This window comes from Silene latifolia, chromosome 1 (assembly GCF_048544455.1).
Source record: "Silene latifolia isolate original U9 population chromosome 1, ASM4854445v1, whole genome shotgun sequence".
In the NCBI taxonomy this organism is placed as follows: Eukaryota; Viridiplantae; Streptophyta; class Magnoliopsida; order Caryophyllales; family Caryophyllaceae; genus Silene; species Silene latifolia.
The window spans coordinates 6,308,266-6,380,354 of NC_133526.1; the positions used below are offsets into that span (position 1 = coordinate 6,308,266).

Below are 72,089 nucleotides of genomic sequence, written 5' to 3' on the forward strand. Positions count from 1 at the left end.
CCAATAGGTCCACGCTACTGTAGACCAAAGTGGCTTGAAGGTAAAGGGTGCTCGGTGACTAAGGAAATGGGTGTTGATGTGGATTTGAAGAAGGTGAAGGTACAGTAATGACAACGGTAGGGGACGTAAGCGAGTTAAAAAGGTCACAGAAAAGGAAACAAATAACTGCATTATTGAAGATGTGGACCAAAAGACATTTATCAATGAAAGGGTTGACAAACTTCTACGCCGGATAGTTCTACATCCCGCCAAAGCTGCGTATGGGTTAGTGCATGGGAATTTTTAGGATTCTGTAGTTGCTTTCATAAAATAATACAGTTTGTGTACTTTGATATCGTCCATATTGTTATTTTTTAGGTGCAAAGACGACTCAATTTTCAATGACGGAGAAGTTGAATTGTCGGTCCGTCGTGTTCGTCAAGCTATTCTTGGAGAAGAACCAATTGGTGTAGAGGTTGTTGAAAAAGGTTTCCATCTAAATTACATTAACTAATTGTTTAATTTTTACTAAATCAGAATTTGATTAACTTTTTTACTAGGTAATGGAGGCTTTGGCAAGGGTAATCAATTATACTTTATTTATGGAAGATCCGATTGACACTCAACACTACATACTTTGTCCAAAACTTATGGTAAATTGTGAGACATATTCAACTAACTTTGTAATGTACAATCTTAGAACTACATGTTTCTTCAATTTATGTAGGGGAGATGCTTGATCTGGTTGTGAAGGGTAGAGGTCATCATAAGTTCATGCCGAATATGGCCACCCTAGTAAAGAAAGATGTAAGTAAGGGGTTTAAACTGAGTGAGACAACCCATGTAAGTGCCTTTTCTTCATAAATTTGCATGCATGATGGTTTTATCTCATGCCTCACTCGTATTTGTTTTTATTTGTGCCTGAACCTTCCATGTTTATTGACTAGTTCCATGTACCTGTATTTGTTGATGGCCTCTGGATGTTGTATGTGGTGAACAAGTGTAAAAAGTCAAGACGCTTTACAAGACAACCGATGATTCATTGACAACACGAATGTTCATGAAGTCGTGGTAAGCAAGCGTTATTAATGTCCTAATAACGTTTCGTATATGTTATGTACTACTAAAGCATAAATAGCACAACGCTAATAGATGGAATTTTCTATATGTTTTTTCGTAAAAGGACGTTGGAGAAAGCAACAAGTTTGGCGGTGGGATTTCGCTCAAGTGCGATAAATGGCAAATCAAGGAGAAGAAAGGAGTGGCAATTGAGGGGATTCAAAGAACTTACGTCATGCACCGTTTTCTTAAGTTACTATATCCATCTCGATGGAAACTTGGCGTAACTTGAGAAAGACGGTAAAATGTGCCGTAAGTTAGCGTTAGGATTTATGTTGGGTCACCAAAATAACGGAGCATTACATCATTAAGAAACTGATCGGGGAAGTCTATTAAGAACCGTACTTGTTTAATTTTATGTAAATTTGTTTGTATACACTTTAAATTAACGAATTGCATTTCCACGTGAAGACAACGTAGTAAACGGACCATTTCGCACACATCTTCAAATTAATTACCAGAGAATATGGAGTATGTACATTGAAGCTATACAATATACGTAGTAAACGGACCGTACGGCGTATGTACATTGAACCTATACAATATACGTAAAACCCACCATTGAATATGGAGTATAAAAATGAAAAGACACCATCTCCATCTCCTATATATATATGTGTCCCCATAAATTTTTTTCTCTGTCAACCATTCCATCAACACAACCAAAAAACCCTAAAAAACCTAAATGGAAGTTGTTTACCCATACAAAAGAATGAGGTGGGAACCAAGGGTCTATACCCCAAATAAATATAAGGTCAAGGGATACAACAAGACATCACCGGCATTCGAGTTGGTTCGTGCGGGGACCTTATCATGTCCTACATCCCGCCAAGATGCGATACGGAAACTAGGTCGAATCTTCGCCTGGTTTTGCGAGCATGGGGCGAATTGGTACCATAACGAAGGTGGCCGTGATGAAACGAAGAAGTATAAAATGTCAATTAGTGGTGGTTGGCCACAACCACCATATTGTCCATGAAAATGGACAATATTCAATTAGGAAATGTCTTGTTTGTTTTTTATTCTAAGTAAGTTTCGTTCTTTTTAGATCATTTCACAGAAGTTAAAATATATTAATGTTATAATGTTTACGTTTATCTAAGTAGGTTTCGTTCGTTGTTAGATCATCATATCACATAATGCAATATTATAATATCCGTATCATAAAGCTATTAAAATAACGCAATATTGTTAAGATCTTATCTCTCTTTTTTTTATAATTTTCTGCCACAGTATAATCCTATAATCATGTTCATATTGTACTGAATAAAAAAATAAAATAAAAATACAAATCGTTTATTTTAATATCCCACAACAAAGTGGCACCCATTCATTTCACTTCCCCATATAAACTGACTGAACAGAGAAGTTGAAGAGACATACCGTCTGATAACGTCTACATCACGCCTACTTCTTCATCATTATCAACAAGGTAGGTTTGATCTCACATTTAAACTTAAATATGTTTATTAATAATTTAACAAGTATGTATGTTACCGTATATGTTAAAGAATTATTGTTCTTCATGACTTCATCAGTAGAAGATGAAGTACTTGATGGAATATTGTTCTTTGTATACAAATTTTGCCCTAAATTTATACTCTGTACAAGTTTAAATGATTATTGTTGCTTAGTCAGTCCAAGATGCATGCTTGTTCTTCATATATTGATGTCTTGATGATTCTGATTATATGATATGTAATCCCCAAATATGCATGTTCTACATATATTGAGGTTTAGGTTTAAAGGATTGATGATTGTGAGTTTTGAGTAACATCATGTATCTCGTTAATCTTTATGCATGTTTGATCTTACTGAATCTTTCAAGATATTATGGATATGAACAGAAAACGGAAGTGCGACCCTTTCTTTCGTGGAAGTTTCAACATCCAAATAAAAGACAAGCGGTTTCAAATCCGGATTGTCCTTGGGAGGCAGAAATAACAAAACTAGAGGAAGAAAGATTTCTTAGAAGGGCTAGGAATGTTCCAAATTCAGTTGCGTATCCAAAAGAAAAGGTCATCCTCAAAGGGACAGATGAGAGATCATCCGCTTACGAAGTGGGTTCTAATGAGGACTTGATGGTGGGTTATATAATACCCAGGTGCGGCTGGTGGAAACGTTCTGTGAGCAAGGCAACAAGGGGATGGTATACCTGGTGGTTCCACTCAGGCCCACCATTGAACGTATTGAAGAGCAAGTGCGTCGAGAACCTCTTCTCTACGACAATGATTATAAGAGGCGATATTGTCCATGACTTTATTTACTTTTAAGTTGATCTATTAGGGCTCTAAGTTTAAATTGGTATGTAATTTTGTAATTATAAACTCATGTTTTCTGGAATTAAACTTATGGTATGTGAAATTAAACTTGGTCAATATAATTAGACTTCATTAAGTAGATGATTGTCTTCATTATGCAAAATGCAATTTCATTCATATGCAATTTACATGACAAACATACTAACGGTAAAATTCGTAAGATGACTCATACATCGATCGATTAACATCTCCTTCCATCGCATGCAAAGGAGGAGTAGGCTGTGATGCACCAAATGTGCTTCTGCTAGGGGTAGAATAAGGTGAGGGTAATTGCGATGCACCAAATACGCTCCTTGTAGGAGTTGATTGCGACATATCAAACTGGCTCCGCGTAGGGGTACATTGCGACGCACCAAACTGGCTCCTCGTAGGGGTACATTGCGACGCACCAAACTGTCTTGTAGGAGTAGATTGCGATGCACCAAACTCGCTACATGCAGTATTTAAATGATTGCTCTCATTAGCGGTGAATGGGTTTGGAACATTAGTTTTTTTCTGCAATTCAAAAAATTATGACGTTATTTAGAGGGTTATGCAAAAAAGCCGAGTAAAGAATTTAGTACAACAATGAATAACAATTACTATATTACTCACCTTCTTATTCTTTCGACCATCGGGAGTTCTCTTGCCTTTTGGTACCCTCCCAGATCTTCTTCTGTCAACAGGATCCTGCAGACCACCTTCCCTCTCTGCTGCCTTCCTCTTCATATATCTAATATTGCATTCCTTGGGCTGTAGCCTTCTATGACCCCATACCCTAGAAGAAACACCGCCAGGGACATAGGCGTCTATAGTTTCAACACCAACAATCCCCTCCAACTCCTTAATTAATTCAGAAGTCAATCTATCATATGTTGCATAAGTTTCATCGTCTCGAAGCGCTAGTGTGGAAATGTAATGGTTCCTTATAGTTACCTCCAACGACTTCTTCGCACGAGCTGAGGCTTCCGGATTATAGTACCCAGTTTTGATTGTCTCGTATTCTCTAACCAAGTCCTTTCGCCATCGATCAAGTATATACTTCTCCAGGATCACCTTCACATCTTCGATAACCATGCATCTAATAATATGTCGACACAATATACCCTTGAACTCAAATAACTTACATGAGCACTTGAGCGGTCCCACACTTCACAATATCAACCCAATATTTCTTACACTTACCAAATGGCGCCACTTTTTTATCTTCAACGTTAAATGTCACACTATGCCCAAGTCTTCTCGGCGGATCAGCGTTCGTATAAATTAACCCAATTACCTCGTCACGTACCAACTTATATATCTTCTTAGTATACAATTTATGGAAAACCTGCTCAACAAGTAAGTTGCACTCAATTTTATACGGTTTCTCTGTGCAATCGTGATTGTTCGCGGTCTCCTCCTCCACTTTCAATTTCAAGGCTTCCTCAATTTTCTGGGCAAACTGACTTAAAGTAGTCCTCCCATTGACATAACTTTTGAAAAACCGGTTTTGTTGCTCACTCCTCTCAAGGCCGACGACATCCCAAAGACAAAATATCCCACGCCAATATGCGGGGACCCAACTCTCCCGATCAAATACGACTCACACCCACGAACATTTTTCAATACCATATTTACGAACCATTTCCTTCCATGCTATCTCAAAATCATGCACCTCCAAACCGCCGTGAATCGCTAAATTAAGGTCACTTGAGATATCGTTCCAAAGTGGATGTTTTCCCAGATTTTTACCAAAGATTTTTCAATATGTGCCAAAGGCGAGCTCGTCTTTGAGTGTTTGGGAAGATTTTTTTAATTGCATTACCAATTGCTCTTTCCTGGTCTGTCAATATAACTGACGGAGCTTTACCCATGCATTCTAAAAACTTGGCAAAAACCCACTCAAAACTTTCTTCATAATCACGCGTAACCAAAGCACAAGCAAAAGCAATTGAATTCCCATGTTGATTCACCCCTATGAAAGGGGAAAAAGGCATGCGATACCTGTAACACCATGATTTACTCTATCAGATTAATGATATACTACAAAACTTATACTTACAGAACCAAACAGATAAAATCAGTAATCAGAATAATTTCTATAGTACAATTAAATTGGTAATTTTAATTTAAATTTTATGAATTCTTGAAGCACGGTACTCTTACATAACAAAACAAACAAATACGATTAATCAAAATAACATTTTAACACAGATAAATTGAGATATAACGCCTTACATATTCGTCAAGAAAGTTGTATCGCATTTACACAACGTCTCCGTGCGATTTAAACATAGCTTCGGCAAAAATGTGAATCACACCAAAAAACATTCATTGGAGCCCCAAAATCATCGAGCTCAATTGCATAGAAATAATTAGGATCCTCCTCTTTCATCTTCTCAAAATATGCCTTCAATTCTTTAGCATCGCCATCTATGACGCTACGTCTTCGTTCTTGATTGATGGCGTTTCGACTATCACTAAACTTAAAGCCAAGGTTCTCATGACCTCCCCCCTCCAAGACCAACGACTTGTAATTATTTAATATTGAAATACCAAAGAAGATCATTGATCATCATCCTCTTTTTGAAGTAGTCATTTATATGTCTAAACCCAACAAATAACCTAGCTTTTCTTAGGATCCATCTCATGGTTGTGCTCTAAATGGCATTGCGTTATCTTCACTACGTCTTCGTCGTCGAAATAACGGGACTCAATGTAAACATTGCGGCATCCTTGGTTTTAGCAAAGATGACCACAACAAAGCCTTAATCTTTCATACATATGATACCGCGGTTCATTCTTAAAGGAACCTTTTTTTGAAACACCGTCTTCCTTGTACTTTTTAAAGAGTTTATTAGTGCGAATGTACCATGAAAACCCCTTCTTATATGCGTATGAATGGGCGAAAGTCATGAGTTCTTCGATGACTTGTAAGCCAAACCTACAACAAAGTTCAACAATGTTGTCGTTGTCGCAGCAGATAACGACGGTGTCAACATCATCCACCGGACCGCCGCCATACAACTCGACATACTCTTTCATTAAATCAACATCGCCATTATATTCGCTTCACCGTTGCCTTTTGTTTCTCCTCGTGAACATTCACCTTCTTCATACAAGTTATTGAGATCAAAATCAAGCGCCATTTAATCAAATGTTGAACGACTATATTTTTTTTTGGTGTAGATGTTCAACGAGTATTAAAAAATAAGGTTTCCAAAATTTTAATCACTGTCTTTTTTTTGTTCTAGTATAAGTTACTGTATTTAAGTAATGAAAATAATGAGAGAGATAAAGTGTCAATTAAAAAGATTAGATTAAAAATAAGTGTTGTTAATTATAAAGATTAGATTAAAAATAAGTGTTGTTAATTATAAAGATTAGATTAAAATAAGTGTTGTTAATTATGGAGATTAGATTAAAATAAGTGTTAATTAATCTTGGGGTTATTCCCAATACTAATCCCGCCCAAACCCAAATAATCCCTCCCATTTTTCCCTCCAACTTTCCCTCCAAACAAAAAAAGAATCTTTGACTCACCTTTACACGTGGCGAGCGCTGATTGGCCCGTGTACCAAAGCCTTGTACACGCCGTGTACTCCTAACATCTTTGCATTAATTCCAACCCTATTTTAATCGGAGTACGAGGTACGCACCCAAAGAACCCACCTTTAATCAATAAATTTACTTGGAAGTTTCAACCCTTCTCCTTCCTAATTATTTTGGTATTATTTTTCCCCATTTTGTGATCATTCAAGTAATTAAAGAAGAAGAATGAGACCATTTGGAAGGACCATTTTCACCAAAGACAGTAAATTTTCTATCTTTTCCCTCTTACAAGTAATTAAATCCAACCGATTATAAGTTTCTTGATGTTTTTTTTTACTGTAGTCATAATTGTAATTGCACATTTGCATGTATGGTATGGTTGCATACTTGCATGTATCACAAATAAGATTATACATCCAGTTGTACCATAAGCATTGTACAACCAAAGTATAAGAATCTGAGCTTATATGTATTCTTTTTGAGCTAATTCAAAGTTCATGTTTTTAATGTGTAAATGGATGAACTCAATACTTTCTAATAAAGCTCATATTCTTTAACATAAAGCTCAGATACTTTATCACAAAGCTCAGATTCTACACTGTACAACATATACAACTGGTTGTATAGTTCATGAATTGTGCATGTATGGTTTATTCTGATTATTACATGGTCATCTAAGGCATTATTTGTGATATTTATGTTAATGGTTTTCCGAGCTTTAATCCCGAAATGATTTGGAGTCGGTTGGCATGAATCATCCTTTGAAACCGTCAATGACAGCCTGTGAATGCCTGCTCATGTCAGGCGGAGTCAGAATTTGTCGTTAGGTGTGGCGAATATTTGCAGTGGGGGTAAATTATAAACTAGAAGAAAATTGGAAAATTTTAATTAATAATCTCAAATTTTGGAAGCAATTGAATGTTTTTGAAGTGGTGATATATATCTTGTATTGGAGTGTGGACATTCTGGTTAGTTTTTGTTGTAGGTAAGGTTGTGGTGGAATCGGGTTTATGGTATGGTTGTTGAATGGGGTGGAACATGTTGGTTGTTTGGGCACCAAATTTTTGGGAAATTGGGTGGAGGATAGCCAGGGCGAGCTCTCGGCTGGCACGATTCTGCTGGCCACGAGTCTCGCTGTTGCTGGTTGCAGACCTGCAGGCTACTGGCCAAGGTTACTGTTCTTGGCTGATGGGGTAGAACATGTTGGTTGTTTGGGTACTAAAATTTTGGGAAATTGGGTTGAGGATAGCCAGGACGAGCTCTCGGCTGGCACGATTCTGCAGGCCATGAGTCTTGCTGTTGCTGGTTGCAGACCTGCAGGCTGTTTGCCAAGGTTACAGGTCTTGGCTGATGGCCGTGTTGCTGTGGCTAAAATATTTGTTTTCCTTTTGTTAGCTTAAATTCAGATCGGTTGTTTAAGTTCTCAGTTTGATTTGAATTTAGTCGAGCCTGTTTGTGCCATTGTGACTACTATTTAACTTGAAGTAGTTGAAAGTTCGCGTAGTTACAGCGACCCTTGCTTTCTTTTTCAGAAATGGTGCATTTCAAAATGACTTGGTTACGTTGAAGCTTGAATTGGGTTTCAGGAGTTATCTCTGGCCTCTGGGTTACGATACCAAGACACCCAGCACGTGATACAATGATCTATTTGCAGAGGTATGTACTTTTGAGTTTTGAGTCTTGAACACAATAGTCTTATACTCTTATTGTTATCGGGTGTAGTAGATGAAAGTATGAAACTATAGTAAATGAACATGATAAAGGTGTTTATTTTGGACTGGCTTTCAAAGACGAAGGTTAAAAACATAAGCTGTTATTATTGACATTGATATGATTACGTAGAGAATCAATAAGGGAATATAGCAAGTAAGTAGGGAGAAATAGGCGGAACCGCGGAGGGTCATATCAGAGATGTGTGCAATAAAGGCAAACATCGTTGAAGGAACATAAGTGGGTACGGAATAGATTATGTGAAGATGTAAAGGAGAACCGTTGAGGGTGGACAACAGGGCGAGGAAGGGTGGCAGCAATAGGGTCTATGGGGATTTAGGTTAGGATCAGTTAGTATGGTAAGCTATCATGTACTCATATAATATGATATGACAATTAGCACATAAATCACGCTTCCTCCAATTCTATATATTTGAACAAAGATTTTAAATATGTTCAAATTTTTTACATTGGTTCTCAAATCTCTTTCACAAAATCATTATATGTTCAACAAATATAAGTAATATACAATGCAAAAATTGTGGTCAAACCGTTTAAGGTCACGTGAGAAGAACTATAGAAATGCACGCAAAAGAAGTAATATTTCATTCAAACATCATCGTCCACAGAAACACGTTTTTTTTAATAAAGATTAAACTTGATTATTATTACCGAGATCTTCATTTTCATTTTGACCCACCTTAGAAACTGGCATTTCCTCTACATGAGCCAAGTCGTGTTGTTGAACAACCAGCAATGAGGAGACTACACCACTATGGGATGAAGATAAGATGTCCCCTATCGGCCCGAGCTCAGCGTGCTCAGCCTGACGTTCTGCCAATTGTGATACCATGGCCGAAGGAAATCGGCCTTTCCCTACAATTATGAGTTCATAATTTCCACTCTTTCCTAACTCGAGTACTTCTTCTTCGATGTTACTAACATTTCGCTCCGTGTATTGAACTGTTCCTTCCCATTTGGTGCGAAATGCTTCTACCATTGCATCATCTAGCGCCTACGTATGAGGAGCAAGAGTATTAGACCTTACCATTCGATAATTTTCCTTGAAAATCATATAACTACAAAAATAAATCAGAGAGATCATTAATGGAGGATACTCGTACCTTTTCTTCTACCCTATTCATGGCCGCCACTGAAAATGTGTAATGATGTTCACCATTTTTCTCGTGAGATGGCGTCAATGTGATGTTAGCTTCTGTCCTTTCGCTTTCCATAAACCTTATAACAGACACCTGAATAGCAGGATGGTCTGCCATCCTTCCACCAAGCTCTAATGCCTCTCGATCATCGGGCCCACCGAAGAAAACAACACAAATCCTCTGCCCTTCAATCTTATTGAATCCACGGTCCACAAACACGGCAACTGAGCAAGGAGCATCTTTAAGCACCCTTTGATTCACCCCTCGCCAACCATGTCCTGCATTCTCAACTTCCATCACTCCACTTTCCTCATTCTTCCTCCACATTTTGTGGAATGGGAGAAGCACCATCATTACTAATTTGTCCTCGGCCACATGGCATACGTCCTCGTGCATTGTGGTTAAGGCTGAGATGACCGTTACAGGCCTGACCATAACCTTGCCTAACTGAGCATATGTCTCAAAGGCGGAGGAAACCTTATCATAGACCTCAACCCGACTTTTTCGATGAGTTGGGTCAATGAAGGGTAACCCATTTCGACGAAGTCTTTGAACCATGATAATTGATGAGGAACGTTCGGTGAGCTCAACTAGGTGCATGATGTACAACTTTAGTTTGCTCTTTTCGACCGTGCTTCTTGTGGACTCAATTAGGTTTATAAGCCCAGGAACGTTACCCGGCCCATGAGCGCAAGCTAGCATTCTAAACTCATCTCTGGTGTTAGGACTAGAGCCTGAAATGGGTTCGATTTGAAATCGGTTTGATTGTAGTTTACGTTTTGGCCTTCGAATGTCTCGCTTGTCGGGCTTGTATATAGCCATGACAATAGGAGTGGTCATAAAAGTGGTGAATAGAGCCATTAACACTAGTATTGCAAACATTGCATCATTAAGCACCTGATAACAAAAAGAAAAAAAAAGGGAAAAATTAGATAATTTGATTATTGTTCTTCTAGTACATTATGTATATTATATACTCTGTCGGTAACTCCTATTCAAATAGTTGTTAACGATTCATTAGAATACGTCTCACAAACAGACAGAAAAATAGACAACTAGTTGTATGCAAGGCAGTAAGTGGATTATACATCCGATGTATTACCACCAATTTTATAGTTTATGAGCATTATAATAAAATTTTTGAGTTTTGTTTTAAAAAATTTGAGTTTTACTATAAATTTTTTGAGTTCATTCACTAAAATATTAAGCTCAAAAAATTACAATAAACTTCAAAAACATTAAATACAAACTTAGTTAAATTTGAGTTTTGACGGAAAAAAAATTAAAATTTAACCTAAAAACTTTAATAAGCTCAGAAAAACTACACATATGCTCAAAAACAAATAAAATTTGAAGTAATAAGCTCAGAAAAAATACACATATGCTAAAAACAAGTAAAATCCGAGGTAATACATCCGATGTATGTTCCTTTTTCTCTATGCAAGGGGGTAGTAAAAGTGTAAAATTGGGTTTGTACATATTATTTTGGTCATGGGTAAGTAACTACACCAAGAAAATTGTATGAATTAAATAAATAAATAAAAACTTTTATTGAAGTGGTACGGATATTATTGTATTTGTTAGAAAAAAAAATATTTACACTATAGAATACAAAAAAACTACTACTGTATTTATTAATAATTCACAAGATGTCCCTCTCGTAAGATATTTGATAGTCATGCCTGGGACAAAGGATACACATCTGTATTCTGTATAAATTAAATATAATTATATTAACATCAATAATGCACAAAATGTCGCTTTAGCGATAACGGTTTGTACAAAACCACTTAATTAAAACAAATTATCCACAGTTATCTTGACTTGGCAGGAAAATGGAAAAAACCCCCCTACTACTTTTCATTAATTTGCCAGTTCGTTGTGATGCGGTTTAACACTAATACGGTATACAAAATTACAAACCATATTGGTTTATTAAAAGAAAAACGAAAATTTAGAGAAGATTAAAAAACCTGTTTTTTGTGTAAGGCGATCTTACACAAGAATTTATTGACTTCTTGTTTAAAACGGTTCTACACAGTTATGATGTTAAAACGAAGTGCTATTGTACGTAAATAACCTCACATATAACTTCCACCCATTACCATGTTTCCGTGAGAAAGACATTATTATCTTTAGTAAAATAATTTTACAATGTTTTATCGTAAAACCGTTTTATACTTCATATGTTCATATGATGTCATAGATGACTTATTTGCTTCAGTATTTCAGTATGTAGAAATCAATGGCCGCCATATAGACGTGAGTAAGTTCATAATATGCGTCATAAAGCGACTTTATTAATTGGCTTAAATATTTTAATGTATAGAAGTCAATGGCCGTCATATAGGGACGGAAATGGATCCTCTCCATTTCCTTTCTCTCCATTTCCTCTCACAATCCCCTTAAATAATAATTTCTTCTCTCACTCTCATTTTCCTTTATTTTTATGCGTAAATTTAGAACCGTTAGATGATATCAAGATACGATCCGGGCCATTAATAGGTACTTGCCTCTCCATTTCTTTTGAGGAAATGGAGAGGAAATGAGCTCGTCATATAGACATGAGTACATGGCCAAATTTAGGCTGCCCTTGCAAAAACACATACAATAATTCCAATTCAAGAGTATATTACATAATAAATTGATGCGAAGTACTATGTTGTTTGGATGATATAATTTATATTTTCTCTGTTCCATTGAATTGTTTACGTTTATCAAAATTCTCATTACATATTTTGAAAATAGTAAACAATTCAATGAGATTGAGGAAGTATGAATTAGAAATTTCTAGTACTCCGTAACTTTTCTTTTTGATAGATGTAAAAAAATGTTTTCTACATCCTAGTAGCATTTGACTCTCTTAAATATTCTTACATATACAGATATACTACATAATAAAACATAGAATTATAGAAATACAGTATCCTAGAAATTCATAGTAACTTTGAATCCTCTAAAATGGAGAAAGTTTTGTGCCTTGTCCGTCCTTAGGTATTAGACGGTGTTTGATGAAGTAATTTTTGTAATTTGTATTCTTCATATAAAACACACCATGAATTTATATTAAGGGCTCATTTGAGATAAGATTAATTATATTACACATTCGTCACTCCTACGAATCCTCCCGAATAATCAAACTTGGTCTGGACTAAAAGAATAAAGAAGATTAACCAACTTTGCACTCCAATTGTTTTACTTTTTTTTTTGTACCTGCTAGCTTTGGTGATACATTATTTATTACTCGATAATAATTTGATTTGAAGTTAAAAGCACATGATGCATTCATTCACATTTGTCAAACTTCACCACTTGTAAGTTATCAGGATTTGAAGCTAGCTTTTATGATTAAAGTTTACTTATAATCATGATTAAAGTTTATTTATGTCATGATTAATGTTTACTTATATCTAAGATGAGGCTTCTATTATTAAAATTTAATTTTAGGTGAGGCAAAGTTCCGAGTGCAATGGGTCATAAAGGTCGTGTAAATGTAGTTTTTTCGTGTTATATCAATACAAATATTTTCGATGCATACAAACTAAATGACCTTCTTTTTCCCATTATGGACTTGATGTCGGGTTTCTAGATTAATTTTGCTTTATTAATAATGTAAATAAGTAAAAAATTTGCAGATGTCAACTAATTTAGTTGGTAAAGTTATGAGAGATGATACTCATGATCTTGGTTCAAATCCCGTCAGCATAAAAATCGCAATGAGAATAGAAATGCAAACAGTTATGATATGAGAAAACAGACCTTTTTTTCTTTGCCAATATTAAGAACAATGAGCTCAACCAAGCCTTTAGTATTCATCAACACACCCAAGGTCAGTGCCTCCCGAACTCGTATCCGATAGCACATAGCCACGGAGAACACCCCTATAATCTTGCCGAAACAGGCGACTGCGATCACAAGCACCAACATCGCCCACGCCATTCCCCCTTGTATCTTTGTTATATCTGTCTTAAGCCCACTTGCCGCAAAGTAGAGCGGTAACAACAAACCCGTCACAAAATCCTCTATTCTCTCTATTAGAGTTTTTGCAAAATTTCCTTCCTTTGGAATTATCAATCCGAGAACGAATGCCCCGAATATCGCATGGATCCCTATCAAATCGGTTATAAATCCGCATACTAGGGCTCCCCCCAGGGTGATTGTTATGTAGAGCTCGTTCATTGCATCTTGCTCGGATGAGCAACGACGCGCTACCCAAGCCATGATGGGTTTAACACAAATGAACATGAGAGCGACAAAGCCGACCCCGCATAATAGCACCCATACGGAGATTAATGGGCTGTTATGCGGTCCTCCAGCCACGCCGTTCCCTGCAAGAGCCACAGCAAGGGCTAGCAATATCCAGGCCGTCACGTCATCGAATGCTGCGACAGCCATCGCTGTTTGCCCCACATGGGTTGTAAGGAGTTTCAGTTCAGCCAGGATTCGGGCTAGGACAGGGAACGCGGTGATTGAGAGGGCGACCCCCATGAAGACCACAAAGGGAACGTACCCTGCCTTGTCGGCTCCATCAATGGTACGACGGAGAAGGATGGCCAATGCGCTCCAGTGCCAAAGGGAAGGCTGATCCCCGCCACTGCAATGCTTAAGGCCTGACGGCTGCTCCGGCGGATTGAGGAGAAGTCTAGCTCTAGGCCCACCAAGAAGAGGAAGAATAGGAGACCAATGCTGGCTACTGACTCCAGTATCGGCATGCTCCATTTCGGGAACACATTGTTTAGGTATGTGTGGTTTCTTCCTAAGGCCGATGGCCCTAGTAATATCCCTCCCTACACAAAATTAGAATATACGGAGTAACAAATATTTCTATAGGAAAATCTATTATTATGAACAATTCCGAGTTAAGTAATCCCAAGTTGTGTGCATCGTCCATTTTTAATTCCAAATTCAACATTATTGTTGGTTTAGACCAGATAATAGAGGTTATGTGGAGTGTCATACTCTAAATGCTATACTTAACCTGAGAACAGTTGGTTTTGTTGCATACTTGCATGTATACGCATCTGTATTCCGTCAATTTTGATATGGGTATTGCTCATTCATGTACATGATTTACTCATTCATATACATGATTTACTATTTTACCCCTCTCATTTTTATACCTAGTTTTTTAGTTTCTCCCTTTCAACTTTCCATCCACTGCCCAACAAGGCAACCACCTCTCCTGCCGCCACCACCCGTCCACCCCTCTCCCGCCCCTTCCCGCCATAACAGTTTCCCCAAGCCTAACACCGTTGTCTACCTCTTTAATAGCATTTTCACCGTCAATTTCTATAGCATGAAATGGATGAGCATGACACTAACGAGATGGTGCCAAGCGCTAATCATTCTAACAGGTTCCAATTTCATGTAGAACCATTATCAATGTCATAAATGGGCATCAATGTCATATATGGCCATATGGGCAGTGGGAAACTAAAAAATGGCGGACAATAACTATGATTCATACACCATCAGTACTAATATGCAAAGCCGATGTACCCTTATTACTATTCTCATACAAATGTTTTCCAGATCGAATTTTCAAGTATTACGTATTGATTATTGGATTTTCGATTTTCTAACTGAATTTTCAGATCAAATTTCCAAGTGCAGTGTAATTTTATGAAGTACCCTTAATTTAATTTAAATATATCAAACTGATGCTCATAGATTGAAAAAAGAATTATTAGAAGTACTTAATTAATATGTGAATTAAAATTTATAAGTATAATTGTTGAATTTGTTAGGAATTTGATCAATTTTTTGGATGAAAGGGAAAAGGGAGAACATTCTTCTTCTTTTTTTTAAAATAAGGGTAGGTGATGGAAAAATTATGAAAAAAAGTCCATGAAAAAGTAAAACTTGTACATGAAAGAGCAACTACGTTTTGATATTTATTATAGATTTATAGATACCCTAATGACCTTCAAATAACAAATTATCTACATTGGAAAAAAAAACAAAATCATTTTCCGTATGAAAATAATCATTTTCCGCATGGGCCCGGGGGGGGACTCAACCCCCTCGTCATCAAAAAAAAAAAAAAAAAAAGAAAATAATGTACTTACCACAATTTCAGCAATGACTTTGGGCTGACGAAGAGGCTTGAAGGCGAAGGCAAGGAGGCGGGAGATGACGAGGATTAACGTCATCTGAACGATGAGCAAGGGGAAGGCGGTATGGAGTGGATTATCACCTTCAAGGATTCCATTTGAGGAGGTTTTGATACTTGTTATGTTCACAGGCATGTTTTATTTTTATTGTTTAATATGATATGATATTTATATTTATATACTACTAAAAGTTAGAAGATTAAACTGAAATGCTAAATTCTAGCTTTGCTTGAGCTTCATTAGGATGTGCACTTGAGTAATATTTGGTTGGGGTATTTATATACAAAATCTTGCATTGCTAAATCTCTAGCTAGCATGGACTTGGTAGTTTAGTACAATTTAAACTAAATTACTTAAAAGTATATACCAAGTCAAAGTTAGTATATTCATTTTTTGTTTGGTATATAGGACTAAAGGAGATGCTGACGGCATTCAAACCCAGGTCATGAGTACCACTTCCCATGAATTTACCAACTAAGCTAGTTGACATATGGTATTTTTTTTTTTTTTTTTTTTTTTTTTTTTTTTTTTTTTTTTTTTGTAAAGGGAAAAGATCAATTAATTGTTGAAGGTCATATGTAGTCTATAGATAATGTCAAAATTGACGAAATACAATATTGTTAAAATCGAACAAATACCACCTTTCACAAAACAATGGATCTAGGGTTTTAGTTGTGACTTAAAACTTAAAAGTATATACCTAGTCAGAGATAGTATATGAATTTATGGGATAGTTAAATCAAGTGGATTTAGTATTTTGGTACTTGTCTCTTGAGAATAAGACAACAAATATAATTCTACAAAATAATTATACGATAAATCGGCATTGAATATGAAAGATAATATTTTAATCCCTCTTGTTCATTAAACTAAACTTTTATAATTAAAAGTCAAGGAAAATATACATGTATATACCCCTCTTGTTAATTATACTAAGAATCTTTAAGGTAGGGTCATTTTTACTTTGTTATATAGCATGTATCGTACGGACTCTGAAATTAATCGATGACAAATTTTTTACTCCGCTTCAACTATTTATAACCTTTAAGGTTATATTCTTCCGGACTGAATTAAACTCAATTTTAAATTGAATTAAACAGAACAAACTTGAACTAAACTAAATGTTTAAATTAACCATGAAATTAAATATTTGATCCGAAAAAAAGATGATAATAGGACACCACCAAATGGTACACATTTGAGTACCAACTTAATTAAAAATACATTGATATATAAAGATAATAGTATTGTATTTATCATTGCTCTAATATACAAAATAATGGTAGAAAGTACATCAAAAAAATAATGGTAGAAAGACAATTTTTAATAGTTGCTTTTTTCTCAATAATTTGTTGAACTAGTCATTAAAGCTCCCTTAATCCCATAATAACGGAAAGATTCAAGACATGTACAGATCCCTGAATTTTGCACGCAAGGGAGGAGTCTAATGGTTAAAACTTGCGTGAAAGTTTCAAGGGACTCATATCAAGCTTCCCCAAGAGCAATCTTTTGGAATGTCTATAGTATGTCGTTCTTGGGTAGCTTACTTGATATACATGGTTTGCAGGCTATAAATATGGATCGGCTATAAATCGCTAAAGGAGTGATTTTCTCTAGTTTGCATTTTTGTTTTGACAATGTTACCCTTGTCAAAAATTATACTCCGTACTCCATAGTCCTTATTTTTAATTTAAAAACTTGGGAAAGAAATAAAACCGTAACATAATATACAAATATATTTTATTGTGATACTGAAATCAAGTATCACTCGGTGAAAACATCTCGTTTTCCTCTAAGAAAAGTACACCGTATCGTTCATGGTAACCTTTATACACTTAGTATGCTTAAATATTGAACATAAAGCCATAAGTGGTCCAGCAAGTCTTACGACTTCTCACAACCCTTCTTTTTAACATTATTTAAATTAGGTGTGAGTTGTCACAGGATTGTGACGGTTATAAGTATGAATTTGTGTAAGTGATTAAGTGGTAGAGACTAGGGACTTATATTTCATACAATATCATTAAACTTAAACTTGATCGCTTATTCTGGGACTATCATCTTCACTATGAACCACCTTCGAAACCGGGACTTCATCTACATGAGCTAAGTCATGCTGTTGAACAATTAGCAAAGACGAGACCACGCCACTATTGGTTGCAGATAAGATATCCCCGATTGGACCAAGCTCAGCGTGTTCAGCCTGACGATCTGCTAATTGCGATACCATGGCTGTAGGAAATCGCCCCTTGCCTACAACTATGAGTTCATAATTACCGCTTTTGCCTAGCTCAAGTACCGCTTGTTCAATGTTGCTAGCGTTTCGTTCAGTGTATTCTGCTGTTCCTTCCCATTTGTTGCGGAATTCTTGTACCATTGCATCGTCTAGCGCCTGCACACATTAACAGTAGTACAATTAAAATTTACTCGGAATTTATATAAACAAATCAAGAGATTGAGACGGAAATTTACCTTCTCTTCCACCCTATTTACGACAGCCACGGAAAATGTGTAATGGTGATCTCTATTTTTTTCAGGAGACGGCGTCAATTTGACATTATTAGCTGTAGTCATTTGGGGTTCCATAAAGCGAATAACGGACACGTGAATAGCGGGATGGTCCGCCATCCGTCCACCAAGCTCTAATGCCTCTCGATCATCCGGCCCACCGAAGAATACAACACAAATCCTTTGCTCTTGGACCATATCAAATCCACGATCCACAAACACCGCGACTGAGCATGGAGCGTATTTAAGCACTCTCTGATTCACCCCTCGCCAACCATGGCCCACATTGTCGACTTCCATCACTCCGGTTTCCTCATTCTTCCTCCACATTTTATGAAACGGAAGAATCACCATCATTACCCGTTTGTCCTCGGACACATGGCACACGTCTTCGTGCATAGTCGATATGGCGGAAATGACCGTTACTGGTCTGACCATAACCCTACCTAACTGTGCATATGTCTGGAAGGCAGAGGCCACTTTGTCATGGACCTCAACTCGACTCCTTCGACGAGTTGGGTCGATGAACGGGAGACCGTTTCTACGGAGTTTCTGGACCATGATGATTGATGAGGACCGTTCAGTGAGCTCAACTAGGTGCATAATGTACAACTTTAGTTTGCTTTTGTCGACCGTGCTTCTAGTGGACTCGATTAAGTTTATAAGTCCAGGAACGTTACCCGGTCCATGAGCACAGGCTAGCATTCTGAACACGTCTTTGCTGGTAGAAGTACCGGCTACACTCGGATCCATTTGAGATGGGTCGGGCTGGAGTTTACGTTTTGGGCTATAAGTGTCGCGTTTTTCGGGCTTGTAGATAGCCATGACAATTGGGGTGGTTATGAATGTTGTGAACAAAGCCATCAATACAAGTATTGCAAACATTGCATCATTAAGCACCTGAGATCAATAAAAATGTTGAAATTTAGTTATTTCTCGTATTATTTTCGACATTATTAGATTTTCAATTCATATAATTATAAGAAGAAAAATGTACACTCAAAAAAATGTACTCTGTATCAAGTAAAATATGTACCGAGCAACAAATATCCCCACTATATATCACCGATGCTGGTTGTTTGAGCCTTTGTCATTGCTAGATTGTACAAATTTGAAGAGTTTAACCTTTGGCATTTTCTTAATTTATTTACGATTATTCTAACGTGTATCTTGATTAAGGGCAGTAGGGCACATGTTAAGGTAAATGTCGTTACTCGATTTTCTAGATTTTTTTTTTTAAAAGTTGGCTTCAAATTGTTAGAATATAAAATCGATTATTTCTCTGATTATTTTCGACATTATTAATTTTTCAATTCATATAATAAGAAAAAAAAATGTTCAGCTTTTGGTTTGAGTACATGTAGCCTGATTAAGGGCAGTAGGGCTCATGTCAAGGTCAATGTCGTTACTCTGTTTTCTAACCTTTTTTTTAAAAGATAGCTTTAAATTGTTAGAATATAAAATGATCATGGGGCTCCAACCATTAGGTTAAAAGTTTTGGTTTGGGTTCGAATCTACCCCAGACTAAAGTCGAATATTAGCTCAGGTATGGTGAAACCTATCGTAGGATTCCAGCCATCAACCTACACTGAGTCTAGGATAGAGGTGACCAAACGCGGGCTTGGGCCGGGCTCGCGTTTAATTTATGGCCCACGGACAAGCGGGTTAGTGGGTTCGGGACGGGTTAGTGGGCTGGGCCTTTGTATTTTTCTTAAAATGCCTTGTCCGTATCCGCTTATTTAGCGGGCGGGATGGCCCGGGTTCAATGGAGAGGACGACCCATGAACAGCTCTAGTCCAGGGCCTGCAGAATATACCCGGCTTGACCCAACCCACATCAGCCTACCCATTGACCCTACCTCGGGCTGGTTCAGGATCCACCTCCACCAGGCCCGACCCGGCCCTCCACCCTGGCTTTGCCCGGACTGACCTTCTCCAACCGGGCCTACCCCTTGACCCGCCCGGCAGCCTGTTTGACCAGCCTTAGCCAGAGTATGAGGAGGAGAAGAACGTGGAGACAACAAAGAAGGCACAAGTGCACAACATATGTAGATTTGGACGGTTCCATGATAAATGTTGTCATCAAGGGATTTTGATGATGATATGGGACCTACCAGTACCAACCAAATATTTGGAATGTCAAAAACAACTTAAACAAGTATTGTTTGTGGATTCGTATATTTTTGCAGTCTGTCAACTGTCAAACTATGGACTGTTTTTAGTTGTGTTTACGTTCATTTGCCATTTGGCCCACTACTATCTTCTCTTTTAGGACATCCACAATAGCTCTAAAAAGATGTATCAGATGACACATCACCAAATTAACAAATCTCTCAAAAAATAAATCTATGCATAATAATAGACAAACATTTTCAATGTTCATGTTATAAAACCCAGTTTAAATTATCCATTTTTTTCTCTCATATGTTGGGTATATTTTAGGGACCACCACTTAACATCATGTCATCCCACAAATTTGTATATAAATATATAACTATTCTTAGCTATAAACCTCAATAGACAAACCTTTGTTGACAAACTTCTATTATTGATAGAGTGTCTTATTTATAACACTTTTCCCATGTGTAGAGCACCTTGGTTAGATGACAAAAAAAATTATGATGGATATGTTTCTAATTTTTTAAGCAATGAAATTCATTTTAAAACAAAAACATGTATCATAAAATATTAAAACTAATTATTTCATCATAAAATATGTATGTAAAATCTCAATGACACCTACGAGTATTATAATTATTATGCATGCAACTAACTAGTATCTTAGCTAGTAAGATATTTTATTCGACATAGCTAGGGCACGGATTCACATTTTAACAAAATATAAAATTAACATAAATAATACATTAAGTTACTTTAATTAATGATAAGTTTGGGACTAAAAGGCTTATTAAAAAATAGTTTTTCATACTCTACATGTAAGATACCTAATCCCGATGATATCAGTAAACAACCTCTCATACGTTCTCATACAGACCTATCATTTTAGTGATTTCTTATATATTGTATGTGAAAGGGTGGTACCGAGATTAAGAACCGCCTCATAACGTCAATCTCATTAATTTTACACACTCTACCGTTATGATAACGTGGAAGCATTAGGTAGGTTGATTTTGCATGAAACAATTAGTCAAACTAAATTAGGGGTCACAATCATGCAAGACAATTATACACAATAATTAGAAATTAATGCATGTATTATACTATATTTGAAAAAGCCAATGAAAGCAATGGTTTTAATTAATTTATTATTTACTTCAATAATTGAATGTTCAATGACTAATTGCCACCTTAAGGGCAACTAAGCTTATTTTAATACTTTGAAAAGTATAATCAAACCTACGAAAAAGATCGCAATAAAAAGAAGTGATAGTTACGTTTCTTGATTATAAAAGTAGATTTCCTTATCTTATGCTCATATTGTCCGTGTATATACTTACTTATCATTTGTTCTTTATCTTTATTAAATTAGAATAAATAATGAGGAAAAATGGACCGGATAAGAAATTGGTGATGACCCAAACCAAGCAAGATCGGACCCAAACCAAGTAAAACCCGACTTGACCTGACTAATTATTATAATTACCCGACTTCCCCGACAGATGAGTCTGATAATGAACCGACCAGACAATGACCTAGCCCAACCAAAACTCGACCTAAACTCGATTCGACCTGATAAATCTATCTAAATGACCTGACTCGACAATAATATGAACACGACCCAAACTAAGAATTGACCTGACTAACTCTACTTGTAAGCAACACAAACCCGACCCAAATGTACTTAATCATAACCCAATATGACCTCGATCGAACCCATTCCGAACGATCTGATTGCATGCCACCATGACTTAAGCTCATAGTACCCGTGTATATACTTAGTTATCATACGTTCTTTATCTTTATTGAATAGGAAGGAATCACGAGTAAAGCCATTTTGGCCAATTGTTTGAATTTGGAATAGTGTAAGAATAGTAGATCATCTAATTTTATGGGTGGTGACACATGAACTTTCTCAATCAAGAGTCTAATCAAAATAGATTATGCTATTTTTCAAGTAAAAAAGTATGTCATCACGAGCACCACACAATGTGACAATATGTTTGGTGGCTTAATAATTGAACGTCTCCTTTAGATAGTTATATTCGTTCGTTTTAAGTATAAAACAGGTTAAATAATACTTCATATAGATAAATGGTACTATAAGAATTTGTCATTTCTTAAGTGTTATGTTGTTTGACTCAAGACTCATTTATTATTTAAGACAAATATATCTTTCTTAAACAAGAATTTGTGGATTAACAATTATATTGTCAAATTCCATTTAATTCATTTAGTATGTTTCATGACGCATTTTTTTTAAAATGGGATTAAAATTCCGAACATGGCAAAAGATTATTTTGAAAAGGAAAAGAAAATTATAATGACATGCCATGTAGGGAGTATTTTTATATCAAACCGTATTATTATAGTTACAGGCTTACAGCGTTTTAATATTTAGTTTACTCCGTCCAATAATGCAGACTCTTTTTGTCTAAAATAGATAAAAATTACAATTTAAATATGCATTATGGAAACAATATACATATACATCCTATTTAATCAAATTGAGGGAGATGAAAACCAGATATGTTATGGGTTTTAATATAAAGTTTTTGAACTCGTTCACTCAAACATTAACATTAAATACAATATTGCTCAAATTTATATAAATAAATTCAGTAAATTTTGTGTTTTGACGTTAGTTTATAAACTTTAAAAGCCGATAAAAATACATGTAAACTCAATTATTAAAAGAAGTCTGATGTAACACATTAGATACGTATTTTCTTTTTTCCGTAACTATTAACTGGAACGAAGAGAGATTAACCTGCCATGGATTTATTGACCATATTTTTATGATTGCATGCAATCAAGTAGATTTATGCATGAACCATCTTAGAGAACTAGATAGACGAGCAAAGACAGAAATAGACGCATTTTTGTATGATTTTATCACGATGGACTCGTGGATGTTGGATGTAGAAATGTCTTTCGAATTGACAAACTTTTCATGATAACATATTTTGACGTAATTAACTTCACTAATTATACTTTAGCTTGATGTTACACCATAAAAACATCCACAAGATTCAACATCGCTTTGTGGAAATACTAAATATTTGTAGAACTATCTTGAATTAGTAAGTCTCTCTTAAAACAGTAATATCTGTTAATCCAATTTGTAAGAGTACAAAGTACTCATAATTAATATTAAGGTTTTTCGGTTGATAACTTTTGGGAAACTCACAACATTATTTGTTCTTTTAAGATTTTTTGAAATTAGTTATCGACTTTTATGATTAATGTAGAATTTACGTCGTATGTTCTTGAGTTAGATTGATAATCAATTACTACCTCTTTTTTCTTTTATTCGGGTGGATGAGATCGACTACTCTTGTATATAAAAATTGAGACTAATTTCCTTTCGTTATAATTAAACAATTAGTCTCAGTATAAACAGATATATCCGTTTAATGTGAAAGACCGGTCAAATATGCTTAAAGTGATGTCATTTTTGGGCCTTACCATGCAACTTATTACTTGCCTTATTCTTAAAGTGGGTGGATATTTAGCCCGTCTATAACTATAGCCTAATATCTCCCGTCTATAATAAGAATTTGTGATAATTAAAAGAAAAAAAATCAACTTCATGATTCTTTGAAAACAATATCAACTTCATGATTGTTTGTAATTTTTTAGTACAACTGACTTGGTGATTGTTAAAACCGTCCAGGTGCATTATTTTCTTAGCCAATGACCTTGGCATTTTCAATCATACTCATAGTTTATATTAAAACTAAATAAAATAATGCTAAAATAATTAAATTTATATTTTGCATCAACATAATTTGTTGGCACAATCTTATTCTAGCTACCATCAAAACATTATTTTCTTTGGTTGAATCAATCCCGGTAAAGATACGTCCACTTAAAATCTCTTTAAACAATTTTTAAGTTTATAAGACGATAAAACAAAACATATTACACCAGTAATTTATTCAGTAAATAATGAGATCAATAAATATTACTCCCTTTATTTCAATATTTATTTACCTTTCGTATTTTTTCTAACGTCATTTTAATTAAAGATAAACAAATAATCGGAACAGTTAATAATACAGAAGAAAAAGAAAAGAAACATGAAGACTAACCTTTTTCTCCTTGCCAATATTAAGGACAATGAGCTCAACCAAGCCTTTAGTATTCATCAAGACCCCCAAAGTCAACGCCTCCCTAAACTTAATCCGGCAACATATAGCCACCGAGAACGTCCCTACAATCTTTCCGAAACACGCCACCGCGATCACGAGCACTAGCATACCCCAAGCAATTGCGCCTTGAATTTTCGTCACGTCGGTTTTAAGCCCGCTAGAAGCAAAGTATAGCGGTAACAATAAACCCGTAACAAAATCCTCAATTCTTTCTATTAGACATTTTGCAAACCCGCCTTCCTTTGGTATAATCAACCCGAATATAAACGCTCCAAATATCGAGTGGATTCCGATTAAATCGGTTATAAACCCGCTTACAAGGACACCACCTAAGGTGATTGTTATATAGAGTTCATCGACCGTATCATGTTCAGATGAGCAACGTTTCGCTATCCACGTCATAATGGGCTTTACACATATAAACATGAGCGCAACAAACCCGACCCCACATAATAAAACCCATATTGATATTAAAGGACTTTTATGTCCTCCTCCAGCCTCGCCGTCACCAGACAGGGCAACGGCGAGGGCCAGGAGGATCCAGGCCGCTACGTCATTAAATGCAGCGGCCGCCATAGCAGTCTGGCCCACCTGGGTGGTAAGGAGTTTCAGTTCAGCTAAAATCCTGGCTAACACTGGGAAAGCTGTAATTGAAAGGGACACCCCCATGAAGACTAGGAAGGGGCCGTACCCTGCCGCGTCAGCCCCAGGGACTGAGCGGCGAAGAAGAAGGGCTAAGGCGGCCCCAGTGACAAAAGGGAGACTAATCCCCGCCATGGCAATGCTGAATGCCTGGCGTCCACTGCGACGGATCGAGGCTAGGTCTAATTCTAGACCTACAAGGAATAGGAAGAATAGTAGGCCAATGCTGGCTACTGACTCTAGGATTGGTGTACTCCATGGTGGGAATACGTTGCTTAGGTACGTGTGGTTTCTTCCTAAGACGGATGGTCCGAGTAATATTCCTCCCTACAAAAAAAAAAAAAAAAAAAAGTTAAAAAAAATTAAATTAATTACATTTGCAAATAGGACATATTCTTAAAGAAAGGGTTAAACAACTCGTAAAATAATCGCATTTTAATATAATTGTCGCTTTTTAAATTAATTGGCGTTGTATGAAGTAAACGTAAAGAAATGGGTGAGACGGAGGCAGTATGATCGTGTCATTGTGTGATAATTCAATTATAGAATCACTAATTATATGTATAATCTTAATTCTTTTAATAGTTTCGGATTAGTTTGATGTCACCATAGTCACCATAATCGACAGTTTACGACCGACCTATAATAATATTAAAAAATACATGTAAGGGAGTAAAGGGACGTTATCAAATTGAATATCAGAACATTCAGATAACGTGAACTCATTTTCCGTGAACTAGAAAAACAAACTATAGCAATAGCGCGACAACTTACCACAATTTCCGCAATGACCTTAGGCTGACGGAGAGGCTTGAAGGCGAAGGCGAGGAGACGGGTGACAATGAGGATCAAGGTGGTTTGGATGATGAGCAAAGGGAAAGCTGTGTGTAAGGCATTATCACCTTCCAAAATTCCATTTGAAGAAGTTTTTATATTTGTTACGTTAAATGGCATGACTATCGATCTTTTGGACAGGCTTTGTTCAGGTCTGTGCCGTATTTTGTTGGAACTATTTTATGAAAGAGGTAATTAGAAGAAGGAAAGAGTGAGTTTTACTTGTTGAGGATGTGCACTTAGTAATGTATTACGTTGGGGTATTTATACACATTATTCTCCAAACACCTTGCTTGCATGGACTTGGTATTATTAGAGACAATGATATAATTTATATAAAAGATATATTATTAATAATAATAATGCAAAATATAAAATGCAAATAGTATATATACCATTTGAAGATTAGTACGAGTAGTATCCACGTACGTTGGTGTAATTGTTAAAATAAGAGGATTTCTTTAATTTCTCTAAACAAATAGTAATAAGAAAATTATTTTACAGAAAGTGTTACCGACGACTACTTCCTTCAATTTATGGACTATACAATCAGTTGTATATATATATGTTGTACGGTGTAGAATATGAGCTTTGTGATAAAGTATCTGAGCTTTATGTTAAGGAATATGAGCTTTATTAAAAAGTATTGAGTTAATGCATTTACACATTAAAAACATAAACTATATATGAATTAGCTCAGAAAAAATACATATAAGTTCGGATTCTTATACCTTGATTGTACAATACTTATGGTACAACTGAATATATAATCCGTGTACTTTCTCTTAAGTGTATGTAGTATCATCTTCATTTCTGTTCCGGGTGTGATTACGGAGCAGTTTTGTTACCACGTAACCTTGTAGAATGATGACTTTGCTTGACTCTTCCTTTCGGCCTCTCCTGAAACAATGAACAAACTGGGGGCTCGGCTTGGTACCAAGCGAACTCACTCCGACGCTCAAGTCAGTAAACTTAAAGGGATTAAGTTGTGTGATACTTGGCACAAAGTATATTGTAGAGAGATAAGGGAGTTTATACCAGATTAATATGTTTAACTGATTATTTGCGGATCCTCTTCTCGTTGAGAGAAGTGGAGTATTTATAGACTTTCACCTTTTGTCACGTAGTGGCCAAGTGGCCAAGTGGCTAGCAGGTGGAAAGACTGATCTACCCTCGGCCGAGGGACCCATGGCAGGCCGGCGGGCCCTGTTGACTCCATGCCGAGGGGTCTTGGATGTGAGTACGCGGATGTGTGTCCCTACCGGCTAGTTGCTCGGCCGAGACCCAGTGACAGCCGACAGTCCGCGTCTAGGGTCCAAGGTGTTGACTTGCTTTGGATATCTTTGATCTTGCTCAATAAGTTGACTCGGTCAGCGGGTGCAGAATATGCCCCATCAATTTGCCCCCAGCGTAGTCTATGCCGTGGTAAGGACCTTCGATGAGTGTTGAGCGTATTCTGCGCAAGTAAAAATTTCTGCCCCGGCTTCTTCTACCTCGGCTTGGTTCTGCTTAGGCCGTACCGTATCCCCCCTCCACATGGATGTGTAAAGGGCATCAAATGTGGAAAAGATAATGGCGCTGGCCGAGACCGAGGTTGTGAGTGTCGTGTGCTTTTGATTGCCCCCAGTCGGTGCTGCCAAGCTTGGTTGAATCAGCGGGCCGTTTGGTAAGTAGATACCAAGGAGCGTGTTGAAGAAGATACGTCGATTGGCATTCTGTCAAGGAGCGTGTTGAAGAAGCTTTGTAACTGTTTGTCGATTGACATTCCATGGCTGCATGCTTGACACGTGGCTCGGCGTTGATTGGTTGACGCTTCATGGGCTTTGCCCTGATTGGTCCGTTTCATGGGCTTTGCTCTATAAATAGAGCAGTTAGCCTGGGATTTTGGCCACCAAAATCTCATTTTCTCAAAAAATTTCTTCTTTCTAGCCTTCTTTGACGAAACTTCTCTCTAATCTTCAAAGCGTTACTCGGCGTAACACTTTTCCAAGGTAAACGAACAAATTTTTCAACTCTTATTTGTTAAGTATTTGTTGTCATGTCTTCTGCTGATGCTGGACCTAGTAACCCTACGCCGGGGGGCTCCCCGTTGCGTCTTGATGAAGAGGAGGCGCTGGCCGCCATCCCGATAAGGTCCGGGTGCCCTAGGTCTTCTTCTCCTGAGGTTGACGATCAGTATTTGGAGGATTTCTCGGATGATGATGATGATGATGTTGATGATGACGGTGATGATGTTAAAAGGACTCGTTCCAATGAGGAGAGGCCGCATCTCTTGGACCACGGTGACGCCTGTAAGATCGGCCCTGATCGTGCTTGGACCAACAAGTTCGCCAGTTGTTCTGGTTCTGAATTTTTCGAACATCATTTCTCCTTCGGCAGGGAGTATAGGATTGTTATTCCTGAGGGAAGGTCAGGCGGTCTGCTGCCCTCCCAAGGGTTGTATCGGCGTATACATCAGACACCTGGAGTATGGGCTCCGGTTTTCTCTGAATGAATACGTTATGGCCATAATTAAAGCCATGAACGTCGCCGTGGTCCAACTGCATCCGTTGGCCATTAGGACTATAGTTGGGTTTGTGTGGCTCTGTCTTTTCAAGGGGGAGGCCCCAACGGTTAACTTATTCCGCCGGCTTCATCACCTTCGGCCGTCAGCCCCCGGTCGCACGGGGTGGTACAGCGTGCAGACGGAGCCGGGTTACGTCTCCGTATCCAAAATTACATCTTGTAAGAACTGGAAGGCGCGGTGGGTGTACGTTGAGGTTCCGGAGGATTATCCACTGCCCCGGTCCTTCCAGCACCGCGTCAATTTGCGGTGTGAGAGTCGGGGGGAGCGTGAGAAATACGTCTCCCGGAGTAAGCTCAAGATGGACGCCTTTAGGGTCCATCTCAGTGAGGACGAAAGGCGGGCAATGAAGCTGTTTGAGGCTGAGAAGGATGGGACGCCGAAGGGATGGATGCCCCCAACGCAGATCATTCTTCAGGATGAGCTGCTCTGCCACGTCGGCCTCATACCGGCCCTCGAACAGGGTGAGTGGGGTCGGTGTGAGGCCCATCTCTGCTTTTAATGTTTCTATTTTTGAACTTTTGATTTATTTCTTCTACTTAACTCTTGCTTCGTTTCCTTTGCAGACCGTTTTGGCCCGGATCTGTCTGAGGATATCCTCAAGAGAATGGGACTTGACAAGGACAAGAAAGTTGTTGATTTTCATCCTAAGGCCCAGACCCGTGATCGCAGACCGGCGCCAAACGACCTCATGGATCAGCAGCTGAAGGCATTGGATGTAACGGCGCCCGTGCGAAGGTTGCCGAAAGTGCCGCGCCGAACGCGAAAAGCAACGTCTTCGGCGGCGACGCGTCAACTTCAATTCACCTCCAATCCCCGCAAAAAGGAGACGGTGGTGGTGGTCGATATTACCGATGAGGAGGTCACCGTGGCGAGGTATCTCCTCTCTTACGTAAGAGAAAAGAGATCGCTCTCTCTGCTGCTGCCGCATTGCCCTCGCTACCGAGGCCGGCAAAGAAATGGGGCCAGCCGGCCCTCTGTCTAAGAAGCCCAGGACTGGTACGGATCTAACCTGTGGCTCAGATTTAGCTGGTTCATTAGGCGTTCCTGATGACAGGTTCTCCGGTATGTCAATGAATGTTGACATGGATGCTTTGTCCGCATTTTTTGTAGATCAACCGCCGCCGTCTACCGGTCCTTCTGAACGGCTTATTGAGAAGCGACCTGCGCAGATGGGTGATAAAGATGCCGCCGTCATCTCCTTCTCCCAGAAGCCTTCCCCCGCCCAGATTAGGAAGATGCTGGCAAAGTGGGCTGACATGGCCGGTGCTCATATTATGGAGCAAGAAAAGGTCATGGCCGAAGCTGCCCCACAACTTGAGCGGCTCAGGTTTGAGCTCGCTGCTGCGAAGAAGGAAGCTGAGAGGGCCAAGGTCGAGGCTGAAAAGGCGGTCCTTGTCGAGCGAAAACTTAGGGAGGACGCTGAAAAGGCGGTCCTTGCTGAGAGAGCTAAGGTTGAGGCCGCGGAGGCTGATGCCGCTAAGCGGCTGGAGGAGCGTGACCAGCTTCAGGCTGTCGTTGACTTCACTGCCAAGAAGATGGAGGAATGGAAGTCCCTGTATACGGCCCAGTCGAAGTCACACAGGAACACAAAGGCAATCCTCGCCCAGAGGGAGGAGGACATCGAGACGCTCCAAAGCGTCGTCCTCCCTAACATGTGCGCCCAATACCGGGACCTGGCCGAAGAAGCCGCCAGGGAAGTGATCGGGGAGCTCTTTCCTGAAGGCTCCTTCCCGTGGGAGAAATTTGACGAGCTGTTTGATGATAAGCTCGATGCTAAGGCGAAGGCTGCGGAGGAGGCAGAGGTGAAGAAGGAGAAAGAGAAGGCCGCGGAGAAGGCGGCCCACGCTGAAAAGATGAAGGCGGCCAAGGAGGAAGCTGAGAAGGCAAGGGCAGCTGAAGCTGAAGCTGCCAAGTCGGCTTCTGAGTCGCCCATCAAAGATGATGCTGTTGATGTCGCCGGTGACGAGCAGCAACAGGCATAGGGAGACGGGCGGTCGTCACCAGGTTCACCCGACATCTCGGATAGCTTCAGCTGTTCGGGGGCCAATTATTAAGCCTTTCCTCCCTGCCATCTTTTGGCACTTCATGTCTTATGTCTGTACCCTTTTGCTGTTCCTTCTTTTTTTGTAAACTTTGGTAGGTAGTGTTTAGGCTATCCCTATGGGGACGGCCGTCGACCTCTTTCTTGTATTACCTGTAAACATTTTCAGTAAGAGTTTGTTTATTTTGCCTCTGGCTTGGCCGAGGTCTTTTTCTCATTTTTATCTGAATTGTCTTCTTACGTTATTAATTGAGCGCTTCTTTCGTTTCTACCTTCGGCGTGGCCGAGGCAGTTAGAATGCATGACTCAACGGTACTTAACGTTTTTTTTTTTAAACATGTTGGCGTGTCGGTCGCTTCCTCCACCGCCCGAGGCGGTCAGATTTGCTATCCCAACCACCGTTGTGAACATGTTATCGTATCGGTCGTTGTATCCCCGTCACTCTCGGTCTGGCCGAGGCAATCGAGGTTAACGGCCGAGGTGTTCGTATCTGTAGACGTGTTGATCGCTTCCTCTTTCACTCTCGGTCTGGCCGAGGCGTCCGATTTGCGTTTCTCAACCATACTTATACGTTCCTAAGCATGTTGATAACTGCTGTGGGGCAAGTCGCGTTTCCCTCGTCACTCCCGGCTTTGGCCGAGGCAACTGAGTTTACGTTTTGACTGTTGTTGTAAATATCTTGGTATGACCATGAGAGGGACACTTCATTTTGATAGAAAACTTGGTACATTCTTTCTTAGATATAATCAAGCGTTGGGGTGCCCACAACGGTCTTGGACACCTCCGCCGCTATACGAAATATTTTCTAAGATTGTCGGTGTTCCAAAGGCTCATTAGAGGCACTCCTCCATGTCCGTCACCCTGTATGTACCCTACCTCATTTCCTCAACTACTTTGTAGGGTCCTTCCCAATTGGCCGTCATCTTGCCATGGATGTTTCCTTTGTTGGTGGCGGCCGACTTTCTTAGGACTAGATCTCCTACTCTTAAGTCTCTTTTGTGGGACCCTACGGTTGTATGCTCTTCTCATTCGATTCGATATACGACCAAGTTAAGCCGTGCCGTGTCTCGGCTTTCTTCGACCAGTCTAGGGAGACTCTAAGGCCTTCCTCATTTTCGACTGGGTCAAAGGTTTGCCTTCTGAATGTCGGCACCGATGCTTCAATTGGCAGGACGGCTTCAGACCCATAGACTAGGTGGAATGGACTGTACCCCGTTGCTTCTTTCTCCGTGGTTTTAAGGGATCATAGGACGCCGGGTAGTTCATCAACCCACCTTCCCTTTAGATCTTCAACTTTCTTTTTTAGTCCGTTTAGGATTGTTTTATTAGCTGCTTCCGCCTGCCCGTTGCTCTGAGGGTGGCAAACGGAGGAGTATGCAAACTTGATACCGAGCTCTTCTAGCCAGTTCATCACCATGTCACTCCAAAATTCTCGGTCGTGGTCAAACACCATGACTTGTGGTAACCCAAAACGAGTTATGATGTTCTCCCAGATTACCTTTCTTACGGCCGCCGTGGTCTTGGCAGGTACCGCGACAGCTTCTACCCATTTGGTGAAGTAATCAACGGCGACGATTAGGTACTTTCTTCCTCCGGAGGCCGTTGGAAATGGTCCCAATAAATCCATCCCCCACTGTGCAAAAGGAAGGGGACTAAGCACCGGTTGCAGGTCTCGGGAAGGAGCATGTATCACCGGAGCATGCATTTGACAGTTCTTACACTTCTTGGTCTTAGTTCTGGAATCCTCAAGCATGGTAGGCCAAAAGTAGCCGGCTCGGAGAGCTTTGTGGGCTAACGTTCTCGCCCCCATGTGATGTCCACAGATGCCTTCGTGTATTTCTGTCAGTATTAGCTCCGCGTCGGCTGGGCCGACACATTTCAAGAGTGGTCTTATTACGGACCTTCTGTATAATTCTCCTTCGAACACCAAGTACCTTGCGGCGATCCTCTTTATCTTCTCGAGACAGATGCGGTCCCCCTAAGAACTCATTTGTTAGTTTGTATTTCATTATCGGAGTCATCCACGTCGTCTCGGCTTATGTCGCCCACCATGCAGAGTGTGTCGGTGATGCTTTTAGCATTCCGATATCCACTAGCACGGTTCGGTGACATTCTTGATGCTTGAACTCGGCAAGTTTTAAGAGAGCGTCGGCTCGGTTGTTCTCAGACCTGGGAATGCATTGGATTCGGAAAGATTTCAATTTAGCTGTGTCAGCTTTTACCCTTTCCAGGTATCTTACTATCCCGTCGTCTCGAGCCTCATACTCTCCTCTGATTTGGTTAGTAACCAATAGTGAGTCTATCTTCAACACAATGTGTTCTGCTCCGGCAGCTCTAGCTAGCTCGACTCCAGTTATCACCGCCTCGTATTCGGATTCGTTGTTTGAGGCCGAGAAGGTAAATTTCAAGCCGTATTCAAACTCGTCCCCGTTTGGGCTGATGATAAGGATGCCGGCTCCTGAGCTGTTCGCCGTGGAGGACCCGTCGGTGTATACTTCCCAAACTCCGGGGTTTGTTTCTTCTTGATATGTGCACTCGGCCAGGAAGTCTGCAAGTGCCTGCCCCTTTATCGAGGGCCTCGGCTTGTATTGAATGCCGAAGCCGGATAGCTCTACTGCCCATTTGATGAGCCTGCCGGATTGTTCAAATTTTTCCAATGCTTTCTCCAATGGTTGGTCGGTTAAGACCGTCACGGGGTGTGCATCGAAGTAAGGTTTCAGTTTCCTTGCGGCAACGACGACGGCAAAGGCTGCTTTTTCAATCAGTGGGTAATTTCTTTCGGCGGGCAACAATGTATGGCTGACAAAGTAGATTGGGTGTTGTTGTTTGTCTTCTTCTCGATGATCACAGATCGACCGTGGGCCGAGGTAACTGCTATGTATAGATATAGCGTCTCCCCCAGCATCGGCCTGGACAGGGTTGGGAGAGTTTGAAGATGAGCTTTCAGTTGCCTGAAAGCTGTGCTCTGTTCCTCCCCCCAGCTGAAGTCTTTATTCCCCTTCAACACTTTGAAGAATGGGGTGCTTTTGTCGGCTGACCGAGAAATAAAGCGGGCAAGAGCCGCCATCCTCCCGGTCAGCATCATAACCTCTTTTCGGTTCCTCGGCTCCGGTAGGTCCAAAGATTGCTTGGACTTTCTCTCGGATTGGCATCAATTCCCCCGCGCCGACAAGTACGCCGAGGAACTTACCTGCCCGGACACCGAAGTTGCATTTAATTGGGTTAAGTTTCATCTTGTATTTCCTTAGTGAACAAAATGTTTCGCTCAAGTCGGCCAAGTGCTCGCTGTCAGACTTGCTTTTTACAATAGCATCGTCGACGTAAGCCTCGATGTTTCGCCCATTTTGATCTTTAAACACTTTGTCCACCAGCCTAGTGTAAGTTGCGCCAGCGTTTTTCAAACCGAACGGCATCATTTTATACATGTATGTGCCGTGTATGGTGATGAATGCGCACTTAGGCATGTCTTCTTCGGCCATGAATACCGATGGTACCACGAGAAGGCGTCGAGCGGGCTCAAAGATAGTGTAGCCTGCCGTTGCGTCTATTAAGCTATCTATTCGAGGCAAGGGATAGCAATCTTTAGGGCATGCTTTATTGAGATTTGTAAAATCAACACACATCCTCCACCCCCCTGATGACTTTTTCACCATTACAACATTTGCTAGCCATTCAGGGTAAGTACAAGGCATAATAAAGCCTGCCTCTAATAATTTATCTACCTCGGCCTTGATGGCCTCGTCTTTCTCGGCCGAGGAGTTCCTCATCTTCTACTTGACAGGGCGAGCGTTGGAGAGCACGTTCAGCTTGTGAACGATCACCTCTCGGCTCACGCCTGGCATCTCGGCGGCTGAGTACGCGAAGACGTCTTTGTTCTTCCTCAGCAGGTCTAGGAGGTCGGCTCTGAATTTTGGCTCCAGGCCGACACCGACAGTTACGGTGCGTTTTGGGTCAATTTCTATTTGTTTGGTCTCGGCCCCCTCGACCATGCTGACGTTGTTGGTGCTCATTGGATCACCCTCCTGTCGTAAGGATGGGCTCTTCCCCTTCTCTGATTTCTTTGCCACTTCGAGGGATTGCATGTTACACCCTCTGGCAGATACTTGGATATTGACAACTTCGTCCCTCTCGTTCTTTGAGACGAGCTTTTGTGCCTCCCCCCGGTCCGAGACATACATCAATGTCAGGGCCCGGATGGACATTACAGCGTCGGCCTCGCTCAAAGTAACCCGACCTATCAGAACATTGTAGGCGGACGAGCCATCAATGACCACGAACTCAGATAAAACATTCTTGGCCGCATCGTCTTGGCCGAACATCACCGGCAACCTGATTGATCCCAGGGGTACCAGGCCGGCCCCTGAGAAGTTGTACAGTGGGTTGGTGCAGGGGCTCAGATCCTCAATCTTAAGACCGAGATTGAGGAAGCATTCCCTGAACATGATGTTGGTGTAGGCGCCTGTATCAATTAGGCACCTCTTAACCAAGTGGTTGGATATGTCTAGGTGGACTACCAGCGGGTCGCTGTGTGGGGCTACGACTCCTTCGTAGTCTTTCCTTCCGATGGTTATATCGGGGACAGTGGAAGCGGGGATCGCTGTGGTGGGCACAAAGTTGATGGCTTGGTAAAGCTCATTTAGGTGTCGTTTGTGCCCATTAGCTGACCCTCCGTTCTCGTCTCCCCCGGTAACCACCTGGATCACTCCCATTCTCTGGAATACTGATTTCCTATTCGCCCCGTCGGAGCTCGTCTCCGGGCCTCTAGCTACGTATTTGCTGAGGGCCCCCTTTCGGATAAGCTCCTCGATGGCGTTCTTCAAATGCCGACAGTTGTCGGTCTTATGGCCGGGCTGGCCGTGGTAATCGCAAAATTGGTTTGCGTCGCCCTCCGCCTTTGTCTTGGGGGTCTTGACCACTTCTGCCCTTCATTTTTGCTCAAGGCGAAGACCTCGGCCGGTGATTTAGCCAGGGGGGTGAGACTGCTGTACCGCTTCGGGGTGTATGGTCCCGAACTCCCCCCGGCGCCCGCCGAGTTCTGTCTTTTATTAAATTTCTCGGGCCGTGACCTATTATTGTCACGGCGTCCTTCATCTCTCGTTATCCCGTGGCCGCTCCTCTCTCGGGAGCGCAGCTTCGCTGTGGCTTACCCAGGTCTTGTGATAATCCTCCACCTTGATGGCTCGGTCGGCCATCTTTCTGGCGGAGTCTAGGTTGAGTTCTTCACACTTGATGAGCTCATTTTTGAAATCGCCTCTCGGTAGGCCTTTCATCAGTGTGAAGGCCGCCAGTTCAGTATTTAGCTCTCGGATCTGCTGAACCTTAGCGTCAAATCTCTTGACGTAGCTCCGGAGGGACTCGTCTTCCCCCTGTCGGATAGTCAGGAGATCTGATGTCTCCACGGCCCTTCGTTTGTTGCAAGAGTACTGGGCTATGAAGCTATCTCTCAGGTCGGCATAGCAGTATACTGAGCCATTGGGTAGCCCCTTGTACCAACTCTGAGCCATGCCGTGGAGAGTTGTTGACTTGTTGGGAAGACTCGGCACCACACCTCATCGGGTTGCTCCCACACCGACATGTACGACTCGAAAGCCTCGGCATGGTCGGTGGGGTCGCTATCCCCTTTGTATGATATGGCTGGCAGCTTCAATTTAGTTGGCACCGTGACGTTGAGGACATAGGCATTGAGGGGCTGTCTGACCATGTGTCTAATGACACGCGGCGATCGGCTCCTCGCACCTCTAGTCCGGCTTGCCTCCCTCTGTCGGGAAGGGCTTCTTGTTGTCCGACTTTGGAAAGTCGGGCTTCTTTCTTCACTTCTTCGGGGGTGGCCTCGTTGTCGCCGCGGCGACACTGTCCTTCCACGAGTGTGGGAAGGACTTTGGTCTGCCACTGACAACACGGGCACCGCTGGCGTTTTGGTACGCCCAACCTCTTGCATTGCTCCGGACAGGTTGTTCGGAGTTACCTTCGGGGCCCTGGTCACCTTTGGGTGCGCTGCTGTAACCGTTGTTGCGACGGGGGTTAGCGGCGTACTACCCATTAGGTCCAGGAATAGCTTCAGTCTTGCTGGATCGACCACATGTCCCATGATAGAGACTTGGCCGGCAGGCAGCGGTGTTTCTGGTATTATTGGCATCCCGTACGCCGGTTGAATTACTCGGCCGGTGGGGGACTGCCCAATCCCAGAATTGTGGACGGTATCATCCTGGTAGAATTCGGTTTCATCAGTCACAATTACTTATGGCTGTTTTGACATCTTCTTAGCTTGTTGGGTGGGTTTTGTTTTGTGTTTTTTTTTAAGGGATTTAACTAGCTTTTAGTATGGCTTCCCCACAGACGGCGCCAATTGTTCCGGGTGTGATTACGGAGCAGTTTTGTTACCACATAAGCTTGTAGAATGATGACTTTGCTTGACTCTTCCTTTCGGCCTCTCCTGAAACAATGAACAAACTGAGGGCTCGGCTTGTTACCGAGCGAACTCACTCCGACGCTCAAGTCAGTAAACTTAAAGGGATTAAGTTGTGTGATACTTGGCACAAAGTATATTGTAGAGAGATAAGGGAGTTTATACCAGATTAATATGTTTAACTGATTATTTGCGGATCCTCTTCTCGTTGAGAGAAGTGGAGTATTTATAGACTTTCACCTTTTGTCACGTAGTGGCCAAGTGGCCAAGTGGCTAGCAGGTGGAAAGACTGATCTACCCTCGGCCGATGGACCCATGGCAGGCCGGCGGGCCCTGTTGACTCCATGCCGAGGAGTCTTGGATGTGAGTACGCGGATGTGTGTCCCGGCTGGCTAGTTGCCTGGCCAAGATCCAAGTGACAGGCCGACAGGCTGCGTCGGCTAGGCTGTCCAAGGTGTTGACTTGCTTTGGATATCTTTGACCTTGCTCAATAAGTTGACTCGGTCAGCGGGTGCAGAATATGCCCCATCAATTTCTTTCACGTACAAATAGAGAGTCCAATTCCTCTAATAGCTTCTAGTATATTATACTCGTGTAATACTTCTCCCATGCATTAATCGTTATACTCGGCAATTTAAAAGTACGACTGCTGGATTATTTCGGAATAAAATCTAAATCGTTCAGAGAAAATAAAGAGAGAAGAGGAAATGAAGAGAATCAAGATCGATTTTTACGCAGTCAAAAACATAATGTTATGCTCTGTTTGCCAATACATTTCAGAAATTTGCTTTGACTTAAGTAGCTTTTTTAACAAAAATTTCAGGTAGGTAGCTTATTATTTTGAAGTGTTTGATAAGTAATTTTTTTTTTGCTCAAATCAGCTACCTAAAATGAAATGCTACCTAGGATATTATTTGAAATTTCAGGTACCTAATCTTAATTTACATTTCTTTTTTAGTTTTTACCCTTTTCAATCTATAATATTAAATTATGATTCTATTCTTTTGCGTCATTTCACTAAAATAAGTTATGTTTTCAGTTAGTTTGCGAAATATTTTTTTATATAATCAGTTACTTTATCATCTCTTACTTTTTAGCTACATTATCAGCTACCTTTTTCAAATTTCAGATACTCCCTCTACACAAATACTATCCTACAACCAGTTGTATAATAGCATTGTACAACCGCCTCAAAATTATCGAGTTCTTACACAAAGTTGTTGAGCTATTTTACAAGTTATTGAGCTATTTTACGAAGTTATTGAGTTTAATAATTATTCTGTTAAGTTTAATAACTTTGTACCATAGCTCGATAATTTTGTTAATAAAGCTCGACAACTTTGTAACAAAGCTCAACTACATTAAATAAGTTGTATAATACATTAACTGCTCCCTCCATACCACACCAATGGTAACATTGAGAATTTTGGCACTATTCATGGTCATAGGGAATCTTCGATATTATTCTTAATCTATAAAACAAAATATAGTCATGTGATATGTTGTTTGATTTGTCGTAATGAATGCTATAATAATATCAAATTTTTATAATTTTTAATAATGTGTAACTAAAGATATTAACGTTGCAAAACGTGTCTTGAAAAGTGTGAAAAAGTCAATGTTACCATTAATGTGGTAGGAAGGAAGTATTTTTTAGTAAATTTACCAAACAAGAGCTTTAGGGGTCGTTTGGTTCACTATAGGAAAATAGAATTCCCGGGAAGAGGAAATTCATATGAACTTAAAAATCATGTGAATTGTATAAATCTTGTTTGGTTGAATGTGAGAACTTAATTCATGTGGGAATTCCCACTTACCTAGGGGCGCTAAGAGCATCTCCAATGGTTAAGCAAAAGGACTTGCTTGTAAATAAAAAAAATTTCAAGCTACTTGTTTAACCATTGGAGCACTAGTTGCTAAGGAGGAATTTCGTCAGTGGCTTTTTTGGATTAATTTATGAAGAAGATAATAAGGATAATCTTGCGACTAAGTACGAATTTGAAAGTGGAGTCGCTGATGAAACATTAATTTTGTTGATAGGTTGGTTGGTTAAAGATCGTTTGGTAATTGACTTGGATAATCGGTTACTTGTATAAAGACATTTGTTGTTAATTATCGATTAATATATTGGACAACAATACCGTAATTTATTTTTTTTTTATTAAAAAAAATTATAGACATCGGTTTTTTTGGATATCTGATGTCCATGGTCTTGAATAGACATCAGATTTTTGAAACATCTGATGTCTATATCTTATATAGGCATCAGATTTCCTAAAAATCTGATGTCTATTTTTGAATAGACATCAGACTTAAGACTGATGTATAAGCAAAAAGAATATACATGTGTCAACTGTGCATCAGTTGTAAATCTGATGCCTATTGATGAAAATGTCGGATGTCTATGATGATTTTTGTAGTAGTGACTTTAGAGCATCTCCAATGGTTACCTAAAAGGACTTGCTTGCAAATAAAAAAGATTTCAAGCTACTTGCTTAACCATTGGAGCACTCCACATCAACTAGCTTAAATTGAAAATAGTAGAAATTGGAGCTAGTAGCTCAAATGGTCCCACAAGAAAATATAACCAATAGAAAAATAGTTGTCTCATTTATTTTTTATTTAGTAATTAAGAATTAAATAAATTAATAAAAAAGTGTGTTAGTTAGGTCTCAAACTAATACTAAATAAGATTCACCATTGGAGTAACTTGTAGCTTGAAATTGTTGTTGCTCAAAAAAATGATGTGGCAAAGATAAGCTAGTACCAACTAGTTTACCATTGTGGATGCTCTTACATATACTAGCTTAAATTGAGCTAGTAGCTCAAATGGGCCTACAAGAAAAAATCTACCAATTAAAACTACACTAAATATTTTTAATTTTTATTTTCTAGGTAAAATAAGTAAATGTATTAATTAAAAGAGTGTTGTGGAAGGTAGTTGACATATGGTATATTTAAACCACAACACTAACCTAGTAGCTTACCATTGTAGTAGTTTGTAGCTTACAAATATTCTAGCTTGAAAATCTTATGTGGCAAAGATAAGCTAGTAGCAACTAGCTTACCATTGTGGATGCTCTAAGTAAGTGATTTCCTACAGTTCCATAGAAAGTTCTACTTCCCATGAATTAGGCAACCAAACAAGACTTTATTTTGCAACTTCCCATGATTTTCCAATTTCCATGAATTTGAAAGGCAACCAAACAACCCCTTAATCACCTTTTGAAGTGAGTTCAAAATAATAACATCAACAATAGTTTATTACCAAAAAAAAGAAATAGTCCAGTTTGTATCTACAACGATTTTGCTCCAAACCTGACAATTAAAAACTTAAAATACGGTCCACGTGAATCCATTATGGCAAAATTAGCAATTATTTAGAGCCTAATAATCCGATGCGATAAATAAATTTGTTTTTAACCATTAAAAAACGTTCTGAAAAGTGGATACTTAACAACCATATGATGCTGCGGTTAGACCAACAACATGGGAAATATCAAAGATGAGTTTCTTTGGATTGAAAATACAGGTGGCCTTTTAAAGATGGATCATATTCGGTTTAAGGGTAAAACGGATTAAATATTATTGTAAATATCAGCTGGTATCAAATAAACCAAATTCTTGATTCATTACTTGAAAATATTACATATAAACTTCACATATACCGGTTAGGTTGTCCAAAAACTATCAAATATTCCAACATAAAATTCAAAAAATATCAGCTGGTTCGTTATTAGAAGGTATGGTGCTTAGGTTGGATTTAATTGTGATTATTAATAGGATTGAGTGATTATTACAGACCACCAATATGATAGATTATTGTTATGAAATAACCCTAAAATTAAATGTATTAAGGTAGCTTTTTAATTATATAATATAGATATAGATATTGGATATTTTCCTTCGGATTTTTAAGAAAGACAATTTATTTCGAATATTTAAGTTTTTTTTTTTTTGTTTAATAAAACGTGTATTTAGTCGCATTACAATAAAGAGGAGAATGGATTCAAACCTAACTACTAAATTAAAACATTTTCGGCAAATAATTGAAGTTTGTATTAAAAGCTGTCTTCAGCAGCCCAAAAGCCATATACATTTTGTTCGAGATAGAGGCCCTTGTAAGAAGCAGTACAGTCCAAGGTAGACATAATGGAATTAATCTCATACAAAACCATGTACGCACATGGGCCCTTGCAAAGGCTGTAGTATGATGATCTATTTCAATCACACTCTTCCATATTTAGTCTGGACTCTTGAACGAGGATCACAAATTCTCATTTATAACAGATAAAAATCCGTTACTTTAAAGAGACGTGAGATAAATGGGCAAGTGAGAAGGTTTATGAAAGATCTTTGTGAAAAGACCGTCATAAACAAGATTCTTTAAAACAGGATATGATAATTTCTTTGATCTTGTATTTTGAAGTTTTGTTTAGAGAGGTAAATGAGTAGAGTTCGCACGAAAAGTCGACATTGCCTTGATCAAAGCTCCGCTCGAGCTCGTTTGACCCTGCTTGAGCCTGAACTCGAGCCAAGCTTCACCAAATATGAGGTGTTCTTGACCTCAGTAAGGTTCAGATTACTTGCTAGAGTTGGTTAAACGGTTAGTACTTTTTCTCGTCGAAAATTTTATTGTTAAAAACTCCTCCATACACACATATCATGTAGTAAATCATACTAGAAAATAGATAAATGGATACATCTATTAATTAATAAATTTGTAATTACATTCTTACTCAACCAACTAAAAAATAGAGTATGTACTTATGTATTCCGTACTTTTTTTGTTTTTTTAACTATTTCGGTAGTACTCTAAAATTTGTCACCAAGTCACCAACTAAAAAATCATGATTCATCTACTGCTCACAAATTATTAAATGAGTTTTTCTAACAAGCTAAGTAGGGAAACATTTTCAAGATTATTACACTAATTATGGTAAATATGAGTTTCAATTCTAATTTATTATGAAATATTCTCAACAATATTTTTCTAATTAGATTATTATCATGTGCCCTAATGTCCTTATGACACATGTTAAAAAATCCGTTATTAAATATATAAACTCTTTATCATACCAGTTAGTCTTGCTTAAGACGGGTTGGGTAATGTCACTTATAAAATGGATAGGGGGGGACAAGGTGGGGGCATCCCCATGTGCTTCTATCTCTCTCTCCTCTATTTGGGTCATTTGTAAGAGTAAATGATATCTGTCACTCCAAAGTGACGGATATGTGCCGTGATTTTGTGTTATCATACTCCCTCCTATTCCCGATAATCTTCTCTATTCATGGATGGCACGAAAATTAAGGGTGTTTGAATTAAATAAGTTAAAGTATTGTGGTGGGGTGAGATAATTGGAAAGAGGGAAGGTATTGTGGGGGTGAGGTGATTAAAATAAGTATTGTTGTGGGGTAAGGTGATTAAAATAAGATAAAGTATGAGTATTGTGGGGTATTGTTGTGGGGTGAGTTGATTAAAATAAGTATAAAACTTTACTAAATAAGGAAAGAGGGAAGATATTGTGAATAGATGAAAAAGGAAATAAGGAAGGTTATGTAGAATAGGAGGGAGTATTAGATTAGTAAAATTAAATTGTCGAGTTTACTTTACTGACAGGTTAGCAAAGTTGCTTTCAATATCCATCGTGTTATTACCACATGTCAAGTACTCCGCATTTGGAGTAGTTCGTGAGTATGTATATGTATTTCAGCCTTTCAGAAATGGAAAATCAGATGACGTCACCGGATAATATCCAATTTCGACTTCACTGGGATGTATTTGTAATTTATGCATGAGTTTCAATTCCGTCACCGGATAATATCCAATTTCGACGTCACCGGGATATATTTGTAATTTATGGATGAGTTTCAATTCCCTCTCATCTTTTTGAAATTTCAAATTAAATTTTCTGAGAAGGGTATCTTTGGTATATTAGAATTAGTTGCCCAAAACAATCGTAAACTAGGAAAAAAATCCCTTTCCCATTAGTTCGTCATTAATAGTATCGCAAGTGCAATTGCCAATTTCTACGGAGCAAATCTTTGTGTAAAGTCTTATGCATTTGGGAACGTATCGTATTGCCAATTCGATCTTACTGTGTAAGTTACCGGGTTAATCTATGATCATGGCAGAAATTCGATATTGAAAAAGATGGTTAAGAATGGTCACAGAATTTAACAGTTTTGTATATATAATTTAGCCGATTAGTGGATCAGTACAGAAGGATACCACAAATAGGATTATACATCCAGTTGTAACATAAGCATGGTACAACCAATTTATAAGAATCTGAGCTTATATGTATTGTTTCTGAGTTAATTTAAAGCTCATGTTTGTAATGTGTAATTGAATGAGTTCAATACTTTCTAATAAAGCTCATATTCTTTAACATAAAGTTCGGATACTTTGTCACAAAAGCTCAAATTTCTAAACCGTACAACATATACAACTGATTGTATAGTCCATAAATTGGAAGGATATAAGGAAGAAGACAACTACGCAAATTACCTTCTCGTTTACTAAGCTACTTTATATGATTATGTCACGCATTATGATAATGTGATTGAAGATTAGGGTTCGTTTTTCTTTATCAATACATAAGCTGATTGTTGGTTGAAATAAAGTTGTGATGCAAATTAATAGGCAATAAATATTATTTCATACAATTATACCGCCACGGCGCCACATACGTACTGAAATCGATTTTAAATATTTTCTACTAAGTCAAAACTAAAAATTTGTATATAATTGTATGATTAGAGCCCATATTGATCAAATCTACTCTTACAAAAGTATATTCTAACTTATTTGATAATTGCTAAATAGTACGAAGTACTATGAACTTATCATATCTTTCTCTAATTTTATTTTTATATTAGTCGTTTTCAAATTGCAAACCTACTTACCATGACACATCATCTAATATAGAGTGTTATAAAAGAGAAATAAAATCAAAAGTAATGAAAGTCATAATAGTTGTAATAACAGGATTAGCGGATATATCTCATCATTTGGTTGGTAAATTTTATATCGACATAGATCATAGTTTTAAAAACTGTCATACAAAAATGTATTTTAAATCACACTTATGAATTAAGCATGCCAATGCAATTATAGAGGGTTATAAAGGGTTTAAAGATTTTTTTATCAACATAAGTAAAATAAGCTCAAGCAATTTTGTGGGGTCATTTATAACATGATTGCATCAGTTTAATACTTAATATTGTCATTAATTGCATCGGTTTTTTATGCAATTTTGTCATAATTTTCTACAGGAAAACCGATACTAAATTTAGAAGGTTTTAATTCATTAAATGCAACGCTAAGGACAGTAATAATATTATCCATAGTTAAATTACATAAATGTCTTCCACTTTTCTCATAATCTTTTGTTGCATCAAAGTATTGTTGTTTCTTACGCTTAGGGTCCGTTTGGATACAATTTTAGGAGGGAAGGGGAGGGGAGGGGGAGTGAGGGGAGGTGAAGGGAGGGGAGAGAAGGGAGGGCAAATGGGATGTGGGTGTTTGGATAACAAAAATTATGAAGGGAAATGGAAGGGAGGAAGGAGGGAGATAAAGAATGGATGGAGGATTGAAGGATGTTGGTGGTATAGTTAGAGTCCAAATAATGTTTTCTTTCCAAATCTTGTCACCCTTGGAAAGATTATAGTTTGTTCTATAGGAGGGAAAATAAGTTCTCTCATTTCTCTCCCCTTCCATTTCCTTTCTCCCATATTTTTTATCCAAACAAAGGAAATTAAATCGCTCCCTTTTCCTCCCCTCCCCTTCTCTCCAATTCCTTCAATCCAAACGGACCCTTAGTTATTGTACGGAGTATTATTCTTTTTTTGGGAAATGATAAATACAACCCACTGGGTTGTATTTAAGCATTTAGTACCCTTTTATATTTGGCATTAATTTAAAAATTAGAGAGTAAATTACACATAAATTAATGCAATTAATGCATATATTAACTATTTAATTTCTTTTTTAGTTGTTTACATACAACCCACTGGTAGTGAATAATGATTCCTTCAATTTTCTATAGATACATAATGGATAAGAGTCTACTCTTTAAGAAGGCCAATAATCCATTATAACGAGTTGACATTGCAGCTTATATGAAGAACATCACTACGAGTTGACACGGCCACCTAAATAATGTTCTATTTTATTAATTTCGGATAATAATGTAGTTTGTAATTGATGGTCGACTGAAGAAGTTGACAAGAGACAATGATCGATTATATTATGATCCTACCAACTCCATCGATCTAAAGTAGAATTTAGATCCTCGAGTTCACCAAAAATTGGTGATCAGTCTCCGGTCCGATCATATCTATACTTTGGAAAAAAAACACCCAAACCCTCTTTTTTGTTGGTCTAGTCTTGCCCAACACGAAAAAACCGACCTAAAGAGTTCTAATGATGTCTAGTTCGGTTCCCCTTCCTACTGATCCAATCTTCGGGTTTAAATTGTAGTGTGGTCTAGTCTTCGTGATCATTCAGTCCTTGCTGATCGACTCATGATCTTTAAATACTCTCTCCATCCTGGTAATTTGTTTACCTATTCCATGTAGAAAAATGAAAGGGCGCCACCGGGTGACACCCAATTTGAGCGCCACCCTCTTACATAGGGTGAGTGAGGACCCTTTCAATTAAGAATGGTTGTGGGAGGGTGGCACCCAATTTGGGGTCACCCGGTGGCGTCCTATCACTATCCTTCTATGTATTGGTGTCTAATTTAATTATTTAACTTTTTATATTGAGAACATTTTGAAAGATAGTTTGATCATCCACATAACTCATTGTGCACTTGTCACTCAATAACATCACCCATACGGCCACAAATGGTCCCCTTCCCTCTCCTTCGTCTTTGTACTAAAATTAAAGGTAAACAAATGATCGAAACTATAGACCCATATAAGTTATGAAACGAACCGGACTGTAGGCCTAACTTATATGGACCGGGAATATAGACCCATGGAAGTTATGAATTAGACCGGTAAACACCCCTAACTTATATAGGCCTAACCCGGGATTATTGGACGGTAGGCCCATCTAGTTTAACTTATATGGGCCCACAGTCCGGTCCAATTCATAACAACATAACAACCCAAAGTTTTATTATATGGGCCTATCTAGAGTCCAATATTCCAAAAAGGAGTTCCCCAATATTTCGTTGGGCTACAATTATACAATCACGTGGATTGTATTTTTGCTATAGTTGGATACTTGGATCATTTATATTCTACTAGTTGGTTGCACGGCGCGCGTCGTCCCCCAAGTTATTTTAATCGTTTGCGTTTTAAATACATAGTGGCGAATTTTAATTTGGTTTGGTTTTCTATACATTTTGATTGACGATCACAATAAAATTCTTGTCGTTATAATTCTTTGGAAATTTGAATCGATTGCAAATAAGATCACATTTGTAAATATTTCGTATCTAACTTTGTTGGGAGCATAAATATACAATATGGTTCGGTTGTCTGTACATGTTGAGTGTCGATCACAATGAAACTCTTGTTGTTATATTATTTTGTTGGTTGAATCGATTGCAAACAAAATTATAACAATTCGTTAATAATTTGTATTTAACTTTGTTGAGCATGAATATTCGAATATAACTACATTTTTTGCTTAGATGGTTTACTGTTAAAGAACACAATTACATGGAATACATAGGATATTAGTATTACACTCCGTATTATACTTTGCGAAGTAACGTAAACATCACACCTCCTCCCCCCTTCCTCCTAATACTAATCGCTCTTCTCCCCTTAGCCCTCATTTCTCCTCTTCTTCCTTCTCCCTTTCTCCAACCTTCCTCACCCCTCTACTTCGCCATCCTCTTTATCTCCCTATTTTATCTTCAACGCCGTCGCATCTTAAACCACCTTCTCTTCGTCAACCTCGTAGTCCTCCTTTTCTTTTCTCTTTCTCTTTCTTTATACCTGTAATACCCGTCCTTTTAGGGACCCATTGACCAACGTTGACCGACCTTTGGGGGCAGGCAATAGCCCTTAGTGATGCGTGCCTGAGTTACCTTGTGCCTTGTTTGCCTTTAGAAGTGAGTGGTACTCGATAGAGTAGAGGCTACTCGATCGAGTAGCTTGGGTACTCGATCGAGTAGGGGCCACTCGATCGAGTAAGTGGGTTACTCGATCGAGTAGCGTCTTTTCGGCGAGGGTTTATAATCGTGTTTTTGTTAAAACCGCAAATCATTTCCGCCTCCTTCTTTCAGATCTATAGGTCGCCTCCCTCATTTCCCTTCACCAAATACCTTCCATGGGAGCCTTTGAGGATGCTAGTGCTTTGAGGTTGGGTTGCTTGCGTCGGATAGCGGTCTTAATGCCGTTGTGAGATGCGTAGGTACGTCGTCGTCATCATCTTTGTCTTTGTTGTTCCTTGTAGGGTTGTATTGGTAGTAATAGGCTTGTATACTGTTTGTATAGGGATTTCTTGCTTGGTTGATGTCGTATGGTTGATCGAGGAATCGCTGCTTTTGGTTAAAGGTAGGTTCGCCTACTCAGTCTCTGTTGGTTGTTAGAGTGTCGTTGTTGTTGATTGTTGTTGTCGTTGCTGTGGTTGTTGTTGTTGTCGTTGTGGTTGTCGTTGTTGTGATACAGCTGCTTGTGACTGATTGTCTGTGGTTCTCGAAGTGCGTCCTCGGCTGAGTGGAGTCACTTGCGGGAGTGGCTTCACGCCCTAGTTTCGCCTTTCGTGGAACCCGCTACGGGAGGGGATGTGCACATTAATGGGACAGGGTTTATCGCTCGGTATGATGAGCGGGGATTTGGTGGGTACGGATGCGGTCCCTCACTGGCAGGGCTGGTCCAGTGGACAGTCGGTGACGGTGATTGATTGGAGGAGATGTGACTTGTGTGTATGTTTATGTTTTGTCTTGATGTGCCTGTGGTTGGTGTGTTTCTTCAGTTACGGACCTTGTGTGGTTTGTCTTTTGTTTGTTTTGTTGTGTCTGCCGTGATCCCTTATGGAGAGCAGTCAGTCTTAGCAAGTGTTGTCTTGGATGGTAGCTGGAATTCTGGCAGGGATGAGTCTTCACGAGTAATGTCAGAAGTAGTTATATAGCTCAGACGAGTTGTACCTTTGTTTTAGTAGTTTGGCTGTATCACTTGTAAAATTAACCTTAAATGTTCTTTTATCGATTTTTGATGATTACTTACCTCGGGCAACCGAGATGGTGATGCCCTTATATGCTAGGAAAGGTCTTGTTAAGGCTCCTTGGTATATATGGGTGTCACAATACCTCCATGTTTTCCTATCCTCCTCTAATGTATTCTTTATTTCCCCTTCTCCTCCACTTGCTCTCATATTACCTCTCCCATTTTTCCAAGTACTTCTCCTCCTCCATATCTTTCATTTTCTCCTCCCTCTTCCTCCCTCTTTAATTCCCTTTTCTCTCATCATCCGCATCCTTTCATTTTCTCATCTCTACCTCCTCTTCTTTACCATTACTCTCTTTCTCGACCTTCATCCATTCCCCCTTCATCCTCCCTTATACCTTCCATTTTCCCTCCTCCTCCATTTGCTCGCATATTATTACTCCAATTTTTCCTCGTACTACTCCTCCCCCTCCCTTCCTCTTATCGTTCACATTCTTCCATTTCCCTCTTCTTGCCTCCTATTACTTCTCGTTGTTCTCTACGTCGACCTTCATCCCTTTCCCTTTTTCCCATTTGTATTCTCTGACTTCTCTTCTCCTTCTACTATTTGTCCTACTCCCCTTTTCCCCATTTTTTCCATCCTTTATCAAATGAGTCTATTAAAAAAGTACTCCCTTCATACCACACCAATGGTAACATGGACCCACTTTTCTCCTCACAAAAAGTAGGTCCATGTTATCATTGGTGTGTTATGGAGGGAGTATATGACTTTGTAAAAAGAAAAAAACGAGATTAAAAAAAAAAAAAGATATCTAAGAATATCGTTAAAAAAAAGGAAATTCGACTTTCCAACAATAACGGTAAAAATAACAAATTATAAAACCCAAAAATTTATATAACTGCAAATAATGATAATGAAGTCAAATTAATATAAGTGTGAAATAGTAGAATATAGATATGGATAGTGCGGTATAATAAAGTATGAGAGAGAAGGAATACGGAGTGAACATTGGTGAGAACTAACTAATGCGCATGCGGATGCTCTAATGCTGAGAAAATGTGAGTTGCGAAATTTGGTGATGCTATAATACTGAGAAAATGTCAGTTGCGAAATTTGATACTTGTTTTATTTGTGTAATGAGCAACAAACATTAACATGTGATGATGAAATAAGAAAAGGGAAACAAATGGCCAAGACTAAGTTGAGAAACTAAGGCCTAAATTTTAATAGGAAAAAGGCCAATTGAAAATGTAACTTGCTAAACAATAAGCCCAAACAACACCTACATACATTCCCCTAAACAAAAAAAAAAAAAAAAAAACATTATTCAAACTATTCACTTTGTGAATAGTAGAAGGTCTTAGAGACTTTTAATAAGGTGTTGATATGTATTTAAGTTTCTAACTTCTTTACCTGAAAAATTTCTATAAAATAAAATAAATGAAGATAAATATTTGAGGTTTCGGGTCAGCTTTATCCGGTCAGATTAGGAGTAGGATAGCTTTGTCAAGTACACATACAAGTATACCATAACTTAAAAACTCAATGTAAACACTTATTGTTGCAAACTAATTATTATGCATAAATAACTTAATAGTACTCTCTTCTCTCTAAAAAACCCTAGCCTTCATCAATCAAATTTGGGGCTTCCATCGACTATTGACCGATGGTAAGCCCCCCAAAAAGCTTTATTTATCAATTTTTAGGATGAAACTTTATGAATTAATCAATAAAAGTCTCCCTTTTGGTTAGATCCGTTTATCTGTCTCTATTTTCGGAGTTTTTTCAGTCCTTGTTATTCTAGGTTTTAGTTCTATTAGAAATATAGATAAGAGCGTCTTGGTCGTTCCTTATATGGTGAAGATGCGGAAGATCAGTTTCGTAATAGATCGTTATATGGTATTATATATGTTGTCGATTTGTTGGTTGCACTCAATTTGGTCTGATGAAATCGTCTCTCGTCAAGGCTCAAGATCCTACGATTCTCTTGTGAAAAGCTGTTTGCAGCGATATGATAGAGGACGTACTTTGGAGCAATTCAAGTTTACAGATCTTTCTTTGAACAAGATTTTATTTTATTTGATTCTAGTCGAGTTGTATCCGGTCAAATTAGACATATGTTGTAGATGTCGTATGACTATTTATTAATGAATTGATCCTTTCTTTCAAAAAAAAAAAAAAAAAACTCAATGTGGTATACTTAAGCCCAAATCTAAAAGAATACGAAAAATAATACATACGGTATAAATACCCTGTGAAATACAATTATGTTAGATCCGATAAAGAATAAAAATACTTTCTACATTCACAAGTCATAAGTAAAGCTCCCTAAAATAAACCATTTCCTCCAAATTTTCCAACAAGCCTCACTTTCTTGATAGCACCGACAATTACTCCCTCCGTTCCAGTTTTTGGTTACCTCTGATTTTAGGAAAATAAGAGATGCCGATTATTAGATGACAAGTGAACCAAATTGATCAATGTATATGATTAAATTGCTTATCAAATATATTTCCAAAATAAAAAGGTAAATAAATAACTGACTCAGATGAAATGAGAGTCCAGCTCCTCTCCAGTTCTTACAAGGAACTGGAGGTCCATTACATGCTTAATCTTCAGCCACGTGGACTATGAAAAAAGCAAGGGTCAAAATTACTCATTCCTATCTCTCAGATATTCCATGTCACTATCTTCTCCAAATTTTCCCCCATTTTATTTTCTTGAGCTTTCATTTTCATACCCAACCATCAATCCTCATTCCATAATCCATCATTATAATCTTTTTTCTTATCATAATTAGCATTCTTATCAAATCTCGTCATTTGGTCTTAAATTTCTTACCCAAAATCGTTTTTACCCAAAAACTTTAATCATCACTCTATTTACTAATATGTAATTCGTATATTTCATATAATCGATTGTTCAGTCATGTTAATTACAAAGATACAAGGCTCTTACCCAAAACTGATTAGAGCTAAAACCATTTGCCCAATTTTACCCAAAATAATTTACCCGATCAAACTTTTTAAAGATACGAAATAAGCTGGAAATTTAAGGCTTTTCAGTGTGACGGGAGAAGTGAACAAATGGAAAAATGGCGGCGGTACGGAAATTTAGTGGTAATGGTTGTGGTTTTGTGACGGAAATAAGCTGGAAATTTAGTGGTGGTGGATTAGTGACGAGAAAGGTGGAAATAAGTGACGGTTAACATGGTTTTTCAGTGTGACGGTTCGGAAAAAAGGTGACGGTAAAAAAGGTTGACGGTTGGATGCTTTTCCTGTGGCTCTCAGGGGTGGGTATTTGAGGTAGTGGCAATTTGTGTTGAATCACCATTGATAAACTTAGGAAGTAAGGAGGGAGAAATGTCTGTATATTTTTTTTTTATTAATGATAATGAATAATATGGGCCATTAGATTTGTAAGGCCAAAGCAATCGTGTCCCTATAAAAGAACTGGACCCTCCAGTACCCCTGGAGAGGATCCAAGTCCGATGAAATATATATCCAAACGCAACCCGCCACTAGCAACTTTATCCCATTAAAAAAAATCGGTGAATTAATAAGGAACAAGTAGTAAATGCATGCAAATGTTTTTTTTTTTTTTTTTTGGCAGCTGTAAAACAAGTTCTACTATACATATGACATTGACTCATTTGGTCAAGTGCACTTATTTTAATAAAAACATAACCTAAAGCGACAAAGTAAAAGTAACTACATCGGGTAAACGAAGCGTGTTGATGGTGTGCGGACGGCTGAACACAAAGATCATCTTCATCCAAAACAATCTTGAGGTGGCAATCAGAACTCGCCATAAGATCTAACAAATCCTTACTCTTTATTGTCAATGGAGCTTCGGAGAAATACCTGCAACAAGACACAAACATGTGTCTCGGAGATTCATCCCCTAGGCTATAAGACACAACACCTGGAAACCAACGAGACCCTTGAACCGTCGAGAGTGAGCAAAGTGTACATACACCACTATGACGTAGAAAGGAAAAGCGGAAAGCATACCACGGAAGTCTGCCTCCAAAGGAGAAAAAACTCCTACACTTTAAAACACAAACCCAGCAGACAAGAACCTTGTAGCCAAGAAACAGGAGTAAGTAGATTGGTAGTGAAATAGGAGCCAATTTGAACAACCTTCTAACCAACATCATCTCAGAAGGATAAAGTGAGATGGGCACAACACAAGTCGGATGCAAAATTACCATTGCCCTTATTAGGATTACAAACACGATACTACGAGGTACCCCAATGATTAAGGGACAGGACACCCATAAACAATAATGGGTTATTATTAATATAAACAAAAGAAAATCTAATAGCATGAATAAGGTGATTCAGACCACTGAAGCCATCCAAACCAACACCTCATCCATCCCAACTTAGAGCCACCCGATCATCCGCAAAAGGACACAAACACCAATACTGACTCACTCAATTCAAAACCATGGCATCTCCACTAAACCACCAAGACAGACTAGAGAAAAGCCAGCAACACAAAAGGACTTGACCAACATCGGCGATCACAAACGACACCCAAACGAGGACCCAACAAAACAACAAACCTACATGCAACCACATTAAGAAACGTAGACCCCAACAGGAACCTTAAAACCACGCAAAATGGAGCCGATAAGTGGGGGAAGGGGCGAGGGGGGGGGGGAGGGAACACCATATCACTCCAAACTGCAATATGACAACAACGATGGATCATGACCATCCCAAGGACACAATAGGTGGGGGGAGGGGACAAGGGGAAGGGGAACATCATATCGACCCAAAGAAGAAACATAAACCACCACGACACAAGATGGGTTACTTACACCCACCGCAAAGACCGGCTAAACCGAACAGACCTGGGGACAATTCCTTACCGGGGGTGGGGGAAGTGGTCTGGGGCCGGGGATCACACCCCGGAGATGCATGCAAAACCAAAAGAACATAGAGACAAGAATCTGTTTGGGACGGAGGAGTATCACCGAGTAGACAAACCCAAACAACACCGGAACCGGAAAAAGATGGTGTGCAGCCATCGGGATCCAGAAAGAGCGAAATCAGAAATGGAAAGAGTGACCAAATGACTAGATGAGATGATCGATCGCCGAATATGGGCCCATCTCCGACAATAGGGTAGCAGAAGATGGGGGGATAGAGGGTGGATGGAGGCGGCGGCAGAACAAGGGGATTAGGTTTTTAGGATTTTTGGGTTTTTAGTGAGAAGTTAGAGGAAATTGCTGAGGTTGTCGGTAATAATTTAGGTTTTTTTTTACGTATTGGATTAACTAGTGTAGATCCCGCGCAAATGCGCGATATTTTAGATACTAACTTACAAAAATGTCAAATATTATAGTTTAGTAACATGTTTAAGTGGTATACTCCGTAAGAAAGAATATTTGATAGTTTTCACACCAGATATAATTGAAGTTCTAATAGAACCTTATTATATAAATTACTTCACTGTTACAAATAATATTATTATACGATTACATTAACTAAAAAAATAACCTCAAGTAATGAATTAATTATAAAATAAAATTAGAAAAATTGCAAAAGGAGTTGGTCAACTTGTAGTACCTTTGTATCATAAGACAGAAAAATAGAATTATGAAAGACATATTTTTTAGCCGAACTTCTTATCATTAAATATCAATAAATTTTTATCATAAAACTCTTCAAAGAAAAAAAAAAGAATTTTGGTATCATAAAATAGGCTGGAGATAAACTTATAGGGAATGTAATATATATTGAATCTTGTAAATATTTACATGTAAAAAAATTATGCCCATTTATTACTCATCATACCTATAGTATATGCTACAAATACTTAGCCCAAATTAGGAAATATTTTTTAGGCGGAAAAAATGGGAGTTTCACTTATTCATTTAGTAAATAGGGGATTGAATTTGATGTGATGTATGATTGCAAGATCTGTGGCTTTAATTTGATTCAAGTTTTCATTTTGATTTAGTTGAATTGAATTGATTTTTTTGTGAATTGTTAGGGTTTATAAGTGAGTTTGTGTGGAATTAGGATGTGGTGAAAGGAAATGGTACGTAAATAAAGTTCGGGCTCGTAAAATATTATATGAGCTGATTCCGAGCCTTGATTTCAAGAGCTCGGGTTCGGGCTCGAACTCGATTTTTACAATATGAGCTGAGCTCGATCATAGGTAAGCTCGAGCTCGGCTCGGCTCGGTTACACCCCTAATCAATCCATTTACAAAACTATATACCTTCTCGTTTACTCTCTTTGTTCTAATCAATAATTTACATTTATTTTATTTTCTCATTATAAAGTAAACGTAAACCATTCACTTGGATAGAGTTCCCAAGGGAGTACTAAGCTAAAATTTACTCCTACGCTTTATGTGATCATGTTACGCTTTATGATAATGTGATTGAAGATTATGCCTCTTTTTTCTTTATCAAGATATAGGGGGTGTTTGGTAAACGGCGGATTGAGAAATTTTCATTATATTCAAGGCTTTTAGCATGTTTGATTTACCAATCTACTATTTTGAATGTTTGGTAAATGACATATTGAAAGAGTAGATTGGAACTCAATCTACTGTTTTCCAATATGCTGCTCTACCTAGCATATTCACATTAATAAATTGTGAAATATGAATCCATCAACAATTTACACATAAATACAACAATCTATTAACCAAAATTTGCTAATTACCAAACATTTCTACTGAATCTGCTAATTGAATATACTAGTCAAACCTGTTAATCTAATCTGTCATTTCTAATCTACTTGACCAATCTGCTTCTGCTAATATCAATCTGTTGATTACCAAACAGAGCCATAAACTGATTGTTGGCTGAAAACGTTATGATACAAATAGGCAATATATAAAAATATAATTTTATACCGCCACATACGTATTTGATTGAATACATACATCTGTATTTAATTGAATGATTGGATTCCATATTGATCAATTCTTCTCTTGCAACGTTGCAAGTAGTGGTCGAGTTAGGAGGTTACTGGTAGATTAAATTATTAAAATTTTTAGTTAAAATTTTCGAAATTTTTCAAGTGTACCATGTATCATTACAACTTTGCCCTTCTTAAAAATTTCCGCTTTTCTTAAACTTGAATCCTGACTCCGCTACTGCATAGTTGCAAAAGTATATTTTAACTTATTTGATAATTGCTAAATAGCTACTTTATATAACTTATCATATCTTTCACTAGTTTTATTGTTATATTAGTCGTTTTCAGATTGAAAGCCTAGCTTACCATGACATCTAACATAGCGTATTGTATATTATTCAAAGATTGTTTTTTAATCTAACATACAGCGTAAAATGGATGATAATTTCAATCAATCTTGTGAGGTTTTTTATAACGTGATGAGTCTGTCACTCTGGTATATCACTCTGGTATAGAAGATAGACTTCGCATACATGGTTTTACACGTTGCAAGCTCTCATGATATTGGAGGTTTATCAAGTGCACACTTGATAAATAGGTGACGGGTGTTGGTTCTCTCGTTATCTAAAACAAAAGAAAAACTATCTCGAAAAGTAAAATTTTTAATTTATATTCATGTAAAAATTTGAGGTAACCCCCCTTATCAAATGTACAATATTCTTTAACATCAAAATAAATTCATTTGTTTCTTAAATACCTTTTATTTATCATTTTTTTTTTTTGCAATTTAAATGTAGAATTTTGATATTATCTACTCGTATTATTTTGATTCTTTTTACTATTATAGTTATATTACATAAATGTCTTCCACTTAGCTTGTCTCATAATCCTTTTGTTGCATCAAAGTATTGTTATTTTTGACGTTTAATATTGTATTCTTTTTTCCTAGGAAATAAATGACAATTTTAAAATGTTGAATTCTATTGATAAATATTAAAAATATAAAATGGATAAGACTCGTTAAGAAGGCCAATAGTCGATTATAACGAGTGTACATTGCAAGTCTTACAGTATGAAGAACATCACGAATTCACGAGTTGACATCGCCATCCAAATAATGTAGCTCGTAAGAATTTTTTATATATTTATGAGTAATAATATTTTAATAGTACATCCTCAAGATTGTCTCACACAATAAGTAAGGATTTACTCATTTATGAGTAATGTTTTAGTCAAACGTAGAGAAGCAGTTCAATCAGAAAAAAATAGTAACCCATTCATATTGTAGTAATGAAAACAAAATATACAAGATATTACTCGGTTTACTAACTCGGCAATAATTAAGAAATGCATAAACGAAGTTTATTTAATAAGTGAAGTAGATGAGAAAACGATATTCAATTAATCTTTAGTGGACTATGAAAGAATATGTCCTAAACATTTCCGGCAATTACTAAATATAATATACGATATTTTATAGAGATAATTATTATGTTATTTTAGTAAATCATAATTGTTTTCTAAAGAATAATTATGATAATTAATCACAATAAGATTGAATTAATGACTAATAATATAATCCTATGAGGTCACTCATATAAGGAAATATTAGTCCTATAAGGAAACAGATATGAGGCATCGGTTTTAGTAACGGAATAGGAGTTTTTTCTCCTTATTCTACCTAGACTCTATTATGATATGTGTTAACTATATATAAAGGGTTTTAGGGTGATGGAAAAAGATGATAAGATTTTCCATAAGAAACCACAAGGGGGTAACAAGCGGGGCTCTCAGATCTCTTCTTCAAGAGGTAAATATTCTTTTCGCTTTTATTATCATTCATATTATCTTATGCATGTGATCCTAGGGTAGATGTTAGGAAATTGCGCATCTTTATAATCCATCAGACTAAACATAATCTTGCTCATAAAGTTTGATACCGGAAAATAACATAATGTTATACTCCATCCGTCCCGATTATTTGTTTACCTATATTATTTATTGGTATATCATCCTTTTGTTTATCTTTTTCATATTGAAAATATTTATGAAGGGTAATTTGGTCATCCACATAACTCATTATACACTTGTCATTCAATAACATTACCCAAAAACGATCCCCTCCCTTCTATTTGGTTTTTGTACGAAAATTAAAGGTAAAAAATGGGCAGGACGAACGAAGTACTGTACAACCTATAACTCGGGAATACTGGACTCGAGGCCCATATAAGTTATGAATCGGACCGGACTGTAGGCCTAAATTATATGGACGAAGAATGTAGGGCCATATAAGTTATGAATCAGACCGGCATACACCCCTAACTTATATAGGCCTAACCCGGAAAAGGAGTTCCCGAATATTTCGTTGGGCTACAAATATATAATCACGTGGATCATTCTTTGTTATAGTTGGATCATTCATCCAACATGTATTCTAACTTCTTTAGGAAAATTTCTATAAAATAAACGGGAAATTCATGTGGTTATATAAAATAAACGATAAATAAATGGCAAAGTTTGAGGTACCACGTCAACGTCAACGTGAATTATTCGTAATATAAATAACGATAGATATTTCGGATCTCGGGTTAGCTTTATCCGGCTTGATTGTTCAGAGTAGGATATCTTTGTCAAGTACAAATATAAGGAGTATACAATCACATATTCTCATTTGTGACGACCGATATCTAATAACTGACTCTTCACTCTTTCCTCGGTCTTTGTGCTAAAATCAAAGGCAAACAAATAACCTGGATGGAGGAAACAGATAATAGGAAAAATAATACGAAGTACATCTAAATACCCTATAAAATACAATTACTCCCTCCGTTTGGGTTATTTGTTGTCCTATTTTATTTTGAGTGTCTCAGTTAATTGTCCTCCTTTCTATTTTAGGAATGCATTTGATGAACAATTTAATCTTTCACACACCAATTTAATTCACGTCAGTGGCGGAGCCAGGATTTGAACTTAGGGGGGGGCGAACAACTCATTTCTTAAGGCACCCTCAAAAAATTTCGAAAAATTTGACTTAAAACTTCGAAAAATTCATCCGTCAGGGGACGACCGCCTCTGCTAACCCCCCTAGCTCCACCACTAATCCACGTGTCATTTAATAATGGGTCCTTATTTTCCTTTGTTATTGTGTCAAAGTGTCAAACCAAAGAACACGAGATGGAGGGAGCTGAGTATAATCCCAAACCCGCCTTATCTCATACAGAAAATCGGTGAATTAATAAGGAACAAGTAGTAAATGCATGCAAATGTTGGTAGTTGAGGTTGTCCATGAAAACCCTCGCTTTCCCAAGTACCCAAACTCTTATTTAAAACAAATGTATCTGTTTTAAACTTAAGACAGATCAAGTAGTATAAATAAGAAAAAAAATATAATACATTGAAAAAAGTAATAGGTTTGGCTTATATGTTCAAATGTGAAAGTATTTGACCCGTTTTAATGATAAGATTAATAAAACGGATACTTCCGTGTTAAGTGAGAGTAACTGTCCCAAGTATAGTAACACAAAGTGCCCACAACATTATTCATTCATTAATTCATACAGTACATTAACTTCTCGTGCAACTACATTCACCTAATTTTTCATTTTTAGGTCAATTTACAGTTCGTATTCCATAATTTAATACCCACTAATTTAATTTTACGTACCTCTTAACTACATTTATTCTGTTTTTCATCAACTATTCCTATTTTTAGACCTTAGAATATTGTAACTCTTACCTACCTATTCCTTTATAAATACCACTATAATATATCCTGTGTTTTTTCATTCACTAGGAAGAATAAGAAAAAAAAAAAAAAAAAACAGGTGACAATGGTGAACATGTTCACTTTGATAACCGGATACCCCGGTCCAACCGGTTTCGGATCCTCTTCTACTGCCGAACAAGTTACTCAAGGGGTTGATGCTTCCCGGCTCACTGCTATTGTTACCGGTTTGTTTTTCTTTCGGATCTCTTTCTTATCATCTACATTTGCTTAAACTATTTCAAGAAGTAGTGTAACTAGGGTTTTGTTCTCGATTATCCCGTCTATTGGACCCGCTAACTTGTCCAGCTTTAAGCTCGCATTTGATTACCTCTACATTAGTACGATTTTTGGGTTGTCTTGGCCCTAGATCTTCAATTCTTTTATTACCCTTTTAGGGTTTACGATTAATGTTGCCTAATGATTTACCGTAATGTTTTTTTTTTCCGTATAAAATTACGGTACGTAAATCATTACGTGTTACTTCAGAAAAAAATTTCCTTAATCTTTGAAAAATTGATAAATAAAAAGCGTGCAATAATTAGAAACCCGAACTTTTTGTAATGCAATGTGACACTTGATAGTTGGTATTGATGTAGTATAGCACGGAGTACAACTAAACCGTGTTATGTTACGTGGAGATCAGTGACAGAGCTAAGATTTACCGTTGGGGTTCTTAGGGGCAATAAATTTAATCCGTGCAAATTTCAATTTTCATTATTATAAGGGGTGACAGTCCTTGCTACCCCCACCTGGCTCCGCCACTGGTGAAGACACAAACTTTTACATGTTGCCCAAATTCTTATAACAAATCAAACCAAACTACGTACTTACTACTAAGAGTATATCGCCTATATTGCCATAATGTAACCGTCAAGGTGTCAAGTTATTTACAGAATCTCGTATATATAATAACTTCCAGGATATGTAAATTTATCGAAATTAGTTGTACTTGTACAACAGCTAATGAAATTAGGAAAATAAAATATCAGGGAGTACTCGTATAATTTACCGGGACCCATATTGGATCGGCGACAGTGTTTTTTTTTTTTTTTGACAAGGATATAATGTGTTATGTGACAATGTCGATGAAGTTACGAGTCCCATAACTAATTAATGTGGCTGATAGCTGATAGATAGCCTGACAAGTGACAAGGATGGTTAACCACCAATATAAATCGTCCCAAATGGTGCAACTAGTGTGCAACTCATCCTTTGTTTCATTTACCAAAAACAAGTGTGTTAAATGAATATAGCCTAGGAAAGTGAAAGCACAATGAATAATGTATCGAGTCTGAGGTAATGGCGGATCTTGAAAATTTCTCTAAATCCGTATTATATAAGATCTAAGAGTATCTTTTGTTAAATGAATTAAATTAAACTTACATCTTTTATTTCTAATTATTTTGCTCGAGATTGTAAACTCGGCCTTTAATTGTTTTCGGTCCGTGTCAGCATAATGCAAATTACTTGTGCTCGACTTTGATGAAGAATAACATTGGAAGTTTGAACTTTCAAATATAAAAGCAACTTAAAGAGTATTTCAACGGTATAACATAAACAAAAATTTTCGAGCTCACCTTAAAATCGGAATTTGATTTTTTTTTTTTTTTTTTTTTTTTTTTTTTTTTTTTTTGTGAAAATGAGCTACTAATTCTGACGGGGTTTTAACCCAGCTCATGAGTAACAACTCTATGACTTTATCAACTAAACTAGTTGATATTTTTGCTAAAATCGGTATTTAATGACATTAGATTTTTTAACTAGCACGCAAGACGGTCAGTAGTGGAGCCAGGGAGGGGCTAACAGAGGCAGTCGCCCCCGCTGGCGTTTGAAAATTTTAAAATTTTTAGTTAAAATTTTCGAATTCTTTTGAGACCCTCTTATAATATTACCGTTTCGCCCCGCTGACTTAAATTTCTGGCTCCGCCACTGAAGACGGTACGACAATAATTTAATTCCGATCAACATAGGGATGGTAACGTTATTTAAGGTAGACACTAGACACATTTCCTGAATTTAATTAAGTTGTTGAGTGTTACAAGTTACAAGTACACAAGTTGTTTCTTCTCGTAGTGCTTAATCTATACTTGTCCATATCCGTGCATGGTTGAACATTTTTATTTCGTGAGAGCTTCGTACACATCTTCATTTCAACAATTCAACGGTACACCCATGTTGCTTACTTCATAATCCATGTATGATTTGGTATGTGAATCACGGGTTTACCAAAAGAGGACTCAACTACTAGTACACTTGATAAAAAAGTTTGTTTCAGTTTGAGACGGGTCGACATAGTTTGAATCGATGACTGTAACCTGGTTAATAGAAAAAAAAAAAAAAAGTAAAATCAGTTTTGAGTCAACACATTCTGATTGATTTGTAAAGAAAAGATTTCGGTATAGATCTGTTAGTTCTACTACTCCGTAACTTTTATCATAAAATATCGAGTAATTAAGAGACGTATATAAGTCGTGGGTTCGATGATCCTAAACATCAATTTTGTAAAAAAAAACTGCAGGAGGAGCAAGTGGAATAGGGTTAGAGACAGCAAGAGTCTTAGCTCTTCGAAACGCCCATGTCTTCATTGCAGCAAGGAATCTCAAGGCCGCAAATGAAGCTAAGGAGCTCATTCTCAAGGATAACAAATCAGCTCGAGTCGATGTTCTTAAGCTTGATCTATGCTCTTTTAAATCTATCCGAGAATTTGCCAAACAATTTCTTGCTCTTAACCTTCCTCTTAACATTCTCATGTAATACTCACCTCCGATCCTCTTTTTCGTCGTATTTATCGCTTTTTTATATTAGTGACTATATTTTTACTCGTCAGCATCAAAATTGTTAATTTGACTTCTGACCCTGAAAATAAAAATAAAAAGTAACCTTTAGCCCCCCTTCCATTTTATTTATTTATAAGGACTTTCTCGGCCTGTTTGACCGAGCTCAAGCCAACCTTTGACCAACGTGATTCTAGGGCTTATCGAGCTGGCTCAGCTCATTTTTACACGCTTTAAAGAACGACGTGTATCATGTATAAACGTTTTTTCTTTGCAGAAATAATGCTGGGATAATGTTCTGTCCATTCCAACTCTCTGAAGATGGGATTGAGGTTCAATTTGCGACAAACCATTTAGGTCAGTCGAGATATATAATGAGATTTAATTTACGACTGATATAATTAATAAATACCTCGTAATTATTATTACTCCGTATTAAGTTTAATTATTTTGCCAAAGGAAGTTAAAACGTATTTTATTCTGTTATGTGACAGGACATTTCCTGCTAACAAATTTACTGCTTAACAAAATGAAGCAAACTGCTAAGGAAACCGGAATTGAAGGAAGGATTGTGAATTTATCATCAATAGCACAAGTTCATACTTATAAAGAAGGGATTCGCTTCGATAAAATTAATGATGAGAAGGAGTACGAATTAATGTTCCTCAACATCTCTAGTACAAAATGTAAAGCATATTGCAGAAAGAATGACTTCCATTGTTCTTACTGGTTTTAATTTGTTTCGGTTTCAGATACTCCGACAAGAGGGCATATGGTCAATCTAAGCTAGCAAATGTTTTGCATGCAAATGAATTGTCTCGTCGTCTCAAGGTTAGTAGCGTTTCCCTACCCTCGTGTTTTAAAAAGCTTACGCTGATGACTGAAGTCTAAAATGTAAATATTCAGGCGGAAGGCGCAAATATAACAGTAAACTCATTGCATCCAGGAATCATCATGACAAATCTCATGAGACACTCTTACTTCCTAATGCGTATGCTTTCTCTTATTTTATTTCTTCATTTAATTTCGTGCTAAAATATGATCGAGCATTCGAGCTAATTACGCTTGTTTGATTACTATACAGGCTTTCTAAATGTTCTAACAGGGGTCCTGTTTTGGAAGAACGTCCCTCAGGTAATCTCGAAACCATATCCTCCTACATAAAATCGCTTTTGATTAGAGTTCACGCTGTTACATCAGATAATATCGAATTCAGTACCACCATAATATCGCATACAAGATACAATACTAATATACAGATATTTTTATGTACTGTTATCAGGGTGCTGCAACAACATGCTTTGTTGCTCTGAATCCAAAAATGAAAGGTGTTAGTGGCAAATATTTTGTGGATTGTAATGAGTTCGAGCCTAGTGCGTTTACAAGAGACGAGAAGTTGGCGAAAAAATTATGGGATTTCAGTGAGAAGCTGGTTAACTCGGGTTCTGAATTTAGAGGCGTTAATTAATTAATTAATTAATTATTCAATTACGTGTATTATTAAGCACTTTCTAAATGACGTTGAACTATATTAGATTTTATTAAGAGTTTCAGACATTAATCGTTGTTCCTAAATTATTATCGTCATACATCAGAAATCTCAAATTCTTTCTATGATGTTTTACTTCGATGTTTAAATATGATTCACTTTAGTTGTATAGATGTCAGCTAGCTTAAGAGCAAATCGTCTAGGGGGTGACAATTGATTGGAACGTTAGTGTAACGACTATGATTTGTCAAGGTCAATTATGTTACTAACAAATAAGAGCAATAACATGTGAGAAGTATAATAATGGTAGATAATTGGCTATGAAAATGAAAGAGTTCCTAATCAAAAGAAAATGAAAGGGTTGGGAGAGTATGAGATCAATTAATGGTATATTGGTAATTTTTTTTTCCTGCCGACAAAATGATAGGAATGTGTAACATTCTTTCTGCTCAGATTAAGTTTACAACCTTTAAATCCGAACTAAATATCAAACTATTGGTGAAAGTCTCAACTAACTGTCCAAGCAGTACAAATCGACTCCGGTACAAACCAACAACCAAAAGCAATCATCGCATATCACCTTTATGGAATATTGCTCTCCAATATGACCGGTGTATCAGATGGATTATTATGGGCCAACAATCTAAAAAATGATTTGGAAGTACACCCTTAATAGGACTAGTGACGGAGTCAGGATGTGAAGTTAGGGGGGGCGAAAAATCACCGGGGGCGAACAAGTAATGTCATAGAATAAAATTAGGAGGAAGTGACCCCTGACATGTGGTAGAAAAACTAGGAGGAAAAGAAAGATGACCCGGTAGGACCTCACAAACATCTCAAATTTAATTGTATACATAATTTTCGCGATTTCAGGGTCCCAGAACAAAAATGTCTATAAATCATACATACGGATAGTTCCTCGGGTCCGATAAAGCAGCCACACAAATTTTGAGTAGAAACAGTCAAACAGAGGACATTGGAGTGTGCCGGTATGCGATAACTATTCTGGGACGAAAATCGAGTACTCCTTAAAATAGATGATAACTTGTTATTTAGGACTGAAATCGAATACGGTAATTCATGAATCGACCTCAGACATGTAGGAAAAACTGGGTGGAAAACTAACATGACCCGGTACGACCTACCAAACGACTCAAATGTAAGTGTATAATACACGGTTTCGAGATTTCAAGGTCCTGGAACAAAAAAGTCTGTAAATCATACAGACGGTTCCTCGGATAAGTTAAAGCAGCTACACAAATTTTGAGAAGTAACAGAGGACATTTGAGTGTGCGGTATGCAATAAACTAGTCTCGGACGAAAATCAGACACTCCTTTAAAATAGATGAATACTTCTTAATTAGGGATGAAAATCGAATACGGTAACTCATGAAGCGACCCCTGACACGTGTGTGGACAGCGGGCCGCCCACGGGGGCGCTTGGTGAGAAACGAGGGACAAGCGTTTGCATTTTGTAAGGAGTCGCCACCAATTTTTATGGGAAATTGGAACCGTTCGAATACCTCGTGTCATGTCAAGACACAAAGTAGTGACATGAACACTAAGCAATCGTTACCCTTAGCATTCTATGTCTAGAATGACTCTCGTGGATGCCAATGAACACGGGTGCTCACGGAGATCTGGAGTAAGGGGTGAGGGTACGTATTAGGAAGCTCTTTTGATCGAACACCTAATCCCGCCCGCCTCGATAGCGGCCTCTACTAATGATTAGGGAGTTTATTCGTACTTGATATATCGTCGGCTATATGCATGCAATGCAACATCCATAGATTAATCCTAGCATGTGAAGATTAGACTAAGTCGGTTGACAATGTAATTAGCAAACAATTTAAAGTCGAAGTCGGGATTTAAGTCAAATTACATGTGAAAACATACAAGTAATAGGATAAATACAATAATTATGAATTACAATAATGGAAATTACAATAATTACATTGAAATAGGCGATTTATGTCGAAAATACCTTTAAAACGGATAATTTGAGAAAAAGAATAAAAGAATAAAAGAAATAAACAAATAAATTAACGAACAAAAATTAGCGATATTACGGATATTAGTAGATTAATATGTAAACTAATTAAACTAGGTCAAGGCAGAAACGGAGTTCGAGGACGAACTCATCACGAACAAAGCGCAGCGAGATCTAGCCCTGAAGAGGCGCAGGCGATTCTTGCTGCGTCTGTTCCAAGGGTGAGTTCGTCCGTAGTTTAAATCGCAAATCGTTAATATTAATTGGTAATTTTAATGATTGATTTGATAATTGACTCGGATGGAAGTGATTTAATGTATTAATTACATATGAATGATGGTCATAAAAACAGTAAAACATGAGCAAGACGGAATTAAACGGATTATTTATGTGAAGGGACGATGTTAATGAATGATTAATTAGTGACATCGGTGAATGGAACAAACTAAACAATTAATTAGACTAAACATGATGAATGATATGGATGCAAATATATCAATAACGAATCCCAGAAACCCAATATGAACAGATTGAACTTCTAAAATCCGGGTTTGAATATTAAAGACGAAAACCCGTAAATATTGATTATTTAGGATTTAAGTTGGAACAATGATGAATTAAAACATGTGAATTAATGATGATGAATATATACATGTGAAATATAAGCTATCATGACGAAGAATTAAAGAAAACGAATAAGAACAAATATAACAAGACGAATTACAGAGGACGAAGAAGAAGAAAGGAAGCAGGAACTGCGGCAGCCTCACGAAGAGGCGCAGCAGTTGCTGCGTCTTTTCTCGACGTCTGTCTACTGGAAATCCGTAAAAACAGGTTTTAAAGCACGGTTTTGGAAATCGATTTTAATGGTATTTTCGACATAAATCTTACAATGATGATACGATAAACAAAATACAATAAATAAATAAGGATTATACACCCTCAGACTTACATGTTGACGGAACGAGATGAACTAAGAAAATCAACTAGTAAATGCTCGACGCGAATGCAAGGAAAGAGTGCCCTCGTAAGAGGAAAACGATTGATTCATTTAGATTGATTGAGTGTAGTTGGTCAAATTGGTCGGTCATGCAACGGAGAGGCTGGTACCCGGAAAGATCCGAGCTTACGTGGTCGGAAGTCCAAGCACGTAGGCGCCAATTAGTAAGAACGAAGTCTAGAATGCAAAGGGAGAAGAGAAGGGCGGACACTCGCGTGAGAAATATGAGGAACGAAAGCTCCTATTTATACTAATCACACGGAGGAATAGGGTTTCAGAGACTCTTTGGAAGTGAATCTCGGAAAGATATAAAAAAGATACGTAAATCATGCAAAGAAGGGCCTGGGAAGAGGCGCAACAGCCACTGCGTCTCTTGGAAGAGGCGCAGCACCTGCTGCGTCTGTTCCCAGGAGGTTTCCTCCTGCTGAAGAAAGATTTCCGCGTTTGAGTTATGGTAGGACGGAAATAATTCGGTTATCTTTTGAATATTACGGGATATTATTTGCCAAAAGATAAAATTTATGAAATATGGAATAGAAATATCCGGAACATTCCAGAACATTCTGACTCGGGATTTAACAAATATCGAAAAATGGAGACGGTTTTTGACCGGACTCAATGTACTCTAATTACTGCCAAAACGACCGTATCAGGACATAGATGACAACTAAGAGGTCGACATTTATATTTGAGCAAACACTTGACGATAATCTTACGAACTGTCACAAATCGTTCCGCGAATCAAACATGCGGCCCAATCATCACCGGGTGGTTTGCGGGAGGTGCAGAAACGAGGTGTCTACAGAGCCCCCACTTTGACTGAGGCTTGGACAAGGCGAAAGTCAAAGTATAGACATCAGGTCAATCGAAGATTACAACCTGACGACTATGGCGACGCGAGGCGGCTCAAGGGGTCTGAGCCAAGGACCTGTCGTCGGGAACATTTTAGAGTCTGTCGACTATCGGGGAGGGTCGTTTAAAGTCCATTAGACTACGTAAGGAAGCTCGCCAGCCATAAGAAGAGACCATACCTGAGACTTCTTCTCGAGATGCTTTCGGAGGTGCATAGGAGCTAAGGTTTGAGCTTGGGAGCTAAGGGTAAGACCTAAAAGTTATATATGATTGTGCTAGGGTGTGGGACCCTAAAGGAAAGCATTGACGGGAAGGAGGCCAAATATGAGTTTCGACCTAAGGGTAACTAAGGTTTGAGTATAGGAACTTCCGGAGAACGACACCCTGTCGAACTCCGCGGGGAAACAAGAAATATTGAAAGCAGCAGGACGTCGGTAGAAACTGCTGGGGGAATCCGCTTGCGTCGGTCTCAAACGAACTCAGGCAAGAAAACTTGAGGTTGAATCTGCTTGCGTTGGTCTCAAGCGAACTCTTGTTGGGGAATATATTGACGACTAGGAACATCTTGATCGTCGCGAAAGGAATCTTGAGTGAGCAGTACTGCAAAATACTACTGCGCTGGGCAAAACAAACTGAGCAATACTGCAAAATACTGCTGCGCGGGATAAAATGGGTTTGGACAATACTGCAAAATACTGTCGCGCTGGATAAAATGTGGACCGAAACGAAAGAAAATCGTCGAAACGGACCAAAAGATATAATAGCGTTGAAGAAGAGGCGCACCAAAGATGGGCCCACAAATAACGAACCCATAACGAATTTTCGAAAATTCGTGTGGAGGGAACAAAAGGAAGAGGCGCAGCAAGAGCTGCGTCTCTTGGAAGAGGCGCAGCAAGAGCTGCGTCTCTTGGAAGAGGCGCAGCACCTGCTGCGTCTTTTCCCCAATTTGGCAATTCCTGCGTAAAAACGCGAAATCAGAAGGTCGAAAACATGGTCGAAAACCCTGGTCAAAACCCTGTATTTGCTAGCATTGATGCTAGAAATGGATAGTAGGCAATGTTAGGAATGGATAGTAGGCAATGTTAGGAACATAACCATGTATTTGCTTCGAATTTTCATCGAGTTTTGGGCCCTTGAGCGAATTTTGAGACGGTTTCACAGCTGAACCGTAAATTGCTTCGAAAATAGCCTTAGGATTACCCGTTGGCGATGAAATTTGATATTTGGGACCCTTGGATGATGGGTGAATTTTCTGCCATCTCGGAATTTTGGATTGTGACAACTTTTCAGGGCACCTTTCTAGGGCATAATCGTTGTTATAACGAAATGCTGCCGAATTTTCGACTCGAACCCGGGACCAGGCTTTGACTTGGACTTGACTTGACCCAATTTATCACATGAGTGATCGGGTTGGCGGGAATATGACCAAAGATGGCCAGAAAGGACAGTTTTCAGGGCTCCGGAGGCTCGAAAACTTCTTAACAAAGGCTTGCCGTCATGTGACGCGGCCTAAATTTACTTTCAATGTTGCAGGTGAAGGGGCTTCTACTTCCGGGAGGACTCCCATGGAAGTAGACGCCAGTGTGGTTGAGGAGGCTTTGGAGCAGGCTTTCACCGACGCGGTGATGGCCACTGGAGACGGGGCACACGAGGAGGCTGAGGAGGAGGAGGCCCCGAGACGGGCCAACGTCAGGCGAGGAGGTCGTCAGCTGAGGGGAGCTCCCGCGTGGGCTGAGACTTGGGAGAGCAGGCACCTCGTGTGGGCTGCAGAGGGTCACCTATCCTACAGGATGGTGAAGAGCTTGGTAAATAAGAATTCACTACTCATCACCTATTCTCTTTCATTCTTTTTGTCCAAACTTCTTGCAAATTTCAGTCAAAACTAAAGATAGCTTTGTTTCAAATCGTAATAGGAGGCCGGGAACATCAGGTCGTTCTCGGGTTACACGACAGCGATGGAGCACTACGAGCGGCTGTCGGCGGAGGAGAGGGCCATGATCGAGCGCGGAGCGTTTGGTCCTCTGGTTCAGGTTTGGAGGGATATCGTGAAGAGGAAGCTGCGGGCTAACCTTAGCCTGGTCCGTGCTTTCTTGGATCGATTCTGGGATACGACTTCCACGTTTCACCTGCCTTTTGGTGAGGTGGGAGTCACTCTGGAGGACTACGGCATGATTTCTGGTCTGCCGTGCGGGACCGAGGAGATGGTGTGGCCGGAGACTGCTATGAGAGCGGATTCGGCCGAGGCGAGGAGGTTGATCGGCTGGAACCCGTCGCCGAGGGCTGTTGCAGTGCCGGGCTTGGTACCCAGTACCTATGTCCGAGATTAGTTTGCGGGGAAGACCCCGGAGCTGGTGACGATCGATGGGAGGGAGACTGCTCCTCCTCCTTGTACAGCTGAGCAAAGAGCTCGTCTGTGGCTTTGGTGGTTCTTGTCTTCGATTTACCTCGAAGACAAGGGCGAGAGGCTATCGACGAAGCTTCTTCCCTTCCTTTCTGACCTGAGTTCCCTAGGACGTTGGGACTGGGTCACTGCTGGTTTTGCGGTCCTCATCCGCTTCATGAGGGCCATGGTTCGTCCGGAGTTGATGGAGAAGGGGACTTCTCCTGGCGCTCTCGGACCTGGGCTACTATTGGAGGTATGAACCTTCCAAAGCAAATTCCTTTCTTTATCGAATCACGAAAGATCGTTATTGATTATTCTGTTTATAGGCATGGGTGTACTCTTACTTCCCGAGTCTCGCGCCGAAGAGGACAGAGCCGCTGGAGAAGGCCTATCCCGTGGTGAGGGATTGGGTGATGTGTCGGACGAAGAGCAAGCGCTCTTCTCACAATGTCTACCGGCGGGATGTGAACGCCCTTCAGCTGAGTAGCGTGAGTATCCCACTCGTATTTTACATCTCTTGTACTTTGCTTTCACTTGATCATAGGAATGATCTTTGCCTTTATATTGTCGCAGTGGGTGCCCAGACCTTGGGCGGAGTACGCTGGAGCGCCTCCTTTTGTTGCTGAGGTCCTTCGACCTAGGAGTCCGAGTCGGCTGTTGTTGTGGACGTCGATGGGTCCTGTGTGGTATCTGGGCGAGCGTTTGGCTCGTCAGTGCTCTCGGGGTGCGTTGACGATTCCCATTGATCCTCCGAGGACGATGTTCAGGGAGCCTACTGAGGCTGAGAGGGAGGCGGACCTGGCTGGTGCCAGTGGCGACGACCTTCTTCTGCCTGGCGAGGACTACTCGGCGTTCCTTTACGGGAGGTTGGCGTACTGGCCAGTAGTGGTGAGCATCCTTTACTTTCCTTGATTTGATTTCGAGAGTTATGATGAAAGATCATCGATTAATGAGAGCTTATTTGTCTTTGCAGGAGGTCGAGGCGGCGGGCGTCGAGCCCCCAGTGTACCCCGAGACTCTTGAGTACACTGACGCGACCGGGAGGACGACGATCTCCGAGTTGCGTGACTTTGACGTAGCTGTGACGGATGCTGACTTAGACGACTGGCAGCATCTGATTCGGAGGGTGAGCCTCCAGCTTATGTACCTTTCGTGTAAGAACACATTTGATTGACCTTGTTCACTTTACTGAGGATTCTTTTGAAATGCAGGTCGCGCCATCTCGGTTTGTGGCACTTTGGAGGGTGGCCAACCGGCTACGAGCTACCGCCATCGAGGCACTTGTCGGTGGTCGAGGTCGTCAGGTATGAACCTCATTTGATTTCTTTTGATTGATTTTGATTTTCAGTTTTGTTTGAGTTGATTGACATGAGCCAATTCTTTGTTTACAGGGCGACCGCGAGCTGGAGCGAGAGTTGGCCCAGTCTCGGGAGGAGACGGCTCGCTTGTCGAGGGAGCTCGAGTTTCGGGACGTCGAGATTGCTGCTCTTATGGCGAGAGTTGCTGAGTTGGAGGGTACCAGCAGATGGTTCTGCGTAGTTTTGTAGGCTTGTACATTTGGACTTTTGATTTTGGACATTTTTGGACTTGTTTGGGGCGCAAGCCCCCAGTTTGCTTGGACTTTGGATTTGGTTCGGGGCGCAAGCCCCCAGTTTGCTTGTACATGATGGCCTGAGTGCCTTTTTTGCTGGGTTGTGTTGCTTGTACCTGCAGGTTAGTTCTTGGACAGGTTTGGTAGACAACGGTTTACGCCGTCGTGCTGCCGAAATTTACATGGAAATCACGCAAAACATACATTTTATACACATATGGCCTTAACTAGCGCAAAAGAGACTCAAAAGTATACAAAAGGTGCAAAAAATGCAAAAAGCCAAAAAAATGTCAGAAATGACCGGACGGTAGGGAGGGTTACCCCCTAAAAAAAAGAAAAAATAGAAATCTGTAAGTGTAGAAATGGAAATGTTGAAACGAAACAAAAGAGAATTTATTTCCTAAAAAAATGAAATTAAAATGAAACTTATAAAATTTAATTAAAATGAAATTTTATTTCCTAAAAATAAATAAATGAATTAGAATAATAAAAAAAAGTGCGATAAAAATGGCGAGCGTGTCGACGTCGCCTCGAAATGCGTGCCCGCAAATTTAGAAAATTTGAAACATGGTAAACTGCTCGTATTTACCAAAATAAAATCCCGTAGGAATAGGAAATTATTCGTTATAGAGTTAGGAAAGATCCAAACACGGAAATCACAGGAGATGAGCCTGGGAAGAGGCGCGATGAGCCGTCGCTTTGAATAGGCGCAGCAGAGAGTCGCGCTGTTCCCAAGTTTGTTTTTCCGGCGGAATTTTGGAAACAACAATTAGTATAAATAAGCAAATCGACGAAGCTTTAAGTCATATAATTCTTCCGTCTTTTCTCCGTTAATCTCATAAAAAACTCCCAAAATAAATTTTCAAGAGAAAATTTGTCATCATGAACACTTTGGAGATCCGTTTGAAGGAATGGACTAATGAATTTTCGAATGTTGAGAAGCACGACATGGGTGCTCATAACCTTGGGTCCTTATTGAGTTTGAAACTCATTAAGGTGGTAAAACCGTTCTTGGATGCTTGCCTTGACTACTGGGACCC

General features: G+C 38.7%; 2 protein-coding genes, 1 long non-coding RNA gene and 1 pseudogene across 3 annotated transcripts; 2 read left to right on the plus strand and 2 right to left on the minus strand.

Annotated features, from left to right (window-relative positions):
- Window positions 1-6,990: 6,990 nt before the first annotated feature.
- Window positions 6,991-16,226, plus strand: LOC141595157 (uncharacterized). The gene is made up of 3 exons (XR_012522264.1): window positions 6,991-7,194; window positions 8,465-8,588; window positions 15,882-16,226. It is a non-coding gene; the product is annotated as an uncharacterized LOC141595157 (long non-coding RNA).
- On the minus strand, window positions 9,217-16,050 carry LOC141595150 (cation/H(+) antiporter 20-like; annotated as a pseudogene).
- Window positions 16,227-17,633: 1,407 nt separating the features above from the next.
- On the minus strand, window positions 17,634-26,531 carry LOC141595162 (cation/H(+) antiporter 20-like). Its single transcript, XM_074415135.1, has 4 exons — window positions 26,111-26,531; window positions 24,635-25,663; window positions 18,388-19,323; window positions 17,634-18,307 (listed from the first exon to the last, which is right to left on the minus strand). Exons 1-4 carry the CDS (start codon window positions 26,288-26,290, stop codon window positions 17,945-17,947), a joined length of 2,508 nt encoding a protein of 835 aa, XP_074271236.1. The 5' UTR covers window positions 26,291-26,531; the 3' UTR covers window positions 17,634-17,944.
- Window positions 26,532-58,796: 32,265 nt separating this feature from the next.
- On the plus strand, window positions 58,797-63,358 carry LOC141595169 (short-chain dehydrogenase TIC 32 B, chloroplastic-like). The gene is made up of 8 exons (XM_074415143.1): window positions 58,797-59,155; window positions 61,489-61,720; window positions 62,022-62,101; window positions 62,239-62,392; window positions 62,497-62,575; window positions 62,651-62,735; window positions 62,829-62,878; window positions 63,027-63,358. The coding sequence occupies exons 1-8, from the start codon at window positions 59,035-59,037 to the stop codon at window positions 63,210-63,212; spliced, it is 987 nt and encodes a 328-aa protein (XP_074271244.1). The 5' UTR covers window positions 58,797-59,034; the 3' UTR covers window positions 63,213-63,358.
- Window positions 63,359-72,089: the final 8,731 nt, after the last annotated feature.

What these genes read in the sequence shown, in the direction of transcription:
- LOC141595162 (XM_074415135.1), bottom strand. Translation starts at nt 26,290, where the DNA reads ATGCCATTTAACGTAACAAATATAAAAACTTCTTCAAATGGAATTTTG. An exon ending in ATATTGGCAAGGAGAAAAAG is followed by an intron (nt 19,324 to 24,634) that starts GTTAGTCTTCAT and finishes TATTGATCTCAG; the next exon opens with GTGCTTAATGATGCAATGTT. An exon ending in TAAATAGGGTGGAAGAGAAG is followed by an intron (nt 18,308 to 18,387) that starts GTAAATTTCCGT and finishes TAATGTGTGCAG; the next exon opens with GCGCTAGACGATGCAATGGT.
- LOC141595169 (XM_074415143.1), top strand. Translation starts at nt 59,035, where the DNA reads ATGGTGAACATGTTCACTTTGATAACCGGATACCCCGGTCCAACCGGT. An exon ending in AATTGTCTCGTCGTCTCAAG is followed by an intron (nt 62,576 to 62,650) that starts GTTAGTAGCGTT and finishes GTAAATATTCAG; the next exon opens with GCGGAAGGCGCAAATATAAC. An exon ending in ACACTCTTACTTCCTAATGC is followed by an intron (nt 62,736 to 62,828) that starts GTATGCTTTCTC and finishes ATTACTATACAG; the next exon opens with GCTTTCTAAATGTTCTAACA.